This window comes from Quercus robur, chromosome 7, assembly GCF_932294415.1.
Source record: "Quercus robur chromosome 7, dhQueRobu3.1, whole genome shotgun sequence".
Classification (NCBI taxonomy): Eukaryota; Viridiplantae; Streptophyta; class Magnoliopsida; order Fagales; family Fagaceae; genus Quercus; species Quercus robur.
In genome coordinates, this window is record NC_065540.1 from 19,909,297 (window position 1) to 19,980,689 (window position 71,393).

General features: G+C 34.7%; 5 protein-coding genes, 2 non-coding genes and 1 pseudogene across 7 annotated transcripts; 5 read left to right on the forward strand and 3 right to left on the reverse strand.

Annotated features, from left to right (window-relative positions):
* The first annotated feature begins 5,285 nt into the window (after positions 1-5,285).
* LOC126692683 (uncharacterized) lies at positions 5,286-9,068 on the forward strand. The gene is made up of 6 exons (XM_050388380.1): positions 5,286-5,633; positions 6,088-6,181; positions 6,854-7,020; positions 7,762-7,822; positions 7,937-7,985; positions 8,758-9,068. Exons 1-5 carry the CDS (start codon positions 5,517-5,519, stop codon positions 7,951-7,953), a joined length of 456 nt encoding a protein of 151 aa, XP_050244337.1. The 5' UTR covers positions 5,286-5,516; the 3' UTR covers positions 7,954-7,985; positions 8,758-9,068.
* A 1,110-nt stretch (positions 9,069-10,178) lies between these two features.
* LOC126692684 (putative lipid-transfer protein DIR1) lies at positions 10,179-11,064 on the reverse strand. The gene is made up of 2 exons (XM_050388381.1): positions 10,659-11,064; positions 10,179-10,385 (listed from the first exon to the last, which is right to left on the reverse strand). Exons 1-2 carry the CDS (start codon positions 10,996-10,998, stop codon positions 10,369-10,371), a joined length of 357 nt encoding a protein of 118 aa, XP_050244338.1. The 5' UTR covers positions 10,999-11,064; the 3' UTR covers positions 10,179-10,368.
* Positions 11,065-17,152: 6,088 nt separating this feature from the next.
* On the reverse strand, positions 17,153-17,224 carry TRNAD-GUC (transfer RNA aspartic acid (anticodon GUC)). The gene has a single exon. It is a non-coding gene; the product is annotated as a tRNA-Asp (tRNA).
* Positions 17,225-22,772: 5,548 nt separating this feature from the next.
* TRNAP-AGG (transfer RNA proline (anticodon AGG)) lies at positions 22,773-22,844 on the forward strand. The gene has a single exon. It is a non-coding gene; the product is annotated as a tRNA-Pro (tRNA).
* Positions 22,845-23,396: 552 nt separating this feature from the next.
* On the reverse strand, positions 23,397-27,047 carry LOC126692685 (rop guanine nucleotide exchange factor 7-like). The gene is made up of 7 exons (XM_050388382.1): positions 26,120-27,047; positions 25,910-26,026; positions 25,599-25,753; positions 24,999-25,073; positions 24,624-24,914; positions 24,186-24,542; positions 23,397-24,095 (listed from the first exon to the last, which is right to left on the reverse strand). The coding sequence occupies exons 1-7, from the start codon at positions 26,736-26,738 to the stop codon at positions 23,595-23,597; spliced, it is 2,115 nt and encodes a 704-aa protein (XP_050244339.1). The 5' UTR covers positions 26,739-27,047; the 3' UTR covers positions 23,397-23,594.
* A 4,344-nt stretch (positions 27,048-31,391) lies between these two features.
* LOC126692691 (probable glutathione S-transferase) lies at positions 31,392-33,129 on the forward strand. The gene is made up of 2 exons (XM_050388388.1): positions 31,392-31,771; positions 32,383-33,129. Exons 1-2 carry the CDS (start codon positions 31,460-31,462, stop codon positions 32,734-32,736), a joined length of 666 nt encoding a protein of 221 aa, XP_050244345.1. The 5' UTR covers positions 31,392-31,459; the 3' UTR covers positions 32,737-33,129.
* Positions 33,130-37,125: 3,996 nt separating this feature from the next.
* Positions 37,126-39,012, forward strand: LOC126692692 (glutathione S-transferase U8-like). Its single transcript, XM_050388389.1, has 2 exons — positions 37,126-37,611; positions 38,231-39,012. The coding sequence occupies exons 1-2, from the start codon at positions 37,300-37,302 to the stop codon at positions 38,579-38,581; spliced, it is 663 nt and encodes a 220-aa protein (XP_050244346.1). The 5' UTR covers positions 37,126-37,299; the 3' UTR covers positions 38,582-39,012.
* Positions 39,013-45,444: 6,432 nt separating this feature from the next.
* LOC126691133 (probable glutathione S-transferase) lies at positions 45,445-62,492 on the forward strand (annotated as a pseudogene).
* The last annotated feature ends 8,901 nt before the right edge of the window (positions 62,493-71,393 follow it).

A 71,393-nucleotide genomic window follows, 5' to 3' on the forward strand; every position in this document is an offset into this window, starting at 1 on the left:
ATCGCACCGAGTTGACATAATTGAATCTAGTGTGGTGTGACTTCATCACTACATCATTGTGGATCTAGTTCCTAATTTGGGAAACCAATAAAATTGATTTGGTGGGAGAAATCCCCCCATCCTTCACTATGTTAACCGACGCATACTCCTTTTTTTTTTTTTTAGAAAAATAGATACCCTTAATTTTAATACATTTTTATTTGCTTTATAATCAGTTCTATCACATAAAAATTTATTTATTTATTCCATATCCCCTTTATATTTTCTTAATATTAAACATGTCATTTAATTGCATTCTATAAGCAATTAATGAATTTTACAGGTTGTTTTACAAATATCATCATTAGACTTTTGCCATTTTACACCCTATATTTATGGTTTGAATAATTTTTTTTGGTAGATTTATAGGTTGAATAATTAATGTCCAAGGTATAATTATTCAAATTTAAACCGCAAGGATTTTCTTAATGCATTTTAAATAGGAGAGAAGATTTCAAACCTTGAATGTATTCATTAAAAACATTTAAAAAAAAATGTTATTTGACCTAAACGTTATTAACAGGACTCAATTGATATTTATTATTTCAACCTATGACATCTGTTCTTGATGATAGCTTTTTATCATCAAATTATGATACCTATTGGTTTTTTTTTTTTTTTTTTTCCTATTGATTTTAAAAAAAGGCTTGCCGCCAGGCAAACACGTCTCTCCAGATCTCTTATTCAATTATTAGAGACTCAAAAAAAAAAATCATTAGAAACTTTATCAATTAAGCTAACCGAAACCCACATACTATTTACAACTTACAACTTAAGCGAAACCCCAAAAATGCGGCCATAGCTCAAGAAAACGTGGCCTTAGCCACGTTCTATGGCCGCACGATTAAAACGCGGCTGCTATTGTTTTCTTTAAGCCGTGTTTTTAAAAAACGCGGCTTTAGTCCTTTTGTGGCCGTGTTTTTACAAACACTGCCTAAAAAAACGCAGCTTAAAACCCGCGTGTTTTGTAGTGTAATGTGATTATTCGACTAGTTGAAGAATTTAAACTAAAAGAGCAAACAATGGAACACATATTGAATTGAGTCCGGAACTTGGAATCTCCTCATCCACTTTACATATATAAAATAAAAATAAAAATGAATAGGAGTACTTAATCAAATTATCTTCTTTTTGTGGAAGACGACGTTGTCCAATTCAGACTCAGCTTGACAAATGAACATGATGGGATCTTTTTATTTTATTTTTTTGATAAGACCATATGATGGGATCTTGATAAAGTTCAAAGATATCCACGAAACGCCTATAGTATCTTCATATGACAAGTTATAACCCACAAAAATATCTAGAGACGTACACCCACATTTTGCCGCAAATATTATATATGTTAAGCGGTGATTGTATTCCCTTTATAAAAAAAGAAAAAAAAGAAAAAAAAAACGGTGATTGTATTAATTTTCATAAGTATCAGTACTGATCCTTGGAAAGTATTAATTTGATATCAAATATTACCACATAAATCGTGTTAAAATACAATAAATAAGTGATACGTATGAAAAAATAACTACCTCACAAATAAATAAGAATGTGTTAGTTGTAGTTAATTATTTTTCTACTCTCATTTATTGAATTTTAATTAAGGTAACGAGGTATCATTTAATGCAAGATACTTTTCACCACGTGTAAATAATATAATGTTTTGACAGCTTTTTTCATTTTCCATAAAAGTTAAGTCAAAATTTTCCTAAAATGGATTATTAATGAGTGTCCTAAGGACACTCGTTAGCATGACTCATTAAAAAATTAGAAATGTTTTTTTTAAAGAGAGTTTCAATTTATGGCATCTGTTTTTTATGATACTCTTTATCGTCAGACTAAGACATCAATCGGTTTTTGATGTAGGCGAATATTGAATTTCAAATCTCTTATTCAACTATCAAAAACTTTGCCCGTGAAGCTAAAATACTTAGTATTAAAAAAAATAAAAGAAAAAGGAGTACAAGTTATGTAAAAATGTGTGAAGCCTTGTGTAAACCATATCACAGGGATGTAAAAGATGATTTTAACGTAGATGATAGTCATAGACAAGATGATTGATGAAGTGGGGCTTCTGAGATGTCGACACTCCATGTGGTTAAAATTTGGACACATGCACACCATGCGGCGACCCTCAGTGGTGCACCAACGACTTCACCTGCCATGTGGACCCTCTTCTTTTGCCGTTTTGTGCTCGCTGTCAACACTTGCTGTGTGGACTCGTTCATCATCATTATCTTTTCTTTTTCTTATCTTTTTTGCTCAATGCAGAGCATCATCATCATCATCATCATCATCATCATTTTCTAAAATCTTCCTCTCCTATGATCATTTTTTTTTCTTATCTTTCTTCTGATTAATCATATGAATCTAGGATCACGGTTTTTGACTCATTCTACATCGTCAATCACCCCCCAATAATTAACCAATAGCTTTGTCAACTTTAAGGGGCGGACTGGTATATGGGTTTAAACACATGTTTTTAGTTTTTAAATAATATTACACGTATTTTTAGACACTTTTACACCTACATGTATTTTCAAAAAATACAAACAACTTTACTAGAACAACGAACGGCCCCTAAACCTCTTCTCCATGTCATTGAATCACAAGATTTTTAATGAAGTGTCAGGTTAAAAAATAAAAAAAATAAAAATAAAAAAAAAGAAGAAGAAGAAGAAGAAGAAGAAAAGAAAACGTGAAGTTTTAAAAAGTTATACATTAAAACTAAAAGAAAAAGAAAGGCTTATAATTTAATGCCAAATAGATATGTAATGTAATTCTTTTTTTTTTTTTTCTTTTCTTCCCATGAATTATATTCCATATATTATGCACATTTCAAAAGTAATGAAGATTTGTGCGTTTAACAAAAACTATGTTAAAAATAAAGTTAAATCTTTAATATTTTATCGCACATTTAACATAAAAATTACCAAAATGATATCTTTTATTTCATATTTAGCAAATGAACTACCAGAAAATAATGGGATACCATACATAAAAATTATTGAGTGAAAAGAAAATATAGTATATTTGGTGCACTAATAATTTCTCCTCTTTCACTTTGTTAAGAGCTGAATTCAAAGAGTGACTTGGGTCCATTAAGACATTGACATTGTTTTAGTTGTGTTATCTTTAATGTATGTTTATATAAAATTAAAAATTAATTTTTAAATTTTAATGGAGTGCGCTGTAAAATTAACTCTTAAAAGGTAGAATAGAAATTAGTATGATAAACTCTTAAAAGGTAGAATAGAAATTAGTATGATAAAATATAACAAATAATATGATAAAGTCATCAAAATGAACAAACAAGATGTTCAATAAAAAAAAAATTATTCTTTTTTCCTAATCCTTTTTTCATATGACATGACACTCACATCTTAATTCGTGAATTTTCAAACAAAACATCAATCCACGCCTAGTCTTGCAAGGAAAGCAAGTGAGCTCGACCATTTTTTAAATTCTCTCTAAGAACCTAACCCATTGGAAGCAGCCCTTGACATATGAACAACAAGATCTGTCCTTAACGGGATGGTACTTACTTTCATACAGGTGCTGCATGGCTGTCGCTAGTTCGTGTTGTGAGATGTTTGGTTAAGTTCTATAACAAGCGAAACCCTTGTTTTGTGTTGTTGAGACTTGTGCCTAAGGAGAAAGTCGTTGCAATCGAAATGAGCTGAGTGACATGCAAGCGCTACTAATTGAGTGCCAGCACGTAGCTGTGCTGTCAATAAGAAGGAAGTCGACACCTTTCAAAGCACTTTCTAGTATGCGCTTTAGAAAGATTGCAGCTAGTGCGCTTTACTGATAACACAAAAAAGGATTTTAAATATAAATATTTTTTTAATAATTTAATTGTTACAACTTACAACAATATAGAAGGGAGGATTCAAACTCCTAATAAATAAAAAGAGTAGGTCATGCCATATAATCACAAGCTTATTAACCATTTCATTTAATTCTTATACCAATTGTAAACAAATTTCTCATTGTGAAGCATCATTAACTTTAGGACTATAAACCTCTCCAATCCTAATCCTCTTGACCCAATTAATTAAGTTATTGATTTATGTGAGTCTAACAATCCCACGTCCCATTTCATTTATTCTTATACAGTAAAACGACAAATTTCTCATCGTGAAACATCATTAACTTTAGGACTATAATCCTCCTCTTACCCTTAATTCTCTCGGTTTGCCTTTTTTTGGCGGGGTCTCGTGCACTGTTCATGAGACCCGCAAGAACAAAATTTAACAAATTTTACTTTAAAACTGAGTCTCGCGATACTATTTACACATTTAAACATTATTTTACTATAATATTTTTCAATTTTTAATTTTCAACAATAAACAGTATCCAAACAAACTCTTATATAACACTTATACAAAATTAAAAAATGAAAACTGCATCCAATTAAAAATATTGAAAGATTTTATAATACATAGTATTGTCTCTGTCCATAATAGGATAAAAGCCTTTATGACTTTTCTTTGTGCTGGCATACAAGCCTTTATGACTTCCATGTACCATATCTCAGACTTAAAGCAGGAGGTTGTGAACAAGACACACCTGTTTGATCCGACAAGATAAAAAGATAAGGTCATATGCTCAGTAGGCCTCTCCTCTCTTTTATTAAACCCTGCTTTTACTATGGAGTTTGGTTTGGCTTTTGTTTACATTACATTACTTATTACATTACAACGTTCCATATAGAGACAAAACTAACTCCAACATGGAAATGCGTGTTTCAATTTTCAAACAGCAAACGGATCCCAATTCCCAAATGGCACTTAACTAGGGTCGTTATTATCCACTTGAGTATTCGTGGCAGTAAAAGGATGGGACTTCACAAACCGGTCCCACTTCGATGACTGTTTGATCCAGGTGGCGCAAATCTGTTTCTCTAGTTGAAAGAAAAAAATTATTCAATATTGTATCAAAATTCAATAATTGAAAGACGGGCCAGCAAAATAACTATTACTTTTAAGCGCGTTATTGGCTACTTATTTTCGCGTGCATAATTTTTATTTATTAGATTTTTAATATTGGTGTGTCCAAAAAATAGCAACTGAAAAAAATAGAAAGGAAATTAAGGAAAGTGTTTTTTTAACATTTAATTTATTAAACATCTTTATCAAAAAAAAAAAAAAAAAAATTTTGATTACACATAAAAAAAAAAATTTATTAAATAAACACAACACGAGAGCCGACTTTTTTGGCTATAAATTGGTGTAGTCGTCGGTTTCATTTTCCTCAGTCTTTAACGTCTCTCTCTCATTCTTTTTCGTTGTTCTGTTGGCTTCTATTTAGTTTCTGTCATTATATTGTTTCTGTTTGGCTATCGGCAAATACTTTTTATAACCATTTTCTTTTCTTTGGAAAGTTTTTTCTCTGACGGTGGTTGTTGAATATATCTATATTTATATATATTACATATATTATACCTGTATTCACAAACACAGAGGTTTTTGAGAGAAGAAATGGAAGGGAGTAAGAAAACGGCGTCGTCTACATCCTTGACTTCTGAGCTTTTTGGGTCCAAAGATTCGTCTTCTTCATCTGGGATTTTTGGGTCTATCTTTGCGCCTTCAACAAAGGTATTGTTTTTAATTCTCTCTGTTCCAACTCTTGTTGTTTTGAGCTAATTTTTAGAATCTGTAAATCTGTGATGTATTTTCTTCGATTGTTTCGATTTGATTTTCATTGCTTTTATTGTGTTATGTTCGTTTGTTTTCTGCATTTTATGGTATTGGTACCAATTTTGTTTTGTTTTTTTGTCTTTTAAAAAAAAAAAAACTGTTTTCTGTTTAAGGTTGAACAGAGTTTCTGGAAATAACTTTAACTGATGGTCTATTTATGGATTGTCGTGGTGTAAATTCTTGTGTTTGTTTTATTCTTTTTTTTCCTTGTAAGTTTTGCCAAATTGGGTAAAGGAGACAATGGAGAAAAAGTAATTAAAAAAAAAAAAAAAGGTTTTTGATTAATGCAAGTAATTGAATGACAAAAAGGATGGCTTAAGGCTTAAGATTTGTGTTGTTGGTGTTGATATAGGTGTTAGGCAGAGAGTATCTGCACTCTGAGATGAATGGGAGAAAGCAAGATCTGCCAAATGAGCCATGGCATGCAAAACCTTCCCCTGGTCAATGTAAGAATAATCTGTTATACTATTTGTGTTTGTACTTTATATTACTTTTCTCCATATGCATGTGTGTACGACATAATCCGAGTGTATTTTGTATTTTTTTACTAAGATTTTGTTTCTTAAAGTTATGCTTTTAAAAAAAAAAAAAATTTCCTTTTTATTTTTATATTTGGTTGGCTACCATTTTATCAAAATTTTCTTAATGGGAATTTTTGTATATGTATTCTTGAGTTTAATATATAGACATTTCTCATGGCTTTTAATGTTATTTAATTTATTTTAAAAGGTATTTATGTTGTTCTTCTATGTCTTAATGTACCAAAGCTTGTTTGGAGTTTGTGCGATAGTGGTATTGGTATCCTTGTGGTGTACTTTGTGTTGGGTTTGAGCAGTACCGACCTGCCCCCAATATTTCCCTAGCAAATTTTATTTTTTAAAAAAAAGCCTAAAACTTGTTTTCTCTACTTTGGATTTCATACCGGTTCTACATCGAACTAAACTTTTGCATATATGAAGAAACACTCAAATGACAAAAATGAAAATTTTTTTTTCTCTCAAGCTCCTAATTTCTCAATTAATTTTGCAGTATCTTCAATTTCAGTAATTTGTTAAGCCATGAATTTTTAAATTTGTGTCCAAAAATGGTCTCCCTGATCAATTTTGCTGTCTCTGCAGATGAAAGCCCAAAAGGCGGTGACAACGAAAGTCAGAGCATGCCAAACAAAGACATGAGCCCCATTTATCAGGAGCAAAGAGTACAGAACAACTGTTCTCTAAGTTCATCAATCTTATATGGTGGTCAAGACATCTGTGCTCATCTTCAGACTACCCCGAGTTCAGTGGTGAGTGTACATTTACATATATGTAACACTTCGAGCATTAACCAAGGAGGTTGGCCAAGTTGGTTGAGCTCTTGGTCTCAAAGTGCTTGTACTTGGCTCGACTAGGTGTGCTCCCTAGTTCGAGTCCTGCTACCTGCACTTTGAAAATAATTTCCTTGGCCAGTGCTTTACCCCTTCGTGGGCTCACCCGGCACGAACAGTGATTAGTCTCTGGTTGAAAGTCTTGAGGAAACAATGTAGGAAACACAAAATGAAAAAAAAAAAAAACACTTCGAGCATGTTTTTTGAACGCTATGCATAAGCCTAAAGCAATTATAAAAGCATGAGTATATTTCTTGAACATCAAATTTTTTTTCTAAGTCATGAATATCAAATGTTGGATTAAGTGGTTCACCGCTCATATTTTTTTGGGCAAATTTAATGTAAGATTGAACTCCAAAATGAATATTGTTTAACAAAGCTAATAAATAATTTAGGGATCATTTATTTGGTGGAAGTGTTTGCTCCTTTGGGTACTTTGGCTAAGCCTCAATTTGGATTTAATATTAGTCAAGGTACCAGGACAGAATAGTTATCTTGGTTTAGAAAATTGTCTGAACTTTATCTTAATCGTTCTATACACAACATGTTCTGTCCCACAGTCGTTGTAGGCCATGGGAGACTACAGAACATCATTAAATTGTATTTTCCTTGATAATTTCTTTAACTTCTAAAATATGCTAACATTTGTGAATTTATCAGTATAAGAAAGATGGGGGAGAAGATGATTCAGGGAGTGCTTCAAGGGGAAACTGGTGGCAAGGTATGGCATTTTATATGCTGTATGCGTGCGTGTGTAGGATTTAAGTTATGCATATGGTTTAAACTGTACTCACATATTGTGTTTTGTTTTACAAACAAAACTTTCTATCTGCAGGGTCTCTCTATTATTAAGAGCTCTCTTGCCTAGGCATATACTCACCAAGGTACTTTTAAAAATTTTTTGTGCACTCAAGTCTTATATATCTAATGGTAACGGTAGATGGAGTATTTTTCTTGTTCTTCCTATATCTTCTCTCTCTTTACATAGGCAGACCATAAATATAAGAGATCATTTGTTTATTAAAAACTTGAATTCCCATCATTTAAATTTTCTTATATTTATTCAAGCTATCTGAAGAGAACTGCAATTTTGCTGGTTGTTTTGTTGCACTACTCATAGACGTAGTTCATAGAATTTGGTAGAACTTTAGTATCTAAAGCTAGAAATTGCCTTCAGACTCCTGATAATTTTGGTCCTCCCAATAATTCCTTTAGTTTATTCAGACACTAGCTGTTCGGGATGATAAAGTTGGATCCATAATAGGGGTTTGTCATGAATGATTGAAGTTACAAAAGGTATAATGCCAGCTGGTCCAAAACGTCCTAAATGAAATTGTAAGCACATATTATGTTTATCTGGTTGCTTTATGTTGTTTCTATAGTTTTTATTTGTCACTCACTTGGGACATTCAATTGCTGCACCAGACCACCAATACACACCCCCACCCCCAACAAATAAAATTACAAGAATATGTAGAAGCTGCTTAAGCATAAATGAAAACAAGTTGCGAATATAGGCTTTATCATGTCCTCACCAGAAAAATTTCAATTGCCTGTTCAAAGACAAGAATACTAATTAATTTTGGGTGTTCTATAATTTCCACTAATCTCAAACCGATTTGACTGAATTGTTTTCTATGACCAAATGCTTTGCAGGTATATAGGAACATAGGCTAGCAGCTTAAATCTACCGTTTTTTTATGTGGAATATAGAAGATAGTAATGAGATCGTTGTGACAGCCGGTTGTTTCTTCATCCAGCTAAACAACAGAATCGTTATATGAACCTATAGTTAGATGCGCCTTCTTTTATTTACTGTAAAGAAAGCTGAACTTCATGCTTTTACTGTAAAGGATATTTGGTGTAGGAAGGCTTGTTTTCTATGAGGTAATTTAATGTAGTGAAAACTTCCTATATGTAGTGACTTCAATTATCCTATATATATGGTTGAACTTCTTTCTTGGTTATTTTTGGCTCCACTTTGGTATTTTACAAGTGGATTAATTATTGTCTTAATCGTTTACCATTTTACTTTTTTTTTTTTTTTTTTTTTTTAATTTTTATCTGAGATTAATTTTGACCACCATACATTCGTGGTTGATAGTTAGGAGATATTTATTTGACAGAAAGTGATTGCATCTAGCACTAGTTTAAGCTTGCGATGCACGATCAGATGACAGGGTTGTAACTATTTTGAAGGGAGATAAGAAATCCTCCTTGAAATTGTGACATATATCCTTGAATCCCTACCATGAATTAAAAATTGACAGCCCTCTCATATGCTTAGATTTTTATGTGTTTAGCCCACCTAAATCTACATGCTTATCTCTTGATTTTTTTAATCACTTTGTTAAAAGAGATTCATGTTCATAAATGTTGACACTTGTTTCCCAAAATCTCCTTATAACATCCTGAATTTTGCTTTAGATAGGACCTTGGATGCTTTCTTAAATCTCTACGTGTTTGCTCAATCATCTCCCATTTTTGCCCTCTTATACTACAGTTATTGGACGGTGATGTTTTTTGACTTTAATGTTCAAACTTCAAAAAAGCAATCCAATATTCCTTTTAATGGTCAAAACCTTTTAGTTGATGATGCTCTATGCAAACTTTTCTAACCTCAGAACTTAGATTTCGTTCAAGTGCCAAGCACAGCTAACTTTTAAATCATCCTTCAAAAGGTGTGGCCCAGTGAGCACAATTATCTTGTAATCTGTTTCATAGTTTTGTCTCCTAACTGTTCTCTTTATATCTTATCTGAGCTTAAGATTTTGATTGGAGGGTATTCCCTATCCAATTGTGACCCACCAATTAAAGCAGCACTTATCCGTGAGTGGTGGGACATTGCTTTTTTGGTCGTTAAGTAAGTTATGTTTGTCAAAGAGATTTTAGGTTGCAGAGTGCAGACAAAGATTTCTGCAGCCACATTTTCGCAAAGTTAAAAGCGGATTTGATGTTTGGATGCCCCAACTTTTCTGTTATATCAACTTTTTGACACTGGCATAGGTACTTGAAGTTTCTTTGTAGCAATTACTTTGTTTGGTTCTAAGTTGAGGAAAGTCAAGAAGCAATAAGCATAAGACAATCATTTTAAACCCAATTCTTATACTGAACGAATATATATTATTAGAGATGGAGGCATATAAGTTGGTAGGTTTTATTGCCTAAATACACAGGCCAAAGCAACAGCCATTATTACACCAGCAGCTACCAGCTTTTTCAGTACCTTATGCCTCAATCCGCAGTCTTCAATACCTTCTGTTCCCTTTAAGGCACTGTGTATGCTGCAATGTCACCAATAGTGATCTTAGAAGTGATTAGATAAAAGGGAAAAAAAGGTTTGAAATAAAACTTTCATCTCTGAAATTTGGTTTTAGTTTGATTTTTGTCCTCCAATATAAATAGTTGCAGTTTTTAACTTCAAAAATTATACTACAAGATAGCATCTACCCTTAAATTTATTTTAGACTACTCGAACCTCTTACATGTAAATCTTTTAACAACGCAAATAGAGAGCAAAACTCAATGAAAAGTGTAAAATAATGAACTATACTCACATCCACATTTGTATCCCACTGGTCGATTAGCAATGTTGCAGCGCTTGGGGATGGTGATAGCAATCTCAGGCTTGATTCCTGAGCTTTTGGCAGTGTTAGAAAGCATGACCGCACATAGACAAGCCGGGGTTTGGCCTATGATCTTCACCTGTTGGCAGCAACTGTCAGGAACAGCTGCGTTCACATCTTGTGCCGCAGTTGCACAAGGAGCAAGTTTCATAGCCTCATTGTCTGGAGTAGATTTTCCACATGCGCTTGCCCCATCAACCTTTTCCAGACCAGCCATGCTGACAAGCACAAGCAAGCCCAGAAGGCAAATGAACTTCATTGGAGCTGCCATTCCTGCAATGTATCTCACAATGTACAAGTTTTCTGCTATCTCACAATGCTGGAATCCTTTCCTTAGGGACAGGTTTTATACTGCAATTTGAGCTCAAAAGTGCTTACTCCAGTCACCCACTTTGTCCTAATGGAGCTTGCACTAGAACAAAGAAACTTGATCTTATTGCACCACTTTCCTTCCAATAAACTAGTTTGAGCATTATCTAGAACCACTTTATTGTCTAATCAACTGAATCAAGGTTGGTGTATCCAATATCTGCATAATCCCTTCTAGAAAATCCCTCCAGGTGTAACCATTAGTGATGGTGGATTACATGATAAGCCAGTTACCAACCACCAAGTCTCCTATAGAACTCCATTGCCGTCAGGCTAATGTCATTCTTCGAATTCCATAAAGGGTCTGTTTGTTCCTGGTCGCCTTTCGGCAATGTTTGCACGCCTAGTTTGGAAAAGGCCAAAAGTGCAACCATTAGAGCACTTGCATCAGATGTAAAATGGCATAATTGCAAAATTTCGGCCAACCAACCCAAAAAATAACTTACATCAGTTTGTCTAAAATTATATAAAGATATATTTTATTCATTTCTCAATTTACTTTTTCAGTTGGTGTTTGTGTGTGAGTGATATGTGTGTTTTAAAAAAGTGGTTATGTGAATGAAAAAAAAAATTTATTGGAATAGCTTTTAGAATAGATAATTTAATATGGGTGTTTTGAAAAAGTAGTTATATAAAATAGAAAAAATAGATTCTTATGCTAAAATTGACAAAAAATAAATAAATAAATAATGAGCAAATGCTCGGTTAATAGTCCTAGGAGTTCAAGTGATAGCCCAATAGTGATACAATCTTTGTGGTACTTGTAGTTTGAACCCCACCACCCCCTTCCCACTATCTACCTATCAAAACAACAAAATGGTTAATAGTCTTTCTCAACACTATTTATTTTTTGGAAAATAACATGAAAATGTCCAAATTTTATATTATATTTCATATTAAGTTTTAATTTTATAATTTTGTCAATTAAAGTTCCAAATTTATGAAATCATTTCGATTTGAAGCCTTCATTCATTTTTGTTATTTTGGAGAGTAGTGGAGCGAGAAAAGCGAAAAATCACTGATTAAAATTTACATTTCATCTAAAGCTTATTCATAAATCAATTTGACAGCTATTGAACAGAGAGGATAGAGAAATGAAGATTTTTTTGAGGAGAGAAAGCCCTGCCTTAGAAAAAGAAGTGATTGTTAGAAATGCAACAAGTTACCTAGCTAGATGAAACACGGTTTTGTTAATGGATTCTCTATTTACACTAATCCATTATTGCCTAGAATAACAAAAATTAATTTCTGAAATGGACAAAGTATTCAAATTGGATTCGTTTCATAAGTTTGATTCTGTAATTGTCAACATCTACAATCTTGAACCTAATTTTAATTAGGGTTTAAATTTTGGGTCTTTTATGTAATTTTTCCCTTTATTTTTTTCCTCTTTTTATTCCAATGACCCATTAAAAGGTGTATATAGAAGATTAAATCTTAGTTTAACCACTTGCACTATAAGCATGGCCCACTTGATACAGTTTAAGACTTCAAGTGATAACTTGAAGATCATGTTTGGTGTCAAGAACCCACTAATTCCTAAAGGGGATGGATGAGAAGTGTATGGAAATGGGTGAGAATTTTATGGGATTTAACTAGACTCGAGGTAGAGGTTAAGAGAGGGAAATGCAATAAGGCTACAATTTGCAATATTATTCAATGATCCGATTACAATTAGGTATTTAAAGATGCATGAAGCTATTCTATTGTTCACATGGCCTTATCCTATTGTAACTAACTAACTAACTCATCCTATCTCAACTTGTGTAACTAACTAACTACTAATTGTCTCTCTCAAAAAAAAAAAACTAACTACTAATTGAAGTGATGAAACTAGAATTATTAGGATATTAAGATAAACATTTGGCATGTGGAACGACCATTCACATTTAATAATTATTCGGTTATTTGGTTGTATCTTCATTATAAGGAATAATTATTCATTAGGAATAGCTATTCCTTAATTTGAGGAATGGTTATTCCTCACTAAAAGGGCTCTAATAACAATTCCTTCATAGGTATATAATAAAAAATAAATAAAAAAACTTTTGTAATTAATATATTCAAAAAAAAAAAAAATTTCTATATACATCATTTACAAAATTTTCAAGTGTAACAACTAATTTACAACCAATAGAATGAATAAGAATAGTTATTCAATACAATATTTTTTTTGTTTACAGTATTTAAGATTACTATTTCTATTGTAATCTTTGCTCAGTGTACAAAATGGGCCCTAAGTGTGAGTTTTTTTATTTTTTTATTTTTATAATTTAAATATAAATTAAAGAATATTTATTTAACTCTATTTATTATTATTTTTTATTTTAAAATACATTGGTCTTAATTTTTTTAGATGCAAAATTATTTATTAAGTTTTGTATTCAAGTTTTTGCTAACATTATTTTCAATCGATAATATAACTAATACACTTATTCTTTTTGTGACATAATCAATCTTAAGTAGGATTTTTAAATTTTGAAAAAAATTCTTTATTTATAAAATATTATAACGTGTGTAGAGATAAAGGCCCAGAATGACATGTTGGGTCTTGGGCTTTTATCCGGGAACGTTGAATTGTCCGAGGAGGAGCAAGTAGTTATTAAGGGTCTCCAGTGAAAGTCTTATAAGTGAGGAACGAACGGAAGGTGATCCGAGAAGGAGCTCCTTCTCGGATATAATGAATGCAGCTCAAGCATGTATTCCAGTAACTAAGGTAACCCTCCAAGAAGCTCCAGCTATAGAAATGTGTCTCATGAATATGCAAGAAGGAAGGAAACTCAAAAATATCTAAGGGAAAGTTGCTACCACCGTATTAAATGCACTACAGCTACTTTTCTGGCCGCATTTATGTGGAGAAGACCTCTGAACAGTGCTGTCTTGGTGAATGCAACTCACAAAAATCCAAAGAGGGTGTCTGATGGGATAGGTACTCAAGTAAGGGCTCAAATGATCAACAAGTGTAGGATCAAGATGGTCCAAAGAGGGTTATATAACGTGAAAGACCCCCCATGGAAAAGGGAGAGGAAAAAACTGTAAATAAATCTATAATAAAGCTTTAAGAGAAAATATTTAAGAATCAGTGTCCTCGAACCAATCCGAGAATGTTATTCCTTAATAAACTTCTATTATCTTTCTCTTTTTAGCATCAAAATCTATTTTTCTGTTATTTGATTCACGAGAGCCCAGTTTTCCAACTCATTCTCTACAAATTTATTGTTTTGGGCTGTTTTGGGCTTAAGTCCATATACCCGTTGAGCTAGAAGTCTAAATCAGGTCCTTACAACGTGTATTGTCAGTAAAATTTTATAAATGAATACATGAATTTGAAACTAAATTTAATCTTTTTATATGATAAGAAATTTTATTTAACATGTTTTAATATTAATATGCTTATTTTCAGTGTTATATTTCCATTGTATTATTTCATTCTCTCTTTAATTTTTTTTTACTCTTTAATTTTTTGGATTTTTTGTTCATGTGTAAGATTTCCATCTATATTTTGTAGTTTTTTTAGTAACAAATTTATGAAGAGATCTTATTTGATATTCAATTAAATTCTCTCTCATTTTCTCTCTCTAAAATTCAATATTAGAAATTAGATTTTAGTTTTCAATGCATTGCTTTACCCAAAGTAAAGTAATTAAAAAAAAAGTTTTCATCTTTTTTTATTAAATTTTACACTTAAATTATATAAAATTAATTTTGGTTTGGTTACTATTGAATTTGTATTTACCTATGCATGTTTAAAGTTAATGAGTGATTTCATTGTTAAAATGAAATTGCAATAGTGTCTTTTGCTAACTTAAATTCTACTTTCTATGCTTTAAATTTTTTTATTCTTTTCATATTTTAAATATATTGTAGATAGTGTTTCTTTTATTTGTAAATATTTTTAATTATAAATATCTATAAGTAAATATCAATATTGTTTTTTTGAGAAAAAAGTAACTATCAATCTGAAAAACTTAGAGAATGACCATTAACCAATAAATCATAAAATTTCATAATAATATTTTCATTTCACTTTATTTAGACTTTGGTTTCTTAAAAAAAAAAAAAAAAAAGAAAAAAAAAAAGAGAGGTTTATAGACTTTTTCCAATAAAACTATCCTTTGATGGAAACATCTTTTCGATGTGTTTAGCACCGCTAAACCATGCTTTAAGAACCAACATGACAGGTGGTCTGAAGGCCAAGCCTTGGGCCAATAAAACTTCAATTTTGGATTTGAGTCCTCTTGATTTCTACTAATGAGCACGTTGGTCTACATCTTCTTTTATGTTGCTTTGGATGTGTAGAGGTTGCCACCCTTCCCCTCTTACACTTTTTCTTTCACATAAAACAATAATAATTGTGTGGACGAGGATCCCTAATCCCATTTAAATGGACTGCCAAGATTATTTCTGAGGATGCATCTCGGATCTCGGGGACGAGCATTGGTTAACCATGAGATGAGCACCAATTGACCTTGGGGACGAGCAATAACCATAAGAAGCACATGAAGTTAAAATATCACAGAGGGAAGAAAGTAGACTCGGCACGGGTTACGAGAGGGATGAAAGGAGAAAGGGGTAGAAGCTATCCCCTCCACATTAAATGCAAGAGTGAGCAAGACAACTACTCCTCTGGCCGCATTAATGAGGAAATGACCATGAACAGTGGTGGCACAGTCAGATTGCAATGCAAAAGCTTACTAGTATGTTTGGATGAGACAGAAGTCCTAAGAATGCGATTTCAGCCCTCCAGGTATAGGACTAAGTTAATCTATGTGTAAATACAAAAGAAAAATGAAGATCCTTATGTGTGAGGATCCGAAAAAAAGAGGGAAAAGGAGAGAAAAAAGAGCTTTGTGAGGAAGAACTGAAATATTTGTTCAAAGAAGAAAGAAATACGCATATATAAAACAAACAATCCTCGGGCCTAACCGAGGATCCTTTTTTCTTCATAATTTGTGGTCTTAAGTCATCTCATTGACGTCTTTTCTCATTGTGATTAACGTTAACTTGTTAAGCGATCAAGTTCCAACTCATTCTCTAACAAATCTGTTGTACTGTGCTTATTGGGCCATAGTCTGAGTCATTCTTGGGCCATGGATCAATTCGTGACCATACAATAATAATATTAATAATAAAGAAGGAGAAAAGAAGCCGCTAAGCTGAGGCTTAAAACTGTTTTAAAGAAAATTGTTAAACGTTTGGTAAGTTCATTAAAGAGTTTTATAAGAGTCCTTAAAGCTAAAAACAATTTTGAGGTTAAAAGTGAAATTTTGACCATATAGAGAAAAACGTTATAATTCATTATCATAATTTATTAGTCCAAAAATTTAAAGTATTATTCATTGTAATTTGCTAAACGCTCATATCGCTACAAAGCTTTTCAATTAAAAATTTATATCGCAAAAACTAAGCTGGTATTGCTCTACTTACTACAGCAACACCAAATGAGATATAACAAACTTTGGGCCTTCTAAAAAAAAACACTTTGGGCCAACTATTGTAGACCTCATAAAGGCTCATGCACTAGAACACTAGCATACCCTACTTCTTGGTAAATTGACGAAGAGGGGTGTTTGGTACATACACTTAAAAACTGATAATTGTTGTTTAAAAACATGTGTGGAAATACGTGTAGGTGAAAAATGGTGTGAAAATACGTGTAATGTTGTTTTAAAACAGAAAATTGTTGTTTGAAAACATGTACCAAACATCCCCACTCTAGAAGAGACATCTGCAAACATAAGTACATAACACATCCAAACAAACCATAATTAGCTCCTGGAATTAGCTGCAGTGAATTTTTACTACAATAAACCTAGCCACCATTGCAAAATGCTGCAAGATACCTTACAAGTTCTTGAGAGCCTAATCTTGTAACTCATGTCCCAGAAAAGCCATGTAGCAGATTGTGCATCTCAACAAAACTAATTAAATAAAGAGATAATTAAAGATTAGGTTGTCTTGTAGGCATCGTTTTTAACCATCTGATACCAACTAAAGACGGCCTATGAGCGAGCATGAGGTACCGAATTTAATTAAAAATAAAAACAGGAAAAAAACGCCGTTGCCGGGGATCGAACCCGGGTCACCCGCGTGACAGGCGGGAATACTCACCACTATACTACAACGACTTGGTTGTTTAGTTGACGCTTTACATTTTTCTTAACTGTTTAAACTATGCTGGACTTTTATTTTTATTTTTATTTTTTTATGGAAAACATGATTATATTTCTGCTGAATATTTTACAACTATTTTGATTCGGATGCAACTCAAGTAAATGAAAAAAAAAAAGAAAAAGAGAAAAAAGTACTTACTACCAAAAGAGTAAGCTTTTATCCAGTGTATTGAAGTAATGGCCAATGGATAAGACAGAACATGCGACTAAAATTTGGGCATTTTTATACATTGTGTCATGTTTGTTTCATATCTAATGCTCCAAAACACTATATACAAGCCAAAAATGAATTTCAAAAGTTATATAAATAAATAAATTAAATAAGCTTTAAAAAAAAAAAGGGACTAAAACTAACCAAACCAAATCCATTGGGGGGGTTGGGTGGGAAATCATCTAGTTGTGGGTAAAAGAAACTTTGTCACTCTCATTGCGAGGCACTTTTCTTCTTTACAAGAACTGAGGTCAACCGAATTTTGATAAACAATCTTCCTCTTTGGGTTACCCGAATTGAGACGTGGCTAATGGACTCATTCATATAATGTGAAATGGGCGGCGTTTTAGTTGGTTTAAATTGCATTATGGGGCTTGGCCTTTGGGAGATAGTCAACAATTGGCCTAAGAAGAGGGAATACCCCCATTTAGAATTAGAAACAAAAGCCCAACAGGTTCTTGATTACACTGATAAATAAAGGACTTTTTTTTTTTAAAGAGGTGGCTTTATTTGTTTGAAAATGATGTTGAGACTCATTCTGCTTTGATAGAGTATTAGCATTGGTGATGCTAAAAAGTCATATTGTTATTTTTAACACTACCCATACTAAAAAGCATATTGCAATGGTGGAGGGAAAGCCAAAAAATTTAACTGTTGAGTTAAGATAGGAAAAAAATTTTTTTTTTATTAAAAGTTATATTATTTTATTAAAATAATATTGTATTGTTTATATTATTTTATTGTGTTGAATGTTAAAATAAAACTCTCGATGTTCGGTGTTTTGTAAAGTGAAGTGGTAAAATAGATAAAATAGTTTTTTGTGGTGCCAAATTGCTAAATTTTTGGCACCAATAACACCATGCTCTTAGAAATGCTCCTACCATTGCCCAAACCTCGGCCCAAGCGTTTGGTGGTTTGTACGCTTATACTTGTGTTGTTCAATTATTGGAAGACCCTAGTTATGAAAATTGTTAAAATGACTATTATGGACTCGTAATTATGAAATCTGTTTATAAATGATTTTGCAAATAGAATATGAGTTTCATCAAATAGTTTGGTTGGTTACATGGAAAAGGAAAACTAGTAAAAACTAGTTAAATTTTGATATTTGATTGTTTAAATTCCCTACAAGAAATGTAGACTAATATTTTACCCTCTAATTTTGTTTTGAAGAAAGAGGTAAAGTATAAAATGTGTATAGTTTAGAGTAGAAAAATATAATTGTTTTTTTAAATAGATGTTTGATGTCAGTTAAATAAAAATTTATGGAAAACAAGACCTCACTTGGCCAGTAATTATTTGCTAAGAAATAAAAAAGTTATCATTGAATTATTTTAGGCATTTATCATTTGCTCCAGAATTGATTATGTCCATATCTTGATTCTATCACATGAAAATGTCTTGTATTTCCTTTATATTAAGTAGGTTATGTATTTCCTCAAAAAAAAAAAAAAGTAGGAAATTTAATTTCAATGCATATGAATTTAATTTTAGATTATTATTTTTATTATCCAATTTATTTTTAATTGCCAAAAATATGAGTTGGCTATGTTATTACTAATAATTGCATTTTTTTTAGAAGAAAGAACTTGCTGCTTATTATTTAGGAATTGGTAAATCAGACAAAATACTAATAATTGTCAAGTGAGTATAAAGAATATTACAAGCAATATTACCATCTAATGAAACTTACATTTATACTGTTGAAGGTAATTTAGGATTTTTGATTAATTATTAATCAAAAAATAAAATAAAATATTAGTATTTTTTAATAAAAATTAAATTATTAGTTTTTTTTTTTTTAACAATTGAATTATTAGTTAGGTGATGGTGTAAACTAACAGTTTCTAAACGGATTGTTAATGGAAGGACTAAAGTGTAAGGAATCATATATTTTTGGAAAAAACTAATGGATTTTGAAATTACAATGACTAAAATGTAAGTTTTTTTTTTTTTTTTTTTTTTTTTTTTTTTTTTTTTGATGCGACTAAAATGTAAGTTTTAATAAACTGAACAAGAATTTTGTAATTTTCCCAAAAATTTAAATACGTTTCAAAACTTTTAGTTTGATACTTTGAGGTAAATTATATTGACTCTACCACTCAAAGCACACAAAAAGAGGAATTATGAAAAAAATTAGGGCCTGCTCCACTATAGGCTGTTGAGGCAATTGTTTAAGGTCTGAAGAAAACCCCATAAGTTTTGGTCTTATGATACAATGTTATACTTAAAAAGGAAGAAACACATATTGCATCTCAATTTTGGTCTCATGGTACAAAAAATTATACTTAAAAAGGATGAAAACATATTGCTTCTCACAATATTATACTTAAAAACTTTCTCAAAAAGAAAAAAAAAAAATTTATACTTAAAAAGGAGGAAAAACATATTGCATCTCTCTCTCTCTCTCTCTCTCTCATCTTGAATTTATTGTCAAAGTCATATTTAAACTAAATAATTTTGTGGAGGGACGAGGATCCAAAACAATTGGTAAAATGGGTAAGGGCATTTCCGAGGAATCAAACCTTGGGAATTATTGGCAGAATGTCCTCGGAAAGTTTCCACCTAACTCATGCAGAGGCAGAACGGCCACAGTTGACGAGGGCCTCAAGGACACCTACTTAACCTTGAAAAGTCGAGAGTTAGAGCTAAAGGGAGCACAGTGCAAACCGAAGGTGAAAAATGGTAACTTGGCATTGAGCAAAAAAGAGAAGAAAGAGGAAGAACAAAGCAACCATCCCCTCCGCATTAAATGCACTGCAACCATTTAGCTGACCGCATTAATGAGGAAATGAACTTAAATAGTGCCCACACAGCTCATATCTTAGTGTAGAAACCTTCTAGCAAGACTTTGATGGGACAAGTTGTTAGGATATGTACCCTTTAAATCTTATTGTATGATGCTATGTATGACATTATGTTCTATGTAATAAATTTTTTTTTTTATTATTATCTAAAATAATGATAACATGAATATTTGAACATTATCATATAGTCCATGAGATGTATAGTATGTGATTTAGTCACAGAATATATAAATCACAAGTTCTTTGTAAACTCAGAATTTTAGTTCGCAGTCGATGATGAAATTGGGCATTTCATTTGCGAAGACTATAACATATCAATGAAGATGATTTATCTTGATCATGGAAGTGGAGACTTCTAGTTGATATGTTGATATGTTTTAAATGTTAAGAAATATTGAACTGAATCGCTGTGAGATTTATTATTCTACTAACGACTGTCAAATGAATAATAAATCTCATGACTTCTATTTACATCAACGCTCAATCCTGAGAGAATAATGAACCTGATTATGAAGTGTAGGTTGTTTTGATATATCAAGAGTGAGATCTAAAGTCACGATCAAAACCTCAACATGTTGGGCAGCCATATTTAATGTTGAAGGAACGTATATTCTCAAGATGGAATTCATAATCTCTTAATGAAGATATAAAATAGTCCTTTGAGATAAGTTTAATGGGTTTGGTTATTCAGAGTGTTAGGCCTAACCACTTTAATAAGAAGTTACCAAAGTATATATTTATGAAATTGGATTTCATAAATATATGATGAATAACTTAAAGGATTAAATTAGGTACTCAAGGATTAAGATGTAGTAATTTTCAAAATGACATTCAACATTCATGACTTTGTATTACTACAAATATTTTAATGATGGGTTGAATGTACAATAAAGTCTTGGGATATAATTTATTAATAAGACCTAGAATGCAATTATATTTATAGAGTGATATTAAATATAATTAGTGGCAATTTTGGGCTTGTCAAGAGTTGACAGAAAGGTCCAAAACCCATTGGAACTAGTGTCTTATTTGTCCATTTTTGGTCCCATTCCAAGTCACATATTAAAGCCCAATTGGAATGGCCTAAAAGGCTAGCCCAATTAGATAATCAATTATATATATAAGGAGAGAAACATATAGAATTTTCAGATGTATGAAATGGTGTGTGTGTGTGGGTGTAAGCCACTCTCTTATTTTCCCTTGAACATATATGTATAAATTGATTGAGAGACCACACTTCTTGGGCATAAGTAGAATTGGAGTGAAGATTAAAAGCGTTCCCAAGTACTTCTAATATTTGATTTTGAATTTCACCGCACCAAGGTACGTTTTCTTGTTCTTAGATTCTAAAATCTACATAGTACATGTTATCAATTATAAATGAAATAGATCCGTTAATTTTCCGTTACGTGTTTTATATAAGATATAAAATTGTATTTTCCATGTGTTTTTCCAACACAAGTATCAAGAAAGTTTGATCTTGACCCTCCAAAATGTAGTGTCCAGATACATTTTGACTAACTATATAAAGTCAAGAAGCACCTGGATCAGGGGGAGGATTTTCTTGGATTTAGAGAAGAAAGACTGCTCAATTGTAACCTCATGCTCGGACTAAACCCGAGGACGAGCACTTAGTCTTTTCAAGTCTTTTCCTAATTGAATGACATTCATGTCTCATTTGAGATTAGTCCCTCTGTCATTATCTATCTAAAAAAGGGTATTTAAAGGTTGACCTTGCATCCCACCTCTAAAAATTAATTGTGTGAGCAAAAAGTAACACGTCAAAACCCGTTAACTTCGTTATCGGCACTTTTTGCCCGCCACAAATTTTAAATTATTTTTTGATTCTAAAAAAAAGTTATTATTATTTTATATATATTACTGTATAATTTATATACAATTGATGTGAAATTTTTTAGTGTTAATTTAAAATAAATGCATCTTTTTTTGCTTTTGAAGGTTGAAGTAATTGGGTAATTTAATATTCAATGAAGTCTAAATATTGTATTTGATAAATTAGATTTCATTCTTTCACGGTTTAAAATTTAGGTTAAAATGCAAATTGCACTATGTAAGTTTGACTGAAATTCGTTTCAATTCTCTATCTTTACCTTTATTCAACTAAATCTTCTAAGTTTCAAATTTATTCAATTATAGCCTTTTGTCCAAATATTTTATTTTTATATTTTTAAAGACCCAAAAATTAAAACTGGGTTTGGGTAGGGTCTGGATATCTATGAGTAAAAATTCGAGTAAGAATTAGGTATGGTAGAGTAAAAGTAGTGGGTTTACAACTCCACTACTCTTGCCATGTAAATAAGATCTGGTCCTAGTATTACTACCTAGTAAAACCCAAAAAATAAAAAGGTAAAAAAGAGGTGGTAGATATCCGATGTTTGTGGATCCATGTAATGAGTAATGACCATGACAGTCGGTCATAATGTTATGTGTTATTAATATAGTTATTTATCCGGTTGTCAGATATGGGCATTTGGTCTAGTGGTATGATTCTCGCTTAGGGTGCGAGAGGTCCCGAGTTCAATTCTCGGAATGCCCCCATTTATTTTTTATTTAGGCAGAGGACGACTTTTGACTTTCGTGTGGCTTCCTGTGAATATGGTAGGATTTCTTTAAGTTTGAAAAACCAAACTTGTTTTGTTCGTATATCAAAAAGTCAATGTGAACTACAAAATCCTCATTCCATGTTTTAGTTTTAGGCAGAGGAGCTTCAGGCCTTGAGAAAAACACCTCCTTATTGAAGTAACATGTCAGGCTACGAAGACAAGTTACATTTTGTAGAGAGTCAATGTGAACTACAAAATCCTCATTCCATGTTTTTTAGTTTTAGGCAGAGGAACTTCAGTCCTTGAGAAAAACTACCTCCTTACTGTGCTAACATGTCAGGCTACGAAGACAAGTTACATTTTGTAGAAATCTAGAGCTCGAAGTATCAGTGTGTCACGAAGAATTTGTCAATTGAGTGCATGATATATGAATGAGAATTCATCTATTTCACCCAAAGCATCATATAGTTCAGTTATTTCTTTCTGTTTACTTTCACAGTTTGAGTTGGGTCAGTCGGAAAAAAAAAAAAAAAAAAAAAATCAACTTTAGGATTATAAATGCCTATGAGAACATGAAGCATTCAACTTGTCACCATTACATATCTTGTTACAACAAGCACTAAACATAACAGACATTCCCAATATCGTATATATACCTTCTTGTCTACGGAAAAAAAAAAAAAACATAAAAGAGCTGGTTTACAAGCATTCAAGAACGGTTTCTAAAGGCCCAAACTCAAGTGTCATTTTTCCAAAATTGAGTCCTTTGCTTGTGGGTTTACTAGTTCTCTCATACAGCCAGCAGACTCTATTCCAGTATGAGATGCTGACACTTCTCTTATTGTGTTTGATATTGTATCTGACTTCTCAATAGGATTCTCATAGTCTTTTGTATCAATACTAAGATAATCTGTCAGAACCTTTTTCACGCCTAGCCCGCGGTGTGGAATCTTGCTGCTAGTTATGAATGGCGATCTTTCACCCTTTGCTGGGCTAACTAGCTGTGATGGTGAAAAGCTTGGCGTGGCAAAAGCTGATTTATATGGAGTGCTTGAGATGGGCACCGAAAATGATATTGGAACACTCTTGTGAGCAATCACACCAACTTTAGAGAGTGATGAGAATTGATCTGAATGCTTGGTCAAGTCGTCCACATATAGCAGATCATCAATCCGTGCTACAATATTAAAGGCCAGGCTCTCCAATACTCTCGAGTAGCTCTCCAGAATTGATTTCCCAACATCCTAGATAACAGAATAAATTTTGTCAATTGAGTGTCAAATTAAAATTAAATGTCCTTCAAAAATATCAATTTTTCTAAGAAATATGTGAACCTTGTTGTATTGAATTTTGCTCATATCTAAGGCTGTCTGTGGTAGACCAGGAAATCTCTGCTTCAAGCAAAGCAGTAGGCTTTCTGCTCTCTCTGCAAGCAATTCCCTTTTTTCTGCATCAACCATCAAGTCCTTAACCATTTCCCATGATGACTTCGAATTGGATCGGGTTGTATTATTGGCAGGTTTTGAGTTGGCTCTTCTGCGAAATACAAAGATTGAGGCCTCCACTCGGTTGGCAATCTCTATAGCTTGATGTTCAGTTGATAAATCAAGGCAATCGAGTAGACATTCAGGAGAGAACTGATCTGATGAAATATATCGATATATAATATCTCCCAAGCTGACTCTTCCATTCTGAAACCAAGTTAAAGCAACAATTCAACAACCATGTTTCTTTTAGTATTGTGACAAAAGAAATATGTGAATCTTTTATACCTTTGGAAGAGCTTCCAAGTATGATTCAGGGACTTCCATATCTGCTATAGTTATACTGTTGATTGCCATGGCAGCTTTTAATATCTGGTTTGTGCAATCGCGTTTGTGTTGCAATTGCTTTCTTGAATTTTCATGGAGGCCACCAGGGGGAACTCGGGGCACAGGCAACCACCACTTCTCCTCTTGGCGCTGAAGTGCTCTTCGGAAAGAGGATGATCCATCACCGTCTGGGGCCAAAATCCCTTGGTCAACATACCAGAACTCTGTATTGACAAAACTATCTAATATTTCCTGCAAAAACGAGTTAAATTATGAATGTCCTATTGAAACTGATGTTTTTTAAAGTGAAAACTGAAAAGTCCTAGAGACTCTTACAAGAAGCATGTTATCCAGTTTACGTAGGGCGGGGAGATTAACATAAAGATCTGAGCGGGGTCTGCAAGTCATGACCTGAATTACAATGAGCCCAAAACAGTGAGAACAAGTCAAAACACTTATGCCTTGGTCTGCACTACATATGTACCAATCAAGATTGATATGGTTATAAAAAGTAATAAACTTCTTCTAAAAGTCCCTCAGAAAAGCAATAAACCATTGTGATTAATATATAGCATTTGAAACAACAAATCCACTATTTGCAATGCAGCCAAAAAAGGGAAAATAATGAAGTGACTAAGACAAAAGTTTACTTGAATGCTTGAAATACCTCAATCTGAAAATTTTACCCATATTTTGAGATGTTGGCTGCCATAAATAGTGGTTAATGATTCAAAATTTGTACAATTCTAATGAAAGTTCACAAAAAACTGATGGGGGCAAAGTTAATTTCTGCAGGACATTCAGACTTGCCCATAAAGCAGTAGCCAATTTGCAAATGCGCATTTGTACTTAGAAATGATTCTGCCTTGACAGCATGATGGCAGATCAGAAAAAGGATTATATAGCTTTTAACTTCATAATGGAATTCGATTGTACCTCAAGTTTGCTTCCATCTGGAAATGTCTGCCAATTAGGTATCAATTCGACAATGTAATCACTAACACAAAGAAGCCAATCCATCTCCCTTCGCCACATTGCTTTCTTTTCAGGAGATAGAGGTTCCAACCTCCAAAGTTGCCCAAATAGAGTGGCTACAAATTGCAAAATTGAGTCGAGAATGAGCAATAATCATCAGAAGGAGATTCAATGCAGTAGTTATATTTAAATCATAACCAACATCTCATAAAATTGCATTGCAAACCAATCAATGTAGTAAGAACTAGAAAACATTTAGAATGATGACATACCACAAAGATTAGTAATAGCATTTGAAATAGCCAATGCTGTGCAAACCCCATTTCCACAACCGGACATATCTTCTCCAAGCAACAATTTTGAAAACCTTTCCTTCATCAGCTCAATCTCTATCATGCCAAAAACCCAAATCAGATTATTTGCATTTAACATTTGTGTGTGTGTGTGGTTGTATGTGTCTCACTGTGAGAGAGAGTTAAAACCTGATATTGCTGAACCTTGTTTCTCTAAATTCCTTTCGTCCAAGCGGGGTTTCTCTTCATCTGCATTAACATTAGTACTGGTGCAGCCTGGTACCTTCGCTTTCGGAACTGGCCAACCCAATGAAGGTGGTGGTGAAGATGACTCAGAGCTACTGTGACTCTGTTCCTCGTGCCCTGTCGCCTCAGATGCCAAAAAATCAGAGCTTGAACTGCTCTCACGGCGCTCTTCTTCAATCAAATCCGCAAATGTTTCAATCTCAACCCCATTTTTCTTACACCGTTCATTTTTATCTTCAATGCCTTCCTTCTTTTCAATCAAAACCTCCATTACAGCTTTCTCTTCTTCAAGAACCCCAGTCGAATCACAAAAAACAGAGTTGTTCACCACCATGCCATTGTACTGAAACCGAAGCCCTTTCAAGCAAAGCCCTTTTGAGAACCTAACCTTGCTATAGAAATTTCGAAGAGATTTCGATACCCAATACGCCAAAATGCAGGACGGCTTGTGGTTATCGAAGCTTCTGAGCCTCACCAAGGGCAGACAAAGCTTGAGTTGCTGCTGATGTTGTTGTTGTTGTTGGGTTCCTCTTTCTTGTTGGTGGTTGAAATCTATATCCATAAGGTCTCAACCATGTCTGACACTGATAGGCAAAATGGAAAGAGATTGATGGATATGTTTCTTGTGGAGGAGCTTTTATACTTTGTAGTAGTAGTAGTAGTAGTAGTAGACTTATATGTGAAGGGTGGTGAAGCTAGTCATGATTACTCAAGCTTGCTCAAGCACATGATTTGAAAGTGACATGAATGATTTGAAGGCCCTCTCCATTCGACCTAGTATTAAATTTATGAGCTCTCTATAATAAAACTGCACCAAAATTTTCCCTGATTTTAAGTACTAGTGCTAGTAGACAAGAAATGAGTCTAGACAAGGCATTGTTTTGCTTTGGTTTGCTTAAACAAGGCATTTAAATCATAATCTGTGTATTAATTATTCTATGGTCGTTTGAAAAATATAATAAAGAAAGGTCATGGGAATCGTGTAAGCGACGGATCTGTCAATGATGTCTCTACCAATTTTAATCTTCATGATGTTCATAACCTCTTAAAGAAGCTCTTTGAAACGAGTTAAAATGACTAGATTAACCTTAACCATAGAATATACATTACCAAACAACCCTTGATGACCATTGTATTACTATGTGCTTAGGTTATTTTGCCTTTTTAGTACCCTTTATTATGCTTCCGCTCCACTTTGTCTGCAATAATGTATTTTGCAAGTCATCTTTATATTATGTAAAAACAAAGCATCGAAATGTGGACTGTATAGAATATATAGCTCCTCTTGGTATTTTTACTCTTTACTTGCTGAATGGAAAAAGAAAAAGAAGACAAATGAAAGATTCTTTGATGGGAAGCAAATCTTTGTCACAAATCATACATTGACTTCAATTTTGTGCATGTTGTTTCATTAGTCAACACACTGTTTCTTTCCCTTCGTATATTTGTTCAGGCTACTACACTTCTTAATTCTTTTTAGCACCTAACTTAGAAAAGAAAAAACCAAAAAACCCAGATGACAAAGCAAGGAAAGAATCTAGTTTTTTTTTTGGGACAGCGGTGGCCAACAAATTTGGAGGCCTTAGGCAATATATTTGAATTGGGTCTTTTTGTTATCACTTAAATAATATTTAATTAATATTTAATATCGTAATTTTTTTATAACAAAACCCATCCTTTTTATTTTGTACTATGCTTTTTTGTTTTTTCGGAAAAATGCTAAAACTATAACAAATTTTACTAAAAAAAAACTTACTAATGATGTAGTAATGAATGTGATTAGTAACACTTCAAGAAAATAATAAACAAGTATTTGAATGAATGATGTTAGGGATATTATAAATTTTAAAATATGAGGCTTACAAAGATGTATCACCAATAACAAAAAGTAATTCAAAAATGCATTTAATAGGTTGTTGATGTCCACATATCATATTAATTATCACATCACTTTGTAAAGGTTTTCAAATAAAATTAATAATATTTCTAGCATTTTCCTATTTGAATTATTTTTTGCTCTTAGTGACACATATATTTGTAAGACCCATATATTTAAAGTTGTATTATCTATAGTATTACTCAATTATTTGAGATTTCTTTAAAGTTTAGAAAAAATGTAAAACTAATTTTTTTTTCCTATATCTCCAAAAAAATTATCAATTTTTGCCCTAAAATTTGGGGCCTTTCTCTAGTAGGAGTCCTATGATGGTTGGCTCTAACCTCTGAGCAACCACATTTTGATAATACTAAAGACAACCTAAAGGGGTGTTTTGTCTTTCAGGGTAAAACCAGGTGAATTCAAAAAATTGCAGGCTAGTTTGGTAAATTGGGAGGTAGACCTAGGGCTAACACTAAAATTAGTCTCCTTAATCAAACAGGGAAACTGGGAAAGGGATGCCCAAGTGCACTTAGAAACAAGGACAGTGTACTTTCATTCCTCCACAACGGTGTTCTGTGGGACATCATTTAAGGTTTTAAGGTACAATTTGTGGTAACAAGCTAGGTCTATGCAGTATTCCTATGTTAAACATGCTCTTATTATACAATTTATGTTTTATTAGCTCAAAGGAAATAATAGATTTTACCAATCATACCCCTCCTAACCTTTTTTTCTCTGTATTTGTTAGTTCAGCCCATGACCCGTAGCTCAATTTAATGATGTTTTTCTCAAAGGAAAAGAAATTCAAACTGAATGTCTTTATTGAAAACATACAAAAAATACAAGAGAAATGATATGTCTACAATATTTTTATAACATTTTTACAACAAATCCTAAGTGGCAAGTTGTTACTAGTTGTTATTGTTGGGACAAAAAAGTAATTTTAGCGTTAGTTTGAAATTTGAACCAATAACAACTAACCACCTGTGATTTGTTGTAAAAATATTGTAGACGTAGTATCTCTCAAAATACAAATAAGTTGAGCTATAAAGATGTTAGGCTCTTCAAAATACTTAAATTGCAGTTATTTTCATCTCCATCGCCTGCCCAAAATAAAAATATATAAGTAGTACAATGATCAATATGTGCAGGCCATAGCCCATAAGTAGTAACGAGGAACGGTTTATTCGGTGTTTATCCAATGAAGAATATCTTAGCCCATTCAAAAAATGAACGAACAAAGCAAAAACGTTATAAAAAATAAAAAATTGCGAGGAAATATGACACGTTTGCGAGAAAGAGTTGCAGTTGGGATTTCATGATAATAATCTCGTCTAACATGTACTGCTTGGCCCATTCTCTTTTATGACTTTCCTTGCAAGACTTTATGATTTTCGACCCCCCCTAATTCCACTTTGATTATAGTGCTGGTTGTTCCAACTGAAACATGTAAAGAAAGGCTCCCTCCAACAGCTAGCAATTTTTGTTTTTCTTGATGTTGACTGCTAATTTGAAAAACCGTAGAGGGAAAGGTTACTCAAATTTTTTCATGCTGTTCCTGTTTGTGTTCCCAGTTATTAAAGACTACCAACTGCATAGACTACTTTTTTTGGTTTCGAATTGTTTTGATTGATTTCCTTTTTTAAAGTTTATACATGTATTCCTTATGTCCCTTCTATCAACCCCGCTCCATTTCAATTTTTGAATGCTGAACCTTTAAAAGACCAGGCCCTTTTCTTACCAATAATTAGGTATGTAGTAAATTGTGTAATTGCTTAAATTTGCGTAAAACTGTAATACCATGTTGTACGTTTGGTGAAGTCTTCAATTTGCTACTTGCACAAGGCATGAAAGAAGTAAATGAGAAATGCAAGAATCGGTTACTATTTTGAATTTGAACATCAGTTGACACTTAGACTTGACACTGAAAATTTTCAAACCACAAATTGCGTTATTTCATGCCAAAAGTTGGATATGGGGTTCAGGTTTTTTTAGTAGATCGTGAGGGAGGGGGAATGTGAGATTCAAATTACAAACATGAGACATCATAAATGATGTCATCACTACCTCTAAACTATCACTTGCACCATAATTTCCTCCTTATTTGATATGTTAAATTGATTTATCCAAAAAATAAAATTAAAGATTATTTGGAAAAGATTTTTGTCGAATGAGTCATGTGCACTGAAACCGATAGGATGTTGATATGTGACAATTTCTAAACATATGACATTATCCTATCAATTCAAATGAACAAGACATTGGACTCAAGTCAAACCCACATGAAACTCAGCTAACGAATAAAGGGTAAGCCTTTTTCATTTAATATCCAGTATGGGCTGAGAATGGGCATACTGTGAAGTCCTGTATCCTTGCATTGTTGGGCTGAAAATGAGCTTATAAGGAGCTCCACCAGTAATTGGGCTTTACTGGAAGGGCCAGCTTCCTTGAATGGTAGGGCCTGGAATTGGGCTTATAAGGAACTCCACCGGTGAGTCAGATACGGATGGTGAGATGAGGACTGAGCTTCACGCCATGACATCAAAAGATTTTCAAATGGGGATTGTTATAATTGTGGTTCAGGCATCACGCCAAAAGACTAAGACGAAAAATGTGAGAAGTGCTAAAAATGTGAGAAGTGCTATACGTTCATGATATTTTCACAACAAATTCTAGATGATAAATTGTTATTAATTTTAATTTGAGCTTACTATTAAAATTACTTTTTTACTTATCAGTAACGACATGTCTCAAATTTTTTGTGTAATTATTGTATATATAGCATTTCTTTTTTTTTTTTAAAAAAAATTGTCAATACTATTCTATAATAAGTCTATTTTAACTCAATTGTGATATATATTAGCCTAGCTTATTCGTACCTCGAGTTGAAACATTTCGATATAAACAATTTACATCCACTTTCAAGTACACAGCCATGCAAGCATTCAACAGTTTGCCATTTGGGACCGCATTCAACAACATAGTTCAAACGTTGTTAAGCCCCATTTATTTCTAGAGAGCGATATTAATTTTGATTTTGATTTTTTGATTTTCTTTGAAAAGAATGAACCGCGTGCAATGTGAGGTGTCTACAGCACTCGGGTAGATTTTGTAATTTATGCTCTTTGATGATTGACTGAGTATCACAACAAAATTCCAAATTTCATACACTTGGTAAGGCGGCTGACATCCTGACATCATCTCTTAGCTCAGGTCTTTTTACCTCGGATATCATCAATGATCTATCTATGTTAGAATTTGTTGAACGATTTGACTAGTCTGAGATTCCAGATTCATCCATTTGCTATACCTATATAAAAGGCATCAGACCCAAAAGGTGGAGCCAAACATTTGAATTGCATCACGAACTTAATTGTTTAGTGCAAGGCCACAAAATTGTCATAATGGCTGAAGAAGTAGTGTTGTTTGGTACTAGGGGGAGTCCTTATACATGCAGAATAGAGATTGCTCTGAAACTGAAGGGAGTCCAATACAAATACATTGATGAAGATTTAGCCAACAAGAGTCCTTCGCTTCTCAAATACAATCCCGTTCACAAAAAAGTTCCGGTTCTCGTTCACAACGGAAAGCCTGTGTTGGAGTCCCTTGTTATTCTTGAATACATTGATGAGACCTGGCAAGGCTATCCCATCTTGCCTGAAGATCCTTATGAAAGAGCCACTGCACGTTTCTGGGCCAAGTTCATAGACGAGAAGGTAATTTTCTCTCTTAAATCGAAATTTTGTCCTGGAAACACACTTGGTCTTAGCATTGATCAAAGGTGGCATAATTGGCTTTCTATGTTGATGCAGTTGTTCAAAAGATTATCCGAAAATGAACCACATAAATTCGCTATGTTGATTTCTATCTTCTCTCTTCCTTAATTTTTGCATCAACAAATTATTTCACAAAAAACAAAGCGATGACAAAGGGAGAACATGAGAGTTACGTTTGGCCTTGTGGCCTACATCCACAGGATAGTGCATTACAATAGTCTATATTTATAATGAAGATCATATGTAAAAGTCAACTATAATTTTTTCTTTTTCTTTTTTCTGATGAGCAATCTCTTGATTAATTACCAATCCCATGATTTCCTTTGCGAATCAATATCCTGATTTGGCCTTCACTTTCATGGGAAGTGAATTATACTTTCCAACATGTATGATAATTGATAAATGATAATAATTTTTTTTTTTTTTAATTTTTAAATATGATAAATGATATATGAATGTGTGTACCGAAGTATATGTATGTATGTATCTAGAAATGGAGCGTATAATATCTCACATTAAAATTTAAGTGTGTACTCTGTTTCTTTTTTCAGTGTTTCCCTGCAATATTTAAATCTTGTTGGGGCGAAGAGAGAGAGCGTGAGAAGGCTGTAGAAGAAGTATCTGTGGTTCTAAAAATACTAGAAGATGAGCTAAAGGAAAAGAAGTTCTTTGGAGGAGAAAATGTTGGGCTGGTAGACATTGTTGCTGTCGTTATAGGCTTTTCCCTTGGAGTTTATGAAGAAGCTGCGAGGGTAGAGTTGTTGAATAAAGAGAAACTTCCTAGACTATGTAACTGGATCGATGACTTTTTGAGCAACAGTTTTATCAAGGAAAGTCTACCTCCCAGAGATAAACTAATTGCCTATTTACGAAATCGCTTTAGGAGCGGCAATGCGTCCAAATAGATGAATTTACATGCTCCACTAACAGTTGGTGAATATCTACTGCATAAATAATCCACCTCTGTTATATATAGGCTCCCCTTAATTGTTTCGCAATTGAGTAGTGTCTATTACGCACATTCTAGCATACACAATCTACAATTTACAAAAGAATTCGTGAAGTCACGAAAGTTCAAATTGTGACTCAAAGTCATGAGTTCTCTTGTAAAACACAATGATGTACTGTAAAAGATACCTTTTACCACAACAAGACGGAAAGGTTTTTTTATTTTTTATTTTTTTGGCTTTTACAAGAGACTCTTAAGTTTTATGGTCATAGGTCCTAACATATATATACCTTTTATTTGTTCATGACTGTAACCTTGAAAGCAATATTAAGAGTGTGATTATAGTTTATTGCAGTAGTGAGTTTGGAGTACCAAACAGGTGTTAATAGGGTGTTGATCATGCAAAAGGGATAAAGATTAATTATCGATTAATAGTAGGAGCAACGACGAGATATGTTTTTCCCCAAATGGAAGCAAGAGCATATGCAAATGGGATGAGTGCCCAAATGATAATGTCCCAAAGGACCCACGCATCAGAGTAAATAAGATCACATGTACTCAAAACAAAGGACGGACTCACTTGTTTGTTTGATTCCTTTTTCTTTTTTTTTTTTTTTTTTTTGGGGGGGGGGGGGGGGGGGTGGTGGTAAAAAGGACACTTTCATTGAATGGTAAAGAAAGAATTTTTTATTTTTTATTGTTCTAAGCAAGGGAGGGAGAGGGGAAGGTGAGGTTCTAACTACAAATACAAGGTATCATAAAAGATGTCAATACCATAAGGCAGGGCCCGCTCAAGGCCTAGGCAAGTTAGGCCTAGGCCTAAGGCCCCACCAAAAACCAAAATTTTTCTTCAAAAAAAAGGCCCCACTTTTCATAGTTTAAATGCCCAAAATTTTTATTAAATTATATATATTTTCTAAAAGTTGTACATTTTTATTTATTAGTGATGTACAAATTTTACTATTGGCTTATAAATTGTCATGTTATTAATCACAAAAAACGTGATATAAACATTCATTAGTTAAATTGATAAAGTTCATCAATGAGAGACAATATCACATTATATTTTAAACATTTATAGTACTTTTAATTAGTGCATTTTTCTTTTTTATTTCTATTAAGACTCTCAAAGTACAAGACCAATAGAACTTTAACTCAATTGAAACCTTAAAATATTTCAAAAAGATATTGCAAATGTGTTAAATCATCAATTATAGATCAATCTCCCCTAATAGTTTGAGACTTTGATTTTTGTAAACTAATATCCTACACCAAATAATATCAATCTCTCTCTCTCTTAAAATCAAAATATAAAATTAAAAATTAGATTACAACTTTATTTAACTATGCATCGTCTTATATCCAAAGTAAAGTATATTTTTGAAACCCTAAAATATTTCAAAAAGATATTGCAAATGTGTTAAATCATCAATTATAGATCAATCTCCCCTAATAGTTTGAGACTTTGATTTTTGTAAACTAATATCCTACACCAAATAATATCAATCTCTCTCTCTCTTAAAATCAAAATATAAAATTAAAAATTAGATTACAACTTTATTTAACTATGCATCGTCTTATATCCAAAGTAAAGTATCTTTTTCAATCGCAATATATTTTTATTTCTTTTTATTAATATTTATAATTCAACTATGATATTCAATTCTCTATATGAAATTAACATTAGTCTAGTTGGTATTATTTATATATCAAATTAACCTTAATTTGATTAGGATTAAATAATTTTGTTTAATTAATATTTACATATTAAAGGCCCCGTATAAATTTTTCGCCTTAGGCCCCAAATTATGTTGGGCCGCCCCTGCCATAAGGTTATCACTTGAAAGATTGAACCTTGAATGGCAAAGCAAGTTGGTTGTCTAATTAGTTAGGTTCTAAATATTTAAGTATAAATGTTTAGGTTCTAAATGATTTATGTGTTGGCAAACCGAGTACATAAACTTGTCTAAGAATAGATCTTAGTGTCTATGAAGTGTTTTAGACATCGCTCAAAGTGCTATAAGTCAAAGTTCAAGAACATACAAGCTGCAAGAAAAAGAATTGAAAAGCTGAAGAGCTCGATTGATTGAGATGCGATTTGCAAATTTTAATTAAAGCCCGTTAGCCCATTAAACGTTTAAGGTTTCAGTTCAAACCTATTTGGTATATAAAGAAAACCCTAAAGCACATTTTTCAAGTATTAGAGAGCTACTCTTTTGAAATCTGAGAGGTTTTGTGCTTTCTACTCTTTCAAGCATCTACCGGAGATCATTCTTATACTACAAGTACCGGTGGAATAAAGTTGTAGCTTAAACTTTAGATTTCAAGCATACTAAAGATCAAAGGCATGAACTGAAGGTTTATGTTGGAACAGATTTACGTTAAAGAAGTCTAAGGGTTTCAGAGCTAAGTTTGATAATCATAGTTAAGTTTACTACGAATTAAATGTTCTTGACTGTAAACTTCTATATGATATAGTGGATTGTTTTCTTGGGATAGTTCCCTTCCAAGTTTTTTACCTTGAAAATGGTTTGTTTTATTGATTTTCCTGAGCCATCATATCTAAACTTCATTTACTTTTCTGCTACATGATGTGTGATGAATGTTTAATCTAGATCTACATAATTTACTTATGTATCAACTTGGCAATAAACTTAGGTTAAACAAACTGTATTTACAGGGGTCTAAAAACTAACATAATTGATATGAAATACAATTAAAAATCAACCAAAAGAAACTTATCCTAGCTAAAAATTATATAATACCCCAAAAATATAATAATGTTGTATTCCTTCATTTCACATCATGAATAATGGCATTAATGAGTCTTATCATGAATTTAATTAATAGAATTTACTATCATATGATAGTAGGGAATATAATATTATTTGTAATTTTAAAGTATTGCATGCGGTTTTGATAATGGTGTGTGAGTTTAACGAAAAAAGAGAAGAGAAAATATAATATGGGTTTTACTAATGCATGCCCTAAGGGTATATGTTAGTAAACAATTTTAAGAAATTTTTTATGGAAAAATGAAAAAGTAATTAATTGATTTGATAGCTTATTCAATTTTCTATAAAAAGTTTCCTATTATGGATAGCTGATGTATGCCATTAGTTCGACCCACACGAAAGGCATAATGATTTGGGCACTATCTCGGAGAGAGACTTAGTGAAATAGACATGTTTGTGAAGATGCGGACTACTTGCACCCGGACAAAAAGACCCTATGAAGCTTCGCTGTTCCCTGGAATTGGCTTTGGGCTTTCCTATGTAGCTTAGGTGGAGGGCCAAGAAGGCCTCCTTCTCGCGTGGGGGGGGGGGGGGGGGGGGAGCCGTTAGTGAGATACCACTCTAGAAGAGCTAAAAAGTTTAGAATTCTAACCTTATGTCAGGACCAATAGGCTAAGGGACAGTCTTAGGTAGATAGTTTCTATGGGGCGTAGGCCTTACATTCGGCATTGTCGGATCACTAAGGCTGACTTTCGTCCCTGCTCGACGGGTGGGTCTTGTAGTCAAGCTCCTTTCTGCCTTTACACTTGAGGGCCAATTTCCATTTCGTCCGAAGAAACCTTTGCACGTAGGTATACATTAACCGAACTCATATAATATTATTGTACTTTTAAAGGATCGTATAATTATTGTTCTTTCAAAGGATTGTATAATTAGTACTGTAATCATTAAAAATTTCTGTGGTGTAGGCTCCGTTTATGCTCTGTTGCAAGTTTGACTCTTTTTCTTTTTTTCTTGAGTCCTTCTAGTGCCACATAAAGTGGCACAAGACTTATTCTTTTTTCCTTCAAAAAGACTTTTCTGGCTAAGATCATCGCTCAGCTCAGCTCTTGCTGAGATCATCCATGAACTTGGCGCTGGGTCCTGAATGTTCCAATCATGCTAGGATATACCATGGGCCATGATTGACATTTCAGCACTTAAACCATTTACCACTATCTGTGTAGGGAAGAGAGAAAAATTAACATATAACTACTCCTTAGTGCAACAAGAAATCGAATTGATTAAATTAACATTTTCTATCTTCAAGTTGGGTTTTTTCCTATTTAAATAATAACCCCCAAGTCTATCATCCATGAACTATGGCGCTGGGTCCTGAATGTTCCAATTATGCTAGGATATGCCATGGGCCATGATGGACATTTCAGCACTTAAACCAGTCACCACCATCTGCGTAGGGAAGAGAGAAAAATTGACATATAACTACTCCTTAATGCAACGAGAAATCGAATTGACTAAGTTAACATTGTCTATCTTCAAGTTGGGTTTTTTCCTCTTTAAATAATAACCCCCAAGTCTTCTTCTATCCATTAATTGGGCAGCTTCCTCCCCAAGAAACAAAAATAATACGAACAGTCAAAGGCATAGTAGTGGCTTAACCACTAAGTAACCATAGTGCATAGTAGGCTCTTTAAAAGGGCATCAGACCCAGAAGGAAGAGCCAAGCATCTGAATCTCATAACAACTCTTGACAGTGCAGCAACAAAAAGTTTCATCGATCATAAATGGACGAAGAAGTATTGTTGTTAGGTTCGTGGGGAAGCCCTTTCAGTCGTAGAGTAGAGATGGCTCTGAAACTGAAAGGAATCGAGTACAAATACATTGAAGAAGATTTAACTAACAAGAGCCCTTCCCTCCTCAAATACAACCCAGTTCACAAGAAGGTTCCCGTGCTTGTACACAACGGAAAGCCAGTGATTGAGTCACTTGTTATTCTCGAATACATTGATGAGACCTGGAAAGACCATCCAATTTTGCCCAAAGATCCTTACGAGAGAGCCCATGCACGATTCTGGGCTAAGTTCATAGACGAAAAGGTAAATATTAATCTTTAGATTCTTTAATTTGTAAAACTATGATGTCTGTAACCAAACATAGCTGTCTTAACATTGAGAAGGAGGCGCCCTTGTTTTATTATTTTTGTGTAAAATGAGACTTTTATTCTACGTTTGGAAGTTTGGAGTGAGAGGAGAGTAGAGGAAAATCGTTATCTTTCACATTGTTTGGATGTTTTTAAAATTAAGGAAGAGGGGAATAATTAACTTTTTTATAGTTTGTAATTTTGTTAATATGATAAGGGTAAATTTGATAATTTATTCTGTTAAGTATTTCTATACTCTACCCTCTCTCAAAATCTCTCTAATTTGGGAGAATAGAGTATAGAAATACATGAGATTTTTAATTTTTAATAGAAGGTAGAGTAGATGCCGAGATTAAACTCATGATAACTTGTTTCTATATTATGATAAATTACTCACCGTCCTCAAAGCTTAAACTTAAAAATGACAAATTTAATTATTTAACCATATTTTGATTATCTATTTGTGTTTTTTTTGGTACAAACACTTCTTTAGAGATACACTTTATCATCAAAGAGAAACAGACTGCTAGTCACACTAAAATTTGAGTTTTCTGTGTCGCTCTCTTTTTTTTTAGAGCTCGATTGCAGGATTTAAGGCTTGCTGCTGGGGTGAAGAGAAAGAGCGTGAGAAGGCTAAGGAAGAAGTATTTGAGAAACTACAATTTCTAGAAAATGAGCTCAAGGAAAAGAGGTTTTTTGGTGGAGAGAATATAGGACTGGTAGACATTACTGGTAACATCATAGGCTACTGGCTTGGAGTTTTTGAAGAAGCTTCCGGGGTAAAGTTATTGACAAGAGAGAAATTTCCCAAACTTTGCAATTGGGCAGATGAGTTTGTAAGTGCCATCAAGGAAAATCTACCTCCTAGAGACAAACTACTTGCCACTTTACGACGTCGCTTGGGGGGCGCTAATGCTTCCAAATAGGTGAACTTTACACTTGCCAATCATAGTTGGTTCACATTACTGCATAATAATTGACTTTTTTGCCATCAATGGGGTTCTTATGTACTTTGCAGTTTCATGTAATTTGTCTGTAATAGTCTATAAGTTAGTTTGCGCCCTGTACTTGTTACCCTGTTGCAGTATTTCTATACAGTGTTCACTACTCTTGGATGAGTAATTCTTAGATATTCTCTCATTATAGAGAATGGTACTCCTTCCTTTTACATTTATGATGAGGTCCGCTCATTAAATTTATGGTGGAGTCCACCAGTCCACCATGAATGTAAAAGGAAGGAACACTATTTTTTCATACTCTGAGACTACTTAAGAATTTTTCCTCTTGAATATCCTGTCAATTAAGAATTACTATGTAATGTAAAAGAAGTGCTATTAAACTAGTCTTCAACATGGTATTTGAATTTTTCCCTACTATTAAAATTTCATTAGTTGCAGACTTGCAGTGTAGTGTAGTATAAGGGTAGATATTTTCAGTTGACCGGAATATGAAATTTGAATTTATTCCTTTTGGTGTTAGGAGACTGTTCAAAGGTTGACAACTTGAGATGACTTGCACTTGGGAGTCTTGGATAAAGTTTCTCTCTTCTTCTTCTTTTTATTTTTATTTTTTCATTTTCATTTTTGTTTTAGGGCTCAAGGATTCTCGTTATCTGGACCAGGCTATTTTGAAATGTTTACATTTGTTTAAAAATTAAAATACAATTGTACTTGAGAAAAATTTAAAAATTACAGTATATCCAACCAAAGCTGTAAAATAAATCAATATAAATAGACCCCTAATACAAGAGTGAATTAAATGGTTTTAATATCCTCATAGAGTCGTGGTACTCTGGCCCCATAAAGAACTTGTAAATAGTGCATTCAAAATCGTACTCTAAATAACAAAGAAGCAACTATCAAGGGCTTTTAGTGGCATTACTCAATTCTTTTAAGGAGGATAATTTGGGTTCAAATCCTCTCCCCGACTTTTTGTAAGGATAAACAAACAAAAACAAAGAATCCACCAATGTCATGGTATCACCAATGCATAGCATCGATGGACATACAAGTAGGACACTAAAGAATGAGACAACAAATTTTCATATGATATGTCCACATGCGTTCACATTTCACACAACTTTTCCTCAATTAGTTGTTCGAATCTAACCAATAAGCATTAATGAGTGATCAGGGGTCCCTTGGTGGGCAAAATCTGGAGGGGCCTAAAGAAGAAAATGTTAAAACTATTAGTAATTTTATTACCATATATATATATATATATATATATATATATTTAAAAAATGTATTAGTGAATATTTGCATTCAATGGAATCTTCAAGCTGGACTCCTCCGCAATCAGGTCGATACAAGGTAAACTATGATGTTGCCATTTGGCCCAAAATTTCCCTAGCTATGGCAGTTTGAAGAAATGACAAAGGGGATATCATTTTTGCCTATTCCAAAGTGTTTCTTCCTTCAAACCCCTCATTAGGTGAACTAAATGCTGCTTGTTAAGCTATCTCTATGGAAATAGAACACAGGCTTAATTATGTCTTCTTTAAAGAAGATTCAGAGATGTTTTCTTTGGAGAATATATCACATGTTTGTGATAATAATCTCCTTTACTTGGCTCTCACTTTTGATATTTTTCTTGCACGACTTTATGATTTTTGAACTGTTGGACATATACGTGTGAGTGAAATCTCACATTAAATAACAATAAAAAAAGTGAGTGGTTAATATAACATAGTTGAATCCAAACTCATAACCTTAAAATTTTGGGTTGGTTGTGTCCTTTTATATATATATATATATATAAAACCAAAGTCTTTTACTTTTTGTTAACCTCTACAGAACTTGCCACATCATTATCATTTTTTTTAAACAAAATTATTCAACTTTTTTTTTTTTAATTAACAATATCAACTTCAACCCGAGGAGGACTAATCTTTGACATCAACAACTAAAGTCCAAACTTAATAAGGAGTGAAACTCTGTCTTTCTAACAAGTCCAACTTAAACTTAAATTCAAACGTTGATAATTTATCTACAAATTTGCGAGGTTAATTATGAACACTAGAAAAGCAGCGCAAACCCCAATATATATATATACCCCAATATATATATATATATATATATATATATATATATAGATAAATCCAATTCTAAAATCAACAAAAAATCACAAAAAAAAAAAAAAAAACTATTTCTCCCCATCCTCTCTCTTCTCTAATTTTTCCTCCTTCATCCTTACAAAACTTCTATGACTTACTTTGGACTGAATTGAAGAAAGGGACTACGTGCAGCAATCTTCAAAGCAACATAACTTTTCTTTTTATCCTCAAAAAATTATAATATCACACATTTGCTATCAGCTCTACCCATCTATGACTCTATTCTCAGCTTCTTCCTCTCTTTGCATTCCAAGAGAATGTGCATCACGTGTGTGGTTAAAATCTGATGTTTTCATCAATTGAAGTGGTGGCCAGGTATGACTCCTCTTTCTTCTTTATTTCTTATTAAAATAATATATATATTATACTACATAACATTGTATAATATATATATATATATATATATATTATTAAACTAGAAAAAAAAAAATAAAACATGAGTTTTTGGGCTAAGCAAAAAGATTGATCATTATTTTTTTAAAAAGTAGTTTTTTTTGTTTTTGTTTTTGATATTGATCTTTGGGTGTAGGGTTTAGAAGAGAAGGGTCATGGGTGGTTGATTTGAAGGGCAAGTTGATGAAATCATTGGGTTCAGAGAGGGGCAACCACCCAACCATTCACAATCTGAACCCTCTTTCTGTAACTGTTAAGAGTGTGAAGAAGAAGAAGGAGAAGCAAAGCCCTTAAAAAAGTAGTTGATTATTTGATTAAAATTTTCATATATTGAGATTTGTCTACTTTCTAGAAAATCTTTAATTTATTATTATTTTTATTATTAATAAATAATTTGTTATCCCCTTCTCTGTCACTCCAATATTTTCTTCTCCTCTACTTTGTTAAAAAAAAAAAAAAAAAAATATATATATATATATATATATTTTATGGTTTTTCATATATTTTTTGAAAATTGATTTTCGTACATGAACCACCAAACTTTACATCTGTGACTGCATATGATTTTTTTTTTTCATTGTTTAAAGTTTAGACCCAATAAAAATTTTTCATCGTTTAAAGTTTAGACCGGTTAAAATTTAAAACTTACTGTTTTATGGGTTCGTATACATTTTTTTTTATATTTCTCTTTTGAATAGTCATATATTTTTTGAATTGTTTCAATAACTTATTCTTTAATTATATATCTTTTTTGGCATTTTGAAAGTTTTAACATCTAAATTTGTGTTAGTTTTTGCAATATTTGAACATGTTTAGCAAATTTCAATGACTATACCATGTACTATTCTTTTGAAGGTAATTAATTTTTCTTTTATATCTCTCTATTGTGTAATCATATACATTTTTTTTTATTTCAAAAATTGATAGGAAGTAAATCGTATGATTCTTTAATATGTTTTGGCTTTTCAAAAGTTTTAACATCTGAATTATTATTTTGATTGTAATACATCTTTTTCTTATATATCTCTGTTGTGTAGTCACACACACACACACACACACACACACACATTATCTATAATTTCTAGGCTCTAAATCTTTTGATTCTTTTCAATAGTTATAGTCATGAATTATTATTTTGAATGTAACCCATCTTTCTTCTATATTTCTTTATTGTTTAGTCATATATATTTTGTTTTGTTTCAATAATTTCAAAGCAGTGAATTATCTGATTCTTTAATATTTTTTGGTCTTTTAGAATTGTTAATATCTGAAATTTCATCCTTGAAAATAACAAAATCCATGCAAACATTAAAATAAAAGTTAATGTTATATAATATTATAAATTTACAAATTAGAATAATATTCCTGAATATGGATTTACTTTATGTGAGTACAATTTAGGATTTTTTTTCTCTTAATGTTTAAATATGCATTTTTATATAGTATTCCTGAGTAGTTAGTGTAAATCTGTGCAATATATTAAAATCTCTAGGTTATTTTACAAATTTTTTTTAAGCCATTACACGTTCAAGCAATGACTTTTTCATCAAATTGTAACACAAATTGAAATCATACAAGAATAAATCATGTAATAGTGTACTTTCTTAATCAATTTAGGATTTTATAAAATTATTTTAGTCTACCTCACAAATAGGTAGGTTTCCGTGTATAGCACGGGTTAACGACTAGTATGTTATAATAACTATATAACTAGCAGATGTTTGGTGCGATGTGCAATAATGAAGAAAAAGAAATTGTAATACAATATATCCATAAGTAACCATAATCAATATACCCTAAAAATGCCACTTGATTCTTACATTTGACGTTTTCAATATAAAAATTCTTATTAATTCTTTTTCTTTTTCTTTTTTTAAGGAGTATTTATTTTATTTTTAAAAAGAAAACATGTGAACTCTTGAAGGATAAACATCTAAGATTTAAGGTTTATAATTTTTAATTTGCAAAACTATATATACATGTCAAGAGATAAAAAATATAACAACAATTGAATAGAGAGATGTAAAATTGTATTGTTTCATATCGCAAGTTTAATTTTACATATAACTGAGTACCTCAATTAATTACAAAGATTACAAATATAAATAAACATGCATTTTAGAAACCCCAATTGGCTGAACCGTTATATCAAGCTTTGACAGTGTTGTTGAGAAATTTAGATCATATGCACCTAAAATCAAAGCCAATTTCATACTTTTATTGACATTGACTCTCTCTCTCTCTCTCTCCCCCTTCTTTTTGGCCATTTGATATTTTGTGAAACTGGAATATATAAAATAACAAGTGTTATAATATGAAACGCGAACATTGAATAGAGAAAATTTTTCATTTATGAAATTAAACATGGAAGAGTTCAAGAAGTTGGACAAGAGAGTAAAACCAAATCTCTTAATCTTTTGCATTTATGGCTTAAACTAGACATGGATAAGAAGATGAGGTGAGGTGAAAGGCTATATAAAAAACTATTCATATAAAGTGTCACATGGGAAAACCTCATACTTTCCCCCATAAGGTCTCTACTTATATATGACAACTTGAGATGATTTAAAACTTCCCAATGTGTTCTCTCCTCAATAAAGTGGTATTAGATCTCATGGTGGTGTGTGGCAACAAAGAAGTATTGTTAGTGATGCTAGATTAATGGTTTGACACAAGGTTCTCATGGATGAGCATGCGTAGTTGACGCATGATACTAAAGGATGGTATACGAGAGACCCATAGATAACACGTATATGTGTAAATTAGATTTTTAGAGATTACTTTGAGAAAACCTCTAAACCATAACTAGAGCACACTTAAACACCATTTTGACAAAGATTTATAACAGTGTTTCTCTACCAACAAAGACAAGGAAGAACAAGAGTAAAACTAAATAAAGAGAAAAAGACAAGAAATTACGTGTGTTAGAAAATTTAGACCCCGGTTGATAGAATTAACAAGTTTTAAATCCAAATTCTTAATTAGATTTATTATTGATAAAACTTGTTAAAGCAAACAAACATCAATATCATGTCAAAATCATGCATCGGAAAAATAAATAAGACTAGATATGATGACCTAGGAAAACCAATAAAACAAATTAGTTTCACAGTAAAAAACCTGGGGGGAAACCTTCCCAAAAAGCAATCCACTATAGCAAAAGAAAAGTTTCAGATCTAGTGCAAACCTTTATCCCTAGACTCTACAATCCCCGTAAATAAACTTAAAGCAGAAACCTTCTACCGCTTCAGAATATCTGAACTCTTCAATATATGAACGCTACCCTTTTTGCACAGATCCCAGTATGTGACTAACCAATGATGCACGACTCCTAGTATGTGACTCACTCACCAACTTGAAGAAGATTGTTGGCTGCAAAGTTCTTCACTTCATCAACAATGAAGATCAAGAAGCATTTGGTTATAAATCCCTAAGGCGCAAAGATGCAGTAGCTTCTTTTAGAGAGAATAAGGCATCGGTCACCTTTTGCATATGTTCATCTTGTATTCTCTTATGTGACAACTTCTAAAATAAGCCTTACATATGTCTAGGGTTGTGAGAAAAGAAAGCCTACACAAACATAAAAACATGGGCCAAAAATCAGATCTGAAAATCTGAATTCTTGTAACCTCGATAGATACCTTGATTGATTGAGAATTTGTCGAGCTTCATTCATTAAATCTCGATAGATAGCTATCTGTCGAGCAGCTGTTGAGCTATCTGTCTGTAGGTGTGAAAGCCTTTCTTCACTTGTTTCTTGGTCCAATCTTCATGACTTTAATACTAGACTTGAACAACATGTTTCTTGAAGTATGAAACACATCCTAGATCTACCCAAATACAAGTAAAGTGTATTTTGTCAAAGGATTGGCCAATTACACAAAATATGTCCTTAACAACATGAAAAACCCATGACAAAGGGGTGAAAAACCATGGTGAGGAGCAAGGATTTGGTGTCCTTACTCTTGCAAGAATATTACATTCCTTTTCAATGAGACCGATAATACATTTTTTATTCTCTATTCAGTGTCAGCTTTTGTCATTTCTTCTTGTCCTTTTCTACCTTACTCATCATATATTTGCTGATACCTAGAATGACTAGTGTACATATCCTTTTATAGTACATGGAAGAACACCTGGTGTACAAAGGCAGGTGGCAACACTCTATTAGTGTTTGCAAATCCTAGATGACAACTAATCAATAGTACACATTTGTCTGCTGGAAGAGAGAAAAAAGCTCAGCTGCTTGGAGGAGGTATGTGGGGAAGGACAACACATGTCATGGTTGTAGGAAGATATGATCGTGGGTTTTGTTTCTTCCTCAAGCCAAAGGGGGAGCTACACGTGTCTACTGTGTTGCCCAAGCAAGGTACTATCCAAAATAGGAAGTGACTAGAATCTCTCTCAGGGTAGCGCTTGGTGATCAGTACAGTACATCAGAGAGTGTCCCCCTTTCCTTTAGATTCTAGCAGCTGTGTGGAGCTCACGCCATTGAGGTGCTCAAGGTGTAACTTCCCTCCTCAAATACAACCCAATTCACAAGAAGATTCTCGTGCTTGTACACAACAGAAAGCCTTTAGCTGAGTCACTTGTTATTCTAGAATACATTGATGAGACTTGGAAAGACTATCCCATCTTGCCCAAAGATCCTTATGAGAGAGCCAATGCTCGATTCTAGGCCAAGTTCATAAACGAGAAGGTAAATATCATTTACTATTAAGCTATTCTAAATTATAACTTTGTCATGTCCTAAACAAATTATAGTTAAAATTTTATTTATTGGATTTAGTAATGTAAAGAAATATCTTTTAAATTTTAAATGATCATAGTATTGGATGTATTTTAAATTTATAATTTTTCTTTTATAAGATATTGTACTAATATTTAATTTAAACTACTATTGCTAGGGTCATACTTTGTTGTAATTGGATAATTCTTTGACAAAATACACTTTACTTGTAATTGGGTAGATCTAAAATGAGTTTAGTACTTCAAGAAACATGTTCAAGTCAATTATTAAAAACATGAAGATTGGTCCAAGAAACAAGTGAAGAAAAGCTATTCATTAAGTCTCGATAGATAGCTTAACAGATGCCTATTATCGAGACTTAATGTGAAACTCGATAGATAGCTCGACAACAGCTCGATCTATCGAGATTTACGATTTTAGAATTTTCAGATCTTAAATTCGGCCCAGTCTTGTATATTTGTTTGGAGTTTCTTTTTTCACAACCCTAGACATATATAAAGCTTATTTTAAAGGCCGTCACACACAGATACAGAGACCAAGAGACTTATATTCTTCATGTGAAGCTATTGTGTTTATATGCCATAGGGTTTTGTAACTAAGTGCTTCCAGATCTTCATTGTTGATGAAGTAAAGAACTTTGCAGCGAACAACATCTGTTCAAGTTGCTGGAGTTAGTCATGTACTTGGGATCCATGCAAAGGGTTAGTCACAAGTAGGAGGTTTGTGCATCAAGGGAAAGAAAGCTACTATAAAATCAAGTCCAATTGGGTATTAGAGTGAAGGTTCAATTGTAGGTTGGTATTTCGGGATAGGGTAAGGGTAGTTGGTAAGATTCCTTATACTTGTAACATCTTGATTGTTGATTAGTGGATTCTTGGGAGTTGTGACCTTAAATCACTCAGTGAAATTTTTGCCTTGCGATTTTTCCCCATTTATCAACAAATCACTGTGTCAAATTTATTTTCCGTTGCATTTATTTATTTATTTTTTGTGATTTGTTGATGTCTCCACGATTTGCATGAAATTGAACCTAATTAATCAACTTGGGTAATCGAATTAATTAACCGGGATCAAGCTATCTTAATCCAACAACCATGATATTGATCAATTTTTAAATGAAAATAGCCCTTCTCCAATCAAATAGTGGTTTTTCAAGTGGCTTGTAAATTATGATTCTAGTTTCTGTTGTTTTTATTTTTGGTAATCTTATTGAGTTTCACAACCTCGGTTGTCAGTGGTAGCAAATTTCTAGTTAAAATTGTGTATGTTAAAGATAAATCATTCAAAAGCAAATACCCCTGCGTGCATTGCAGCCAAAGATTCCATAAACTATGTGTCCGCGAGCTTGTTTTTTATTTTTTTTTGTTTTTATTTTTTAATTTTATAAACAGTCGTTAGAGAATAGAGATATAAATTATCAATTAAGAGAAAAGGAGAAAAACTGTAACTCGCACTAAAATTTGAGTTTTCTCTGTTTTATTTTAATAGTGCTTGCCTACAAGATGGAAATCTTGCTCGTGTGAAGAGAAAGAGCGTGAGAAAGCTGTGGAAGAAGCATCTGAGCTTCTACAATTTCTAGAAAATGAGCTCAAGGAATAGAGGTATTTTGGTGGAGAGACTATAGGACTGCTAGACATTGCTGCTAACATCATAGGCTACTGGGTTGTAATTTTTGAAGAAGGTTTTGGGGGTAGAGTTGTTGACAAAGGAGAAATTTCCCAAATTGTGCAATTAGGCTAATGAGTTTGTGGGTGTTAGTGCCATCAAGGAAAATCTAGCTCCTAGAGACAAACTAATTGCCTTTTTGCGAAATCACTTTGGGCTTGGTAATGCTTCCAAATAGGTGAACGTACACTCACCACTCACAGTTGGTGCATATTATTGTGTAATAATTGATTGCTTTTTCATCAATCGGGTTCTTGTGTACTTTTGCAATTCCATGTGATTCATCTGTAACCGTTTATGAATTTGTTTGAGCCTTGTACTTGCTTACCCTATTCCAGTTTTTCTATAAAGTGTTCTCCACTCTTGGTTATCCTGTCAAATAAATTTTTTGTAAATTGACATTCTTCACATACATCTAAAAAATATCAAAATGACTACTGCGCACCCTTGGTGTGATGGTTACTCTACAAGCATAAGTGCTTGTGTGGTGTGGGGGGTAAGGGCCAAGGTTCAAGTCTCTAAGAGGGAGCTTCATACACATATACACTTAGGTTAGGTTAGAGTAAAATTTCTATCTTGTATTAAAAAAAATAAAAATCAAAATGAAAAGAGATGACAACAGTAATAAGAGTGTCAACAAAGGATAGTGAGCAACAGAGACAGACATCTTCTTATTGTCAATATCTAATTCGGTAATTCCTAAGTTAAACATTTGGCTTCAAGACGAGCCTTGTAACACTAAAAAGATATATCTCTGTAAGTTTAGGTGTTCTAAACTCACTTTAATAATATGACTCCCTTGAGGCAAATCACCTGGTCCAATGTCTGAGTTTTGGCACGTGTATCCAATTGTTCATTCATTAGAGCATTAGTATTGGTGGTGCTAAAAAAAATAATTTGCTATTTTTAGCACCACAATATACAAAAGTGTGCTACATTGGAGGTGGTATACGTAAAAATTTTAACTACTCAACTACAGTGCATAACCATCTATAGTTGTGCACTGTAGCTCAAATGTTAAAAGAAAATAATATATTTTATTCTTTCTCCCATTAAAATAATATTTATTTCCTTTTTTTTTCTTTTTTTTCCCCTCCACTCCATAGTTCAACTCACTCTCTTCACAATCTCATCCAAGCTTTCTCTTCCTCCACTCTTACAGACCAAAGCCCAGTCCTCCATCTCCCCTACCCTTCTCTAATTTATCCTTTTTCCTCAACTCGTAGCTCACCTAAGCTTTCTATTTAGTCAACCATATTTGATCCTTCTTGTCGCCCCAAGCCCCATTGCCGACCCATCCCTCTCCCAGTCACCCTCTCGCCAAGCCATCTTGCCCATAACGCAATCCCCCACGATGCCCAAACCCTATTCCCATGCAACTCCACTAGCATCGCCTTCTTTGAACTCAATGGCATGAGGCGAGTTGAAATTGGTGAGGCGTCAATGGCATGAGGCGAACTCGACGAAGAGGAATGAATCGAAGTTGAAATTGAAATTTTCACTATTGCCACCAACTACGACAGCGTCGTTTTTGGTTGCAGCTCTAAGTCTAAGCGTGAGGCAAATGGGTTTTCTATTGATGAATAGGTTTTGATTTTGAGGTTAATGGATTTTGTTTTGATTTTTTCTTAGTTAACAGGTTTTGTGGTGGATCGTGACTAGGTTTATGGTGGTGGATCAATGGTTGATGGTGGTTGAGTTTGAGATGGTGGATTGTGGCTGGTGGTGATGTTGTGAATGGGTTTAGTTTGAAGAGAAGACAAAGAGATAGAGATTAAGAGAGAGAAAAAATAATAAATAAATGATTAGTGTTTAACTTTGACATGAAAATAAGAGCATTGACGTGAGTGAGTTGTGAAATGGTAAGTTAAAATAGATAAAATGGCTTTTTGTGGTGCCAAATTGCTAAATTTTTGGCACCACCAATGTTGATGCTTGTTACCCCAAAGGGCTAAATAATGAGGCCTCACATAATGAGTGAGATTTGTGTAAAGTTGCTAATGCATGATAGCAATTTAAATAATGAATGTGTGATGATGGAGATTTTACCCTCTTACCTGACTGAAGTAGTGAAGGTCTGAAGTAGTTAAGGTCTGAAGTAGTTAAATTCAATGGCAGAGCTAGAATTTTCTCAAGGGGGGGCAAACTAAATGAGTCATTATATTCCAGTATCCTTAATTCTCTCAATATAAATGCATGACTTTATTTTTGGAATTTTTGGAATTTTTCATGTTAAAGAGATAAATTTACTTATTTATTTTTATAAATAAATGTTTGCTTTAAATGCTCTTAATTAAAATTGTTAAGGACATATTTTATGTAATTGGTTAATTTTTTGACAAAATGCACTTTACTTGTAATTGGGTAGATGTAGGATGAGTTTAGTACTTCAAGAAATAAGAGTTCAAGTCAAGTATTAAATCCATGAAGATTGGACCAAGAAAGAAGTGAAGAAAAATTGTTCATTAAAGTTCGATAGATACCTCAACAAAAACAGTATCTATCGAGATTTAAGAACAAAGCTTGATAGAAGCTCGACAGAAGCTAAATCTGTCGAGGTCTACGAAATCAGGATTTTCAAATCTGATTTTTGGCCCTAGCTAACATGTATGTGTAGGGTTTCTTTTTTCACAAACCTATATATATATATATATATATATATTGTAGGGTTTCTTTTTTCACAAACCTATATATATATATATATATATATATATAAAAGACTTATTTTAAAGGTTGTTATACATGGAGAACACATGCAGAAAGTGACCCAGTGCCTTATTCTCTCTGCAAGAAGTTACTACATCTTTTGCGCCTTAGGGTTTTGTAACCAAGTACTTCTTGATCTTCATTGTGCATGAAGTGAAAAACTTTGCAACCAACAACCTTCTTCAAGTTGTTAGAGTTAGTCACGTACTAGTATCTGTGTAAAAGAGTAGCGTTCATATATTGAAGAGTTCAAAGGTTCTGAAGCGGTAGAAGGTTGTTGAGGGCCATTTGTGAGAGCCCAGGTAGAAAGAAAGAAAAGCCCAATGATAAGGGCAACAAGGAATTGACAAAATAGATAAGACCCAAGCGGCAGGAATAATGCATCACAGGCCCAAGAAATAAACAAATGGGTCTTGAAGAGGCAAGTGGGCTCAAAGAAGCCCGGAAAGAAAGAAATAGCATCCCATATGTAGTGTATGAGGTAGAAAAGCGAGAAAAGGCCGCCGCAGGCCCAGTGGCAGGCCCATGATCCCCAAGGATGAGAATAAGGTTATTGGGCTAGGGAAGCCCAATGAAGTTAGTAAAAAGCCCATGGGAGTGTGAAATTAGCAAAAGGATCGAGGAAGCCCAAAGAAAGCAAAACAGGCCAAGGATGCCCAAAGGGACATAAGAGCCCATAAGCAAAAGCAAAACAGTAGCCATGTCAAGCCACTGAGAGAAGGAATAAACGGCTGGTCTTAAAAAGAGGCCCAACGGATTAAGTTATTACGGCAGAAATAATAGTACAACATTACAAGAAATAAAGAAAACCAGGGAATGGGCCAAAAGAATGTAAGGCCCATCATCAAACGAAGTCCAGCTCTTGAATGGAGCGAGAAAACAAAGAAACGGCCACACAAGAGGTCAAAAAACACAGACGGCGAGCCTCCAGATCACGACAAACGCATGAGCAGCAAGCAGATTTTTGGACATATCTGAAAGGAAAGCACGCGCAAGGCCCAGACACCACCAGCCTGTACACAGCCAATATGGGACGTGGTGGGGTTATGGGCCAAAGGTAAAAGGTAAATGGGGCATGGTTTGGTGGTGGGGAGAGGGGAAAAGATCTATTTTGTAGTTCTTGCCCAAGCCCTCTTGGAAGGTACGTCCTGTTGGGATGATAGACCACCTAAAAGAGGCAAGGTTGAGGGGGGAACCGCTAGGTACATGCCTTGAGAGTAGAGAGAGAGAGCATTTATGCTGTGGCAGGTAAGAGTGCTACGGTGGACTGACGAATGAAACAAACTTGCCTTTGTCGGGTAAGGGTGAGTGGCACACAGACGAGCCCTTTGGTGGTTGGCAAGTACGCCCAGACTAGAGAAAGGCGATTAAGGGGCAAAGTGGTAAAAAATTGGTCACAGCAGACTATAAAAGGACCCTCGCCGTGCCTTGAAAAAGGATCGAAAAAACAGAGGGTATTCACGGAGTAAAAGAAAAAACAGATTAAAAAGAAAACAAGTGAAAGAAAAGAAAAAGATAAGAGAGAAAATAGAGGAAAGAAGAGAGGAAATTGAGAAAAAAAAAAAGCGAAAATATAATGGGCATGCACCAGTAGGTCGAGTTCCCTCTCCCCCCTTCAAATCTTGCTCTCTTCCAAAACATAACAAGGATTCCTTTTGGGCATTAACCATTCAGGTCCGACTCCCTCAAAGCCATTAATCCCCACGGCATGATCTTTTTCTGGGAGATTATTTGCATTGAGAGGATGCGTTCTCCCCTCTTTGGTTTTGCTTTTGCGGACCAAACTTAAAACTTGACTTTGTGCCCGTTCTTGATTAATTCATATTATTTTCTTTCTCCTTTACTTTCTCTGTAAATGACATTATCACAACTGTAATCATGTTATATAAGTATAGATTTCTTGGCCATTTTTATTAAATAGTCAGAATACTTTGTTTTGTTATTATTATTATATTTGCCTGTCGTAACTCATTTGAAACAGTTCTGCTTGCCGTAAGCCTACTCCTGGCAAACGAGGCATAGTTTGTGCATAAACTAGCCCAAGTTGAGTTACAGTTGGACCGGTCCCAACCCCCTTACTTAGAAACATTCGGGTCCATTACCATAGGAGGCAGCCCAGCCCAATGCACAATATGCAAAAAACAGCCCACATTAAATTGGCGACTCCACTGGGGAGTTAGGAAGTAGATAGGGGTAAAAAGAAAAGAAAACAGAGCCCCTCGCAAACAATACCACCAATGTCTCGGACGACAAGGAATATGAGTGTCGTATCCTCACAAGCAGAATCTAGGCCGATGACACCTCACCAACAACAACTTAACCAAACAGAAGGTGCCAACAGAACGAGGGTTAATCCTCAGCCTCAGAGAAGAGTCCCCACGAACAGTGTCAAAACTTTCATCGAAGTATTGCAATCATTACAGTACTCACAACAACAAATGATGGAAGAGATTCATCAACTAAAGGCAGACAAAACAAAAGAGAAAGGCAGCCAGCATGACCCAGATCATGGCGCAGACAGAGAGGAGACACTGGCAGGATGTGTCCCACGGAACGTAGAACAGCTTTTCATTACCATGGCTGAAGTAGTGGCTCTCTTGGAGCAAGAGATAGCTAGAACACCTAAAGAGAGGTTTTACGCACGAAGACCTCCTTATCCTCTAAAATTACTCAGCAAACCATACCCCGAGAGGTATGAACCAAGGGCCTTTGCACAGTATGATGGCAGGAAAGGAAGTGCAGTAGAGCACGTGAGCAAATTTATTGATACCCTTGGCCCTTACGCAGCAGATGAAGACTTATATCTGCGGGAGTTTTCAAAGTCACTGTGCGACCGGGCATACACCTGGAACATTGGCTTAAAACCAGGATCGATCCTAACTTGGGATGACATGGTGGATGTATTTTAAACTAAGTACTTCCACGGAGAAGAAACGGCAACTCTCGCAACTTTGCAAGCAACCAAGCAAAGGAATGGCGAGGATTTAATGGAATACATCAAACGGTTCAGGGATATAGCACTTGACTGCTACGACCACTGTGAAGAAAGCACCTTAGTGGAAATGCATGACCAATATGATTCGGGAATTCAGAGCTGTCTTGGAAATTCTAGAAATTTCCTAGTTCGTACAGCTATTGTAGAAAGCTAGAAAGACGGCTTAGTCTGTAAAACCCAGTTCAGACAAGAGAAATGCCCCGCAGGCTATGGCGGTGTCCACTAGAGATTGGAGAAGGAAAATAGAGGGGAGGGAGTATGATACGCCCCAACCCTTACCATGTACTCCTAATGAGCTGGATGTGCTACTTGACAAATAGATAGCGGACGAGATCTTTAAACCCAACTATTTCTAGAGAGCCCACGGAGGAAGAAAGGAGGGATCCTTGCTTCTGCCGCTTGCACAACTATATACAACATCCTACCGCAGAATGCTGGGCGCTTCACAAGTTGGTGCACCACAGGATTAAAGAAGGCACATTAGAGCTAACCCAGCAGGAAGTCCAAAGAAACCCACTCCCAAACAACAAGGGAAAGAGTGTAGCAGTAGTAGTAATATGTGCAGATCTGGGAGAAGACGACGAAGAAAACTTGACTCTACTTGCTGTAGCGATTACCACTCTTCAGCAGAGTGCCAAGTTCAAAAATCTATTTGACCAATTGGGACTTACAGCAAAAGAAAGAAAGATAGCCACGGAGGCTTTGGTAAGCATCACCTCCGAGATAGGGGTGGAGTTCCTATCAGTAGAAATGCCAAAAAATAGGGCCTTCTTGCAAGAATCAACAGAAATCACGTTCAGCAGTGAGGATATGGAGGTGGGACACCCAGATCATAGGAGTCCTATCTATTTAGCAGCATCTATAAATCAAATCCCCATCAAGAGGGCCCTGGTGGATACGAGTGCTTTCATAAACCTCATTCCGTTGAGCACCTTACAAGCTGCAGGAATTTCAAAAAGAGAGATCCAAGGATACCCGATGGAAGTAACGGGGTTTAGTGGAAGAAGTGAGTACACCGCAGGCCACATTTAGTTGTGGTTAAAGGTAGGCCCTATAGCCTCTTTAGCTCGTTTCTATGTGATCAGAACGGAAGTATCCTATCATGTGCTTTTGGGAAGGCCCTGATTACACAAACACCAACTGGTCCCATCTACTTACCACCAATGTGTGAAAGGAAGACTGAATGACAGAATGATATGCATAGTTGTAAACCCCTCGCCATTCGAGCAAGTAGAAGCCCACTTGGTGGAAACTATGTTTTATGACCAATGGGCTCCATCTGGGGAAAACTTGGTTTTAAGGCCACGAGGCACTTTCGTGCCTAGGTGGGAAGATGTTCAAGACGACTCAGAACCCGATTTAAGAGAACTACTGGCGCGAAAGAAGAAAAGAAAAGAAGCGCCTGCCGCAGAGCCAGACGAAACACCATAGTGCATCAGGGTTCGAGGCCTTAATGGTAGGATTGTGTATAAATTATGAAGGTGCGTGGGGCCCACGAGTGAGATGCAAGTGGGTCCCACACAAAAAGGGCAACACAAGAGTTTGGCATATTGCATCGTTGAAGAAAGTTTAGGAAAAAAAGAAGAGAAAGATGAGGCAGTTGCGGCAGAAAAGGACACGTAGGTTATGGCAGAAGTAAAGTTGAAAGAAGTTGACTTGGGGTTTGATTCACGGGAACCAAGGCCTATCTCAATTAGTGCAAGCCTGACAGAAAATGAGAAGTCAGAACTCATATTGCTGTTGAAAGAATTCAAAGAAGTTTTTGCTTGGGACTATAGTGAAATGCCGGGATTGGATCCCAGGCTAGTTGCGTATACATTAAATGTAGACCCAGAGGCCAAGCCGGTGGCCCAGCCTACCAGGATATTCCACATGGAAATAGAAGGGCAAATAGTCAAAGAAGTGCAAAAGTTGCTGGCCGCAAGATTCATCAAGCCTATTCAGCATCCTCGCTGGCTATCCAACATAGTACCAGTGAAGAAGAAGAACGACCAGGTAAGATGCTATGTGGATTTCAGAAATCTCAACAAAGCCTATCCAAATGATGAATTCCTTTTGTCGAACATGGATTTACTAATAGATTCTGCAGCAGGAAACACCATGTTTTCATTCATGGATGGTTTCAGCGGGTACAATCAGATCAGAATGGCACCAAAGGATGTAGAGAAAACTGCTTTCAGAACACCTATGGGCAATTTCTATTACACTATGATGCCCTTCGGGATAAAAAAATGTAGGTGCAACTTATTAACAAGCAATGAAGGCCATATTTCACGATATGATGCACCAAGAGCTAGAAGACTATGTAGATGACATAGTGGTTAAATCAAAGAGGAGAGAGGAGCACTTTTGTGTGTTAAAAAGAGTATTCAAATGATGCAGAGCTTTTAAGTTAAGAATGAATCCCCTCAAGTGCGCATTCGGAGTGTCCTCTGGGAAATTTTTGGGTTTCCTGGTTCACAGCAGGGGCATAGACGTGGATCTGGCCAAAGCCACAGCCATAGCAACTATGAGACCTCTGGCCACAGTAAAAGAATTGAAGAGCTTCTTAGGAAAAGTCTCATAGATCTAGAGATTCATCCGTGGGTTGGTATCAATCACCTTTGCCTTCACCAAGTTGCTTAAGAAGGGGCAAAGTTTTGGGTGGGGGGAAGCGCAGTAGACGGCCTTCAAAAGGCTACAACAGATAATGATAAACCTTTCCACGGTGCAGGCCCCTATTCATAAAAGACCACTGCTACTCCATTTGGCCACCAACTCGTACGCTATCGGTGCACTAATCGCTCAGGAAGATGGAGGAGGTGTCGAGCAGCCAATATACTACATCAGCCGCACCTTAAAAGATGCAGAAACTCGTTACCCAAAGGTAGAGAAAGCGTGCTTGGCCATTGTATACGCTTCGCAGAGGTTGCGTCACTATTTCTTGGCCTGCGAAGTATGGCTGATGACTAAGTCCCATGCCATTAGAGCTCTGTTACGATAGCCGATCCTCTCTGGCAGGATATCCCAGTGGTTGCTACAGTTATCGCAATACGACTTAAGAATAGGGACACCTAAGGCAGTAAAAAGTTAGGCTATAGCAGATTTATTGGCGCAGTTTCCAAGCGAGGAAGAATTCCCACTGGATGATGAAGTTCCAGGGGAAGTAGCCATGGCTGAAGAAGTCAGAGAACAGTGGGTAATGAAATTCGATGAGTCTTCTACTATCCATTCTGGAGGAGTAGGAGTAGTTTTGTATCATGAAGAAGACAAGACGGTGTCGCTGTCATTTAAGCTGGAATTCCCCTATTTGAACAACATGGCGGAATATGAGACCTACTTAACTAAGCTTGCCACGGCCCTCGAAATGGGAGTTAAACATTTGAGAGTATTGGGAGATTCAAACTTGGTTGTCTACCAGGCTAAGGGAAGTTTTTCCTTAAAGGAGCCTAGCTTAACCCCGTACAGAGCGATGGCCCAGAGAATGGAAGAAAAATTCTCAACCTTTGAAATAGAGCATGCTCCTAGATATGAAAATAGGTTTGCGGATGCGTTAGCTACATTGGGTTCCCAAATAATCTTCAAAGGGAATAACACTAATATAGAAGTCAGCAAGAGGGAAGAATCCATCATTGAGGTGTTAAAGGAAAAGTTCCGAGAAGAACAGGGTGAAGGGGATTGGCGAATCCCCATAAAGGAAACCTTGGTGAAGGGAGACAATGCAACAGAATTAAAGATGTTAAAAGACTATGCCTTGGTAAAAGAAGAGTTGTATCGCAGGATGCTAGATGGGGTCTTATCCAGATGCGTGGGGCAGGAGGAAGCCCAGAGGAAATTGAAAGAAATACACAACAAGACTTGCGGGTCTTGTAGAGAAGTTAGTCTTTAACGCAGACTTCAGAAAGCAGGCTTCTATTGGTTAAGCATGGGTAAAGATGCAAATCAAGTCCAAACCCAGTGTGAGACTTGCCAGCTTGCGGCAGACAGGGAGGAAATTTACGCTGTATTCATCAGTTAGGATTGGAGAGCCTTTTCATGCAGTACCTAACAGAAGGCGTTCTGCCACAAAGGCACAGTGAAAGATACAAGGTTAAGAGGTTAGCAACACGTTACTTCTTGCATAACATGGTCCTTTTCAAAAAAGGATATGATGGAGACCCTTTAAGGTGTTTGGGCCCTGAAGAGGCTAAAGAAATGATAAAAGAATTACATTCAGGGGAATGTGGTGAGCACCAGAGGAAGAAAAGGCTTTACAGATGCCTGCTGTAGATGGGTTACTATTGGCCAACCATGAAGAGAGATGCGGTAGAATTTGTAAAAAAGTATCACAGTTGTCAAGTACAAGCCAACTTGATTCACACCCATCCACAGGGCTTGCACAACATGGTCACCCCATGGCCCTTCCACACTTGAGGGCTAGATTTGGTAGAGCCAGTCAATCCACCATCACGTGGATACATATGGATATTAGTGGCTACAAAGTATTTTACTAAGTGGGCAGAAGCAGTACCACTCCGTAAGGCCACAGGGGAAGCAGTGGCAAACTTCATCAAAGAAAATATAATTATGAGGTTTGGGGTGCCCCACAGGATCATCAGTGACAACGGCACACCATTTGTCAACAGTGACGTAAGGAGAATGCTAGAGTTGTACCAAGTCAAGCACCACAGGTCATCACCTTATTACCCTCAAGAGAATGGGCAGGCAGAGGCAACGAACAAGACTCTCATAAAGATCATCAGCAAAATGAGCCAAGAGTATACATGAGAGTGGATGCTCTCTGGGCTTACAGAAAATCACCAAAGTCAGCCACAGGCTTTTCACCCTTTTCCTTAGTCTACGAAACTGAAGTAGTGAGCCCGGCAGAAATAATGACACTGTCCCTGAGGGTCATGCAGATGCGAGAAAAAGAAAAAGAGTGAAAAGTCTTCGCGGCAGAATGATTCGAGGACCTAGAAGAGCTTGATGAAAAGAGAGAAGAAGCCTAGGAACGTAGCCGAAGATACAGGCAAAGATGATTGAAGCCTATGGCAGGATGACCAAGGAAAAAGTGTTTGCGGAAGGACAACTAGTGTTAAAGGTGACAAACTATGTCAGACGAGGCCTGACAGGACTATCCAAGTTTGCACTAAAGTGGGAGGGACCCCTTGTGATAAGGGAAGTGCATCAAAGTGGATATTATCACCTAACTCAAATGGATGGCAGGGACTTGATGGATCCTATCAATGGAAAATGGCTGAAACGTTATTTTGCTTAGAGAAAACAAAAATTTATGTGGTTATCCCCTTCTTTTGTTTTAAAACTTTTATGTTTCATACACTTTTTCTTTTATTCCTCCAAGTGACTATGTCACAGAAGAAAAAGTTGTAACGTGCTTTCATGAGTGTGTAATGAAAAAGTACGAAGTATTAGCATCATGTCATAGCAATAGTAAAAGAAGTAGCAAAGTGTAGCATCATTACAAACCCAAACTGTGGCAAACACATGCCAAATAACTACTGTAGGAAACATATGAGTGTTCTGTGCGACATAACAAAAATAGGAAAGTAGAGAAAAGGAAAGGGAACCGCGCCATCATCAATGGAGTCTAGAAATGAGACTCTGATCTCCAAAACGACTAGGCCCACTAACGCCGGAAATAAGGTGCTCACGACGACCTTCCAAATCCACCACTTCTTTCTTCAAAAGCTCGATGCGGGCATCTATGGCATCAACAGCTGGCTGAACTCTCCTCATAAAAAGGGCTCGGGCAACTTCACGAAGATGATCAAGAACAAACTCCACAGCAAAACCCACACTGATAAGTTCTTGAATCACAGCCCTCCACTGCAGGATTCTCTCGGTAGAAATAGAGTCAATGAAATTATGCTCAATATCGTTCAGCATGCACCCTAACATCTTCAAGAAATGCTCCTTAGCAGAACGGCCAAGACGAAATTCCTGCATAAAGTTGCCACGACTGCTGTAGATTATCACCAAGTGAGAAACACAATCCTCAGGGACTCGAAAGCCATAAAAGTCTACGTAAGGAGGATTGGAAGCCCAAAAGTCTACCGGACCAAGGTCGTTAACTTCCGGCTAGTCAAAGCGGGCAAAGAAGGTCACAGCATCATTTGGGACGGTAGCAGAACTACTACCTGTCTCAAATTGAGAAGGGATAGTAGGAAGTGGACTTATATATATATATATATATATATATATATATATATATATATAAAATGCAAGGCAAAGTGAGAAGCCATGACACGGGAAGAGAAGACTTACAGAAAAAGAGGATGAAATAAAAGGAAAAGGAAACTTGTCAAAGCTACTAGGAATGGGGGGTTGCAGGTGCAGAAAAAACAAGTACTGTAGGCACAGCAGAAGCAACAGTAGTAGGTACGGCTAAAAAGGGTGCTAAAGGTGTGGTAGGAATAGGTGCTACGGGTGTGGCAAGAGCAATCATTCCCACGCCTGCTACAATTCCTGGCCCCTCAGAAGTCTCTGCAAGTGGGGAGATAGGTGTGCAAATGAAACGCAAATACAACCAAAAAAAAAAAGAAGGGGAGGAAAGATACATACCCATGAAATCAGGCTTGGGCAAAGCACTCTCCTCTTTATCGGAATCGGAAATCCTCTTCTTCATGACGGGCGCATCATTGGGATCCTCAAGAATGTCATCGGATCCCTCTGAGGATAAGTCCGTATCAGGACTATAGGTAGCGGAGCCAAGAATGGAGGAAGGACTAATAACAAGGGAGGCATCACCCTTTGCAGCCTGGGAGATAGTTGCAAAAGGGTCACTAGTCGAAATAACAAGCGGCAGAACGGAAGGAGTGATCTTGGTTTGAACAGCGTTAGGAGGAATGGCTCCCTTTAGATGAGTGGGTCTCTCGACAGACAAAGGTTAGTCTCACCAGCCCCTTCGACATGAGTACCCTCTCTAGGTATCGGCTCGGCGGAAGGGGTGGGAGTTTTGGCAGGAGCCTTATGTGTAGCAGTAGAGGGAGCGGGCGTTGCGAATACTACATCGGCCCCATCAAAAAAGCCTTCTATGGGTACACCCATGGAGGCGGAAATCTCCTCGGCAGTAGGGTGATATATGGATAGAGGTTCAGACTCCTCCTAAAGAAAAAAAATTTAAGCAAAAAACAAAAGACACGTGGCAGAGGGAGCACGTGTGAAAAAGAAAAAAAAAAAAAGAGAAGTGAAGAAAAGGGACTTACCTCAGATTCAAGTTCATCGAGCAAAATATGGCAGGTAACTGACGAGTTTTCCTTATGCTTGGACTAAAAGAAAAGAGATAGAGGAAATTAGCAAGGTTAGGCGCAAGAAAGTTAAGAAGTTTTGTAAAAAAAAAAGGGGGAGAGATAACTTACCTTTTGTTCAGTAGCAGATACGGGGTGAGGGGTAGTCTTCCTTTTGCTACCACGAGTTTTGCTAGCCAAAGGAGCACTTGTAGAAGGTAGTGGGGTGGCAGGCTTGGTTTTGCCGGTAGACTTAAGTTTGGTAAGAGCTTTCTTGCTCGATACAGAGATGTTTGTTACTTTGACTTTTTTCTCCCAACCGGGAGGATAATCACTAGCGTGCCAGTACCATCCTTTCTTCTCTGCATCCCACTCAAAGATGGCTGACTGGTTTTGTTTTCTAGGATATGCCAAAACTGACTTAGAAGGAAGAAGCAAGTGAGGGTTAACTGAAACAACCATACCTAGCCCATCAGGAGGAATAAGGGAAAAGCCACGGCTACGCGCTAGCTCGTCCACAAATGTAGTCATCACCGCGTGCCAATAAACATGCATAGGAGGAGTATAGAGACCCTCCCTTAGTGAACTGGGAACTGTAACGGTGTTGAAACACTGCCTCCAAAACTCAAAGGTAGTGTGCCACAGGAAAGGATGGACTGAAGTAGGAGATTCCATGAGGAAAGAAATGTCATTGGGGATATCTTGATCCAACCCAAACTGCCTTCTTACTTGATTGGCAAGATAGTGAACAAACCTAATGCCTTCATTGGCTAGGCAAGGCAGCCATCCGGCATTAGTAGCAGCAAGATAGGTGATCCCTGTTTCATCAAAATTAACAAAGGGGGAAGTGGTCCCAATGGTGTCAACAAACGAACCCATGGCATAATCTATACAGGTGTAATTTACACCTAAGTTTCTATAGGCTCTCCAAGAAAAACCGACGCCCTCATCAAAAGATTCAACCACAGAATAGCCAATTGGCTTCAAAACAAACCAACGTAAAGCGAGCGGAAAATCGGACTCAAACCTACCGCAAAAGTCAGTAATCACTCTCGGACATGTCTGGTACTTCTTTCTAGCAAATCGAGCAGGTCTACACTTTGTCAAGTATTGAGCACAATGCTCAAACAACAACTGCTAAAGTATGGAACAGTGAACGGAAGAGGTAACAATTTGGCAGGACCCAGCCTGATTCTCATCACTACGAAGAATGTCTAATTGAACATACAGATGTCCCAGGAACATGGGGGCTAGCGGCAGGCTCACGCCAACAGATATTTTAATAGCCAAACAAAAGTACAAAGGCTTTATGGCATAGTGGGGGTGGAACCCAAAAACAAATTTGCAAAGCCAAAATGCAATAAAAGCCGCACGACGAGCAGCAACAGAAAACTTAGAGGAAGAACTAACCCAGTATGAAAACTTGACGTTTCTGGCCATCCTTTTCCTCAATTCAGCCTCAATGGCCTCTTCCTCCGGAGAAAACTCTAGGGTGGTAGGATCGGCATCACCAAGAATGGGTAGGAGCAACTGATTAGCCACATTTTCAAGAGTCATAGTGAGTTCGCCGAACGAGAAAAAGAAGGTGTGGGTGGTGGTACACCACCGTTGGACCAAATGATAGAGGTTATGGAGGTCCCGGTAGTTCAACAGGCAGTGAGATGAGACAATAGATTTCAAACGCCGGCTAGTTGCAACAACCCCATAAAGCCCGTATCGCCAAGCCCGTATAGTTTTTGAAGAAGCTTCTGGGGTAAAGTTATTGACAAGAGAGAACTTTCCCAAACTTTGCAATTGGGCAGATGAGTTTGTGAGTGTAAGTGCCATCAAGGAAAATCTACCTCCTAGAGACAAACTACTTGCCACTTTACGATGTCGCTTGGGGGGCGCTAATGCTTCCAAGTAGGTGAAATTTACACTTGCCAATCATAGTTGGTTCACATTACTGCATAATAATTGACTTTTTTGCCATCAATGGGGTTCTTATGTACTTTGCAGTTTCATGTAATTTGTCTGTAATAGTCTATAAGTTAGTTTGCACCCTGTACTTGTTACCCTGTTGCAGAATTTCTATACGGTGTTCACTACTCTTGTATGAGTAATTTTTAGATATTCTCGCAGTATAGAGAATGGTACTCCCTCCTCTTACATTCATGGTGGGGTCTGCTCATTAAATTAATGGTAGTGTTCACCATGAATATAAAAGGAGGGAGCATCATTTTTTCGTACTCTGAGACTACTTAAGAATTTTTAAACAAAATGATTCAACTTTTTTTTTTAATTAACAATATCAACTTCAACCCAAGGAGGACTAATCTTTGACATCAACAACTAAAGTCTAAACTTAACAAGGAGTGAAACTCTGTCTCTCTAACAAGTCCAACTTAAACTTAAACTCAAACGTTGACAATTTATCTTCAAATTTGCGAGGTTAATCATGAACACTAGAAAAGCAGTACAAACCCCAATATATATATATATATATATATATATATATATAAATCCAATTCTAAAATCAACGCAAAATAACACACATTAAAAAAAAAAAAAAAACAACAACAACAACAACAACTATTTCTCTCCATCCTCTCTCTTCTCTAGTTTTTCCTCCTTCATTCTTACAAAACTTCTATGACTTACTTTGGACTGAATTGAAGAAAGGGACTACGTGTAGCAATCTTCAAAGCAACATAACTTTTCTTTTTATCCTCAAAAAATTATAATATCACGCATTTGCAATCAGCTCTACCCATCTATGACTCTATTCTCAACTTCTTCTGTTAGGTTCTAAATGTTTAGAACAATTGGCAAATCGTGAACACAAACTTGTCTAGATATAGATCTTAGAGTCTATAGGTTTTATTAGACAATGCTCAAGGTGATTCAAGTCAAGATTCAAGAACATACAAGCTGCAGGAAGAAGATTTCATATTCTGCCTGGTTCGATCGATCGAAAGACAGGCTCGATCGATCGAAAGTTGTATCTGCAGAATTTTAATTAAGTCCAAATAGCAGTTCAAGCCCATTTAGGATTAGGGTTTCTAATCTACTTCTCCCAGTATATAAAGGAAACCCTAAGCACGTTTTTATGAGACTTTTTAGAGAGAAAAGAGTGTGCCTCTTTTGTATTTAGGGTTTTGTTCCTAAAAAGCTCTCTTATGTTTTCTACCGGTGCTATTCCTTGAAGAATCTCAAGATCCGGTATTGTAGAAGTTGCTGCCTTCTCTTGTCATCAATGGTGTTGATGATCTAAACCTTCAAGGGTGGTCTTGGAGTCACAAACAGGAGAGTTTGTGTTGCTAAACCTTTGAGTGTTGAGTGGGATCTCAAAGTCACAAACAGGGGTGTTTGTGTTTTGCAAAGGCTAAAGAAAGAAGGAGTCCGTGGATTCGGAGCTTGCACGTGGTCGTGTCAGTAAGTTCTACTGGTTGGTAGCAATAAGAAGTCGAGCGTGGGGGCTTGTAAGTCTTATTGTATGAACTTTGATTCTTTCTAGTGGATTTTCTTTTTACCTTGAGGATAGCTAGGTTAAATCCTCCCCAGGTTTTTTACCGGTTTCATTTTCCTGGGTGATCATATCTTGTGTTATTTATTTTCCGCTGCTTTGCATGATTTGATCTTGTTATTGTGATAACCTAGACTTGTTTAATTGGACTAAGTAACAACTTGGCTAATTACCTAGGTTAAATCAATTGTTTAAGGGGTCTAAAAACTAACATCTTCCTATCTTTGCATTCCAAAAGAATGTGCATCACGTGTGTGGTTAAAATCTGATGTTTTCATCAATTGAAGTGGTGGCCAGGTATGACTCCTCTTTCTTCTTTATTTCTTATTAAAATAATATATATTATACTACATAACATTGTAATATATATATATATATATATATATATATATAACTATTATTAAACTAGAAAAAAAAAATATAAAATGATTTTTTGGGCTGAGCAAAAAGATTGATCATTTTTTTTAAAGTAATTGATTATTTGATTAAAATTTTCATATATTGAGATTTGTCTACTTTCTAGAAAATCTTTAATTTATTATTATTTTTATTATTAATAAATAATTTGTTATCCCCTTCTTTGTCACTCCAATATTTTCTTCTCCTTTACTTTGTTAAAATATATAAATATAAATATACATATATTATGGTTTTTCATATATTTTTTAAAAATTGATTTTCATACATGAACCTTCAAACTTTACGTTTGTGACTGCATATGAGTTTTTTTTTCATTGTTTAAAGTTTAGACCCATTAAAAATTTTTCATCGTTTAAAGTTTAGACCGGTTAAAATTTAAAACTTACTGCTTTATGGGTTTGTATACATTTTTCTTTTTCTTATATTTCTCTTTTGAATAGTCATATATTTTTTGAATTGTTTCAATAACTTATTCTTTAATTATATATCTTTTTTGGCATTTTGAAAGTTTTAACATCTAAATTTGTGTTAGTTTTTGCAATATTTGAACATGTTTAACGGATTTCAATGACTATACCATGTACTATTCTTTTGAAGGTAATCAATTTTTCTTTTATATCTTTCTATTGTGTAATCATATACATTTTGTTTTATTTCAAAAATTTATAGGAAGTAAATCTCATGATTCTTTAATATGTTTTGGCTTTTCAAAAGTTTTAACATCCGAATTATTATTTTGATTGTAATACATCTTTCTCTTATATATCTCTGTTGTGTAGTCACACACACACACACACACACACACACACACACACACACACACACACACACACACACACACACACACACACACACACACACACACACACACACACACATTATCTATAATTTGTAGGCTCTAAATCTTTTGATTATTTTCAATAGTTATAGTCATGAATTATTATTTTGAATGTAACCCATCTTTCTTCTATATTTCTCTATTGTTTAGTCATATATATTTTGTTTTGTTTCAATAATTTCAAAGTAGTGAATTATCTAATTCTTTAATTTTTTTGGTCTTTTAGAATTTTTAATATATGAAATTTCATCCTTGAAAATAACAAAATCCATACAAACATTAAAATAAAAGTTAATGTTATATAATATTATAAATTTACAAATTAGAATAATATTCCTGAATATGGATTTACTTTATGTGAGTAAAATTTAGGATTTTTTTTTTCTCCTAATGTTTCAATATGCATTTTTATATGGTATTCCTGAGTAGTTAGTGTAAATCCGTTCAATATATTAAAATCTCTAGGTTATTTTACAAATTTTTTGTAAGCCATTGCACATTCAAGTAATGACTTCTTCATCAAATTGTAACACAAATTGAAATCATACAAAAGCAAATCATGTAATAGTGTAGTTTCTTAATCAATTTAGGATTTTATAAAATTATTTTAGTCTACCTCACAAATAGGTAAGTTTCTGTGTATAGCATGGGTTAACGACTAGTATGTTATAATAACTATATAACTAGCAGATGTTTGGCGCGATGTGCAATAATGAAGAAAAAGAAATTGTAATACAATATATCCATAAGTAACCATAATCAATATACCCAAAAAATGCCACTTGATTCTTACATTTGACGTTTTCAATATAAAAATTCTTATTAATTTTTTTTTCTTTTTCTTTTTTTAAGGAGTATTTATTTTATTTTTAAAAAGAAAACATGTTAACTCTTGAAGGCTAAACATCTAAGATTTAAGGTTTATAATTTTTAATTTGCAAAACTATATATACATGACAAGAGATAAAAAATATAACAACAATTGAATAGAGAGATGTAAAATTGTACTGTTTCATATGCACCTAAAATCAAAGCCAATTTCATACTTTTATTGACATTGACTCTCTCTCTCTCTCTCTCTCTCTCTCTCTCTCTCTCTCTCTCTCTCTCTCTCTCTCTCTCTCTCTCTCTCTCTCTCTCTCTCTCCCCTTCTTTTTGGCCATTTGATATTTTGTGAAACTGGAATATATAAAATAACAAGTGTTATAATATGAAAGGCGAACACTGAATAGAGAAAAATTTTCATTTATGAAATTAAACGTGGAAGAGTTCAAGAAGTTGGACAAAAGAGTCAAACCAAATCTCTTAATATTTTGCATTTATGGCTTAAACTAGACATGGATAAGAAGATGAGGTGAGGTGAAAGGCTAAATAAAAAACTATTCATATAAAGTGTCACATGGGAAAACCTCATACTTTCCCCTATGAGGTCTCTACTTCTATATGACAACTTGAGATGATTTGAAACTTCCCAATGTGTTCTCTCCTCAATAAAGTGGTATTAGATCTCATGGTGGTGTGTGGCAACAAAGAAGTATTGTTAATGATGCTAGATTAATGGTTTGGCACAAGGTTCTCATGGATGAGCATGCGTAGTTGATGCATGATACCGAAGGATGGTATACAAGAGACCCATAGATAACAAGTGTATGTGTAAATTAGATTTTTAGAGATTACTTTGAGAAAACCTCTAAACCATAACTAGAGCACACTTAAACACCATTTTGACAAAGATTTGTAATAGTGTTTCTCTACCAACAAAGACAAGGAAGAACAAGAGTAAAACTAAATAAAGAGAAAAAGACAAGAAATTGCGTGTGTTGGAAAATTTAGACTCCGGTTGATAGAATTAACAAGTTTTAAATCCAAATTATTAATTAGATTTATTATTTATAAAAATTTTTAAAGCAAACAAACATCAATATCGTGTTAAAATCATGCATTGGAAAAATAAATAAGATAAGATATAATGACCCAAGAAAACCAATGAAACAAACTAGTTTCACAATAAAAAACCTGGGGGAAAACCTTCCCAAAAAGCAATCCACTATAGTAAAGAAAAGTTTCAGATCTAGTACAAAAACTTTGTCCCTAGACTTTACAATCCCTGTAGATAAACTTACAGTAGAAATCTTCTACCGCTTCAGAACCTCTGAACTCTTCAATATATGAACGCCACCCTTTTTGCACGGATCCCAGTACGTGACTAACTAATGATGCATGGCTCCCAGTATGTGACTCACTCACCAACTTGAAGAAGATTGTTGGCTGCAAAGTTCTTCACTTCATCAACAATGAAGATCAAGAAGAACTTGGTTACAAAACCGAAAGGCGCAAAGACACAATAGCTTCTTTCAGAGAGAATAAGACATCGGTCACTTTTTGCATATGTTCATCTTGTATTCTCTTATGTGACGGCTTCTAAAATAAGCCTTATATATATGTCTAGGGTTGTGAGAAAAGAAATCCTACACAAACACAAAAACATGGGTCGAAAATCAGATCTAAAAATGTGAATTCCTGTAACCTCGATTGATACCTAGATCGATTGAGAATTTGTCAAGCTTCATTCATTAAATCTCGATAGATAGCTATCTGTTGAGCAACTGTTGAGCTATCTATCTGTAGGTGTCGAGCTATCTGTCCAACTTTAATGAATAGCCCTTCTTCACTTGTTTCTTGGTCCAATCTTTATGGCTTTAATACTAGTCTTGAACAACATGTTTCTTGAAGTACGAAACACATCCTAGATCTACCTAAATACAAGTAAAGTGCATTTTGTCAAAGAATTAGCCAATTACACAAAATATATCTTTAACAACGTGAAAAACCCATGACAAAGGGGTGAAAAACCATGGTGAGGAGCAAGGATTTGGTGTCCTTACTCTTGCAAGAATATTACATTCCTTTTCAATGAGACCGATAATACATTTTTTATTCTCTATTCAGTGTCAGCTTTTGTCATTTCTTCTTGTCCTTTTCTACCTTACTCCTCGTATATTTACTGATACCTAGAATGACTAGTGTACATATCCTTTTATAGTACATGGAAGAACACCTGGTGTACAAAGGCAGGTGGCAACACTCTATTAGTGTTTGCAAATCCTAGATGACAACTAATCAATAGTACATATTTGTCCGCGGGAAGAGAGAAAAAAGCTCAGTTGCTTGGAGGAGGTATGTGGGGAAGGACAACACATGTCATGGTTGTAGGAAGATATGATCGTGGGTTTTGTTTCTTCCTCAAGCCAAAGGGGGAGCTACACGTGTCTACTGTGTTGCCCAAGCAAGGTACTATCCAAAATAGGAAGTGACTAGAATCTCTCTCAGGGTAGCGCTTGGTGATCAGTACAGTACATCAGAGAGTGTCCCCCTTTCCTTTAGATTCTAGCAGTTGTGTGGAGCTCACACCATTGAGGTGCTCAAGGTGTAACTTCCCTCCTCAAATACAACCCAGTTCACAAGAAGATTCTCGTGCTTGTACACAACAGAAAGCCTTTAGCTGAGTCACTTGTTATTCTAGAATACATTGATGAGACTTGGAAAGACCAGCCCATCTTGCCCAAAGATCCTTACGAGAGAGCCAATGCTCGATTCTAGGCCAAGTTCATAAACGAGAAGGTAAATATCATTTACTAATTAAAAATTTGTCATGTCCTAAACAAATTATAGTTAAAATTTTATTTATTGGATTTAGTAATGTAAAGAAATATCTTTTAAATTTTAAATGATCATAGTATTGGATGTATTTTAAATTTATAATTTTTCTTTTATAAGATATTGTACTAATATTTAATTTAAACTACTATTGCTAGGGTCATACTTTGTTGTAATTGGATAATTCTTTGACAAAATACACTTTACTTGTAATTGGGTAGATCTAAAATGAGTTTAGTACTTCAAGAAACATGTTGTTCAAGTCAATTATTAAAAACATGAAGATTGGTCCAAGAAACAAGTGAAGAAAAGCTATTCATTAAGTCTCGGCAGATAGCTTAACAGATGCCTGTTATCGAGACTTAATATGAAACTTGATAGATAGCTCGACAACAGCTCAATCTATTGAGATTTACAATTTTAGAATTTTCAGATCTTAAATTCGCCCCAATCTTGTATATTTGTTTGAAGTTTCTTTTTTCACAACCCTAGACATATATAAAGCTTATTTTAAAGGCCATCACACACGGATATAGAGACCAAGAGACTTATATTCTTCATGTGAGGTTATTGCATTTTTATGCCATAGGGTTTTGTAACTAAGTGCTTCCAGATCTTCATTGTTGATGAAGTAAAGAACTTTGCAGCAAACAACATCTATTCAAGTTGCTGGAGTTAGTCACGTATTTGGGATCCATGCAAAGGGTTAGTCACAAATAGGAGGTTTGTGCATCAAGGGAAAGAAGGCTACTATAAAATCAAGTCCAATTGGGTATTAGAGCGAAGGTTTAATTGTAGGTTGATATTTCGGGATAGGGTAAGGGTAGTTGGTAAGATTCCTTATACTTGTAACATCTTGATTGTTGATTAGTGGATTCATGGGAGTTGTGACCTTAAAATCACTCAGTGAAATTTTTGCCTTGCGATTTTTCCCCATTTGTCAACAAATCATTGTGTCAAATTTATTTTCCGTTGCATTTATTTATTATTATTTTTTTTGTGATTTGCATGAAATTGAACCTAATTAATCAACTTGGATAATTGAATTAATTGACCGGGGTCAAGCTATCTTAATCCAACAACCATGATATTGATCAATTTTTAAATGAAAATAGCCCTTCTCCAATCAAATAGCGGTTTTTCAAGTGGCTTATAAATTATGATTCTAGTTTCTGTTGTTTTTATTTTTGGTAATCTTATTGAGTTTCACAACCTCCGTTGTCAGTGGTAGTAAATTTCCAGTTAAAATTGTGAATGTTAAAGATAAATCATTCAAAAGCAAATACCCCTGCGTGCATTGCAGCCAAAGATTCCATAAAGTATGTGTCTGCGAGCTTGTTTTTTATTTTTATTTTTTTGTTTTTATTTTTTAATTTTATAAACAGTCGTTAGAGAATAGAGATATAAATTATCAATTAAGAGAAAAGGAGAAAAACTGTAACTCGCACTAAAATTTGTGTTCTCTCTGTTTTATTTTAATAGTGCTTGCCTGCAAGTTGGAAATCTTGCTCGTGTGAAGAGAAAGAGCGTGAAAAAGTTGTGGAAGAAGCATCTGAGCTTCTACAATTTCTAGAAAATGAGCTCAAGGAACAGAGGTATTTTGATGGAGAGACTATAGGACTGCTAGACATTGCTGCTAACATCATAGGCTACTGGGTTGTAATTTTTGAAGAAGGTTCTGGGGGTAGAGTTGTTGACAAAGGAGAAATTTCCCAAACTTTGCAATTGGGCTAATGAGTTTGTGGGTGTCAGTGCCATCAAGGAAAATCTACCTCCTAGAGACAAACTAATTGCCTTTTTGTGAAATCACTTTGGGCTTGGTAATGCTTCCAAATAGGTGAACGTACACTCACCACTCACAGTTGGTGCATATTATTGCGTAATAATTGAGTGCTTTGTCATCAATTGGGTTCTTATGTACTTTTGTAATTCCATGTGATTCATCTGTAACCGTTTATGAATTTGTTTGAGCCTTGTACTTGCTTGCCCTATTGCAGTTTTTCTATAAAGTGTTCTCCACTCTTGGTTATCTTGTCAAATAAAATTTTTGTAAACTGACATTCTTCACATACATCTGAAAAATATCAAAATGACTACTGCGCACTCTTAGTGTGATGGTTACTCTACAAGTATAAGTGATTGTGCGGTGTGGGGGGTAAGGGCCAAGGTTCAAGTCTCTAAGAGGGAGCTTCATACACATATACATTTAGGTTAGGTCAGAGTAAAATTTCTATCTTATATTAAAAAAAAAAATCAGAATGAGAAGAGATGACAACGGTAATAAGAGTGTCAACAAAGGATAATGAGCAACAGAGACAGACATCTTCTCATTGTCAATATCTAATTTAGTAATTCCTAAGTTAAACATTTGGCTTCAAGACAAGCCTTGTAACACTAAAAAGATACATCTTTGTAAGTTTAGGTGTTCTAAACTCACTTTAATAATATGACTCCCTTGAGGCAAATCACCTGGTCCAGTGACTGAGTTT

Excerpts from the sequence above, each read along its gene's own strand:
- LOC126692683 (XM_050388380.1), top strand. The coding sequence starts at position 5,517 with ATGGAAGGGAGTAAGAAAACGGCGTCGTCTACATCCTTGACTTCTGAG. Across the intron at positions 5,634-6,087 it reads TCTTTGCGCCTTCAACAAAG|GTGTTAGGCAGAGAGTATCT; the intron begins GTATTGTTTTTA and ends GTGTTGATATAG. Across the intron at positions 7,021-7,761 it reads AGACTACCCCGAGTTCAGTG|TATAAGAAAGATGGGGGAGA; the intron begins GTGAGTGTACAT and ends TGAATTTATCAG.
- LOC126692691 (XM_050388388.1), top strand. The coding sequence starts at position 31,460 with ATGGCTGAAGAAGTAGTGTTGTTTGGTACTAGGGGGAGTCCTTATACA. Across the intron at positions 31,772-32,382 it reads CCAAGTTCATAGACGAGAAG|TGTTTCCCTGCAATATTTAA; the intron begins GTAATTTTCTCT and ends TTCTTTTTTCAG.
- LOC126692685 (XM_050388382.1), bottom strand. The coding sequence starts at position 26,738 with ATGGATATAGATTTCAACCACCAACAAGAAAGAGGAACCCAACAACAA. Across the intron at positions 25,754-25,909 it reads TGCTATTACTAATCTTTGTG|CCACTCTATTTGGGCAACTT; the intron begins GTATGTCATCAT and ends TGCAATTTGTAG. Across the intron at positions 24,543-24,623 it reads ACTTGGAAGCTCTTCCAAAG|AATGGAAGAGTCAGCTTGGG; the intron begins GTATAAAAGATT and ends ACTTGGTTTCAG.
- LOC126692692 (XM_050388389.1), top strand. The coding sequence starts at position 37,300 with ATGGACGAAGAAGTATTGTTGTTAGGTTCGTGGGGAAGCCCTTTCAGT. Across the intron at positions 37,612-38,230 it reads CTAAGTTCATAGACGAAAAG|AGCTCGATTGCAGGATTTAA; the intron begins GTAAATATTAAT and ends CTTTTTTTTTAG.
- LOC126692684 (XM_050388381.1), bottom strand. The coding sequence starts at position 10,998 with ATGGCAGCTCCAATGAAGTTCATTTGCCTTCTGGGCTTGCTTGTGCTT.